Genomic DNA, 72089 nt, shown 5'->3' on the forward strand with positions numbered 1-72089 from the left:
GACCATAATGTATTGCTAAGCATTCCCAGGCAGCATGCGGCTCTGTGACGGACTGGTATGGCCCAGGTCTGGCACGGGTATGGCCCAGGTCTGGTGGGTCTGAGGGCTGCACTATGAAGAGAGGTAACCAAGGTAACCAGGGTAACCAGGGTAGCTATGAGAGTAACCCAGAGAGCTGCTCTATGAAGAGAGCTAACTGGCTAACCAGGGTAGCTATGAGAGTAACCCAGAGAGATGATCCCTAGAAGGACACAGCACTGAGCAGCTGTTGTGTCTAGTTGACGTGTTGTTTAGAGATCAGCGGTTTCTCCTGATGTTATACCAGGAACCTTGCATCATAGTGACCCCTTATGCAGATGCAGCTCAGACATGGGACAGTGACCTTGCAGTAGTGATCTACGTAGTGATCCCTTATGCCTTATGGGACAGGTATCTTTATGTTGATGTTTACATAAATTACATAAAAAATAAGTGTTTAAAGTACTTATAAAGAAATAAAAAGACAATATTAGTAAAAGACTAAATAAAATGTAAAAGAATAATAACAACAACCACAAACCGCGACTCTGTGAGCAAAACTCTGGGTTCAAAAGTTAGATAAAAGGTATGAACCAGGTAAGGTCTAGCTGTGGCACACCTGGGGCAGGTAAGGTCTAGCTATGGCACACCTGGGACAGGTAAGGGTTGGACCCAGCTGTGGCACACCTGGGGCAGGCAAGGTCCAGCTGTGGCCCACCTGGGGCAGGTAAGGGTTGGACCCGTCTCAGAGCCAGCTGCAGTCTGGTGTTTTCATTTCTAACGCAGGAACCAAAACGAAAGCAAGCAGGCCCAGATGTGGCACTGGACTGGGTCTTTGAAAAGAGAATAGTCAGAAATACACAGTACAAATCTGCAAACACCTATCCACAAACCGCGTTAAGGAAGTGCATTACAATTCTTTTGCTCCAATAAAAAAAATGTTATTTCCTGTGGTTAAAAATGTAAATTGTTTGTGCTACTAACATTGAAATGCGTCCAAACACTTTTTTTTTTACTTTGCTATTCTGAATCAACTTTGTCTAAAGGTGAAGCTTGTTTGCATACTCTCAGAGATTCTGTGCAGGGTTGCAGAATGCCAGGTGAGGCCATGGGCAGAGCTCCGAGTCCCAGAGTCCTACGCACAGTCTGACTGACAGGTAAGGACCAATCAAACCATCTGAAAGTTGGCAGGGGCTCTCAGTGTGACCTATGAGAGCACCGAGAGTGTGAGATGACCCCGCCAGTGGGCGTACGCCTGCACAGAACTCAACCCTGTTGGTACATGCTATTGAACAAACACGCTAAATCAACCCAATGACTAAGATGCACACACAGAGGCTGACCAGAAGGACTGCATGCTGAAGCTCTGGAGGACGTCCAGTCCAGTCCAGTCCACATGTCGAGTAGTGCCTTGACCAGGCCCCCCTCCAGCTATGGCCCCTCTCAGTAGTATATCTAAACATCTGTGCAGTTATTTCATGGAGAGAGATGGCATGACATGGAATGACTGAAGGGGAGACTGAAACACTCTTCCCTGATTTCTACTCTTAAGCTCTGTTTTCTCTTTTTTTCCCCCGCTCTTGTCATCCTTGAGATGGAAAATGCAGCTTTCTGTGAAACCGTCTCAGCCTTGTTCCGTCTCAGCCTTGTTCCATCTCAGCCTTGTTCCGTCTCAGCCTTGTTCCGTGTCTGTGCGTTTATCATGCGCCCTCACTCTCCCCAATTCCCTTAAAGTAAAAACAGGAAACTGCACTGACGCTGGAGAATGTCTCGTCTCTGTCTCGTCTCTGTCTCATCTCCGTCTCGTCTCTGTCTCTCTCTCTGGGCTTTAGCGTGAGCAGGGCTGGGATGAGCTGGTGTGGTGGTGGTGAAGGCATCTGTAATCAACACAACAACATATTCTCCCTCTTTTTATTTGACTTTTTATTCTGCCCTTGAGTCGACCTCTTCCTCTCCTCTCCGCTCCACCTGGTCAGCGTGCGAGTCCGTCCCCCGGACGACGGCCGCTCCTACATGATCGTGCACTTGCCCTTGAGCTTGTCGGCGCGCTTCTGCTTGCTGGAGCGCTTGCCGTCGATGTTGAGGCTCATGTTCCTCTTCTTGTCCAGGTTGAGCAGCTCCTGGAACAGCTCCTTGACGTTGTGGTTGGTCTTGGCGGACGTCTCCATGAAGGCGCACTTCCAGGCCCGCGCCTGCGCCTCGCCGTCCCGCGTGTCCACCTCGCGCTGCGGCTCGTCCATCTTGTTGCCCACGAGCATGATGGGAATGTTCTCCACGTTGCCCTTGATGGCCAGCACCTGCTGGTAGATGGGCTTGAGCTCCTCCAGCGACTGCTTGCTGGTGATGGAGTAGACCAGGATGAAGGCGTGGCCCTTGGAGATGGACAGGCGCTGCATTGCGGGGAACTGGTGGCTGCCCGTGGTGTCGGTGATCTGCAGCGTGCACACGCTCTTGTCACAGCTGATCACCTGCGTGTAGGTGTCCTCCACCGTGGGGATGTACGTGTCTCGGAAGGTGCCCTTGACGAAGCGCACCACCAGCGAGCTCTTGCCCACGCCGCCGGCGCCGAACACCACCACCCGGTAGTCGTTACTTTGCTCTGGCATCTTCAGTCCTGGGGGTGGGGGCGCTTTCTCTTCCCTCTTTCACCTCTTTGTCCTGAGATCTGGGAGACAAACAGGACACCAGATGAGCAGGACAACACACAACAAGCACATTTATAATAATAATAATAATAATAATAATAAAAAGCATGTTTAGCCATGAAAAGATATGCTTAACTCATGATTTTAACAGAATAACCTGCAGACAAATTATGACAAATATTCCTTTATTTCTATAAACTGAGAGGAACACAAGGTCTGAACTCGTTGTCAGCTAGGTGTCCTAGTCCCATGCATATTATCCAGTGCCCTGATGAGATAGGTATTATCCAGCGCCCTGATGAGCTACATGTCCTAGCCCCATGCGTACTGTATTATCCAGCGCCCTGATGAGCTGGTCCCATGCGTATTATCCAGCGGCCTGATGAGCTAGGTGTCCTAGCCCCATGCGTATTATCCAGCACCCTGATGAGCTAGATGTCCTAGCCCCATGCGTATTATACAGCACCCTGATGAGCTAGATGTCCTAGCCCCATGCGTATTATCCAGCGGCCTGATGAGCTAGGTGTCCTAGCCCCATGCGACTCCCAATCTCTCTACTGTTGTCAATCATCAGGATGTGTGTTTTATCTCTCTGAACAACCAACTGACTGAACTGGGACTGACGTCTGATGTCAAACAAAAGCATATTACGCCCTATTCTGTTCAAAAATTGCATCACGATTCATTTTTTATCTCAACCGATGGTAACCTACACAGAATTGTATACATTTTTTAGCCGATTCACGCTCCATAGTTACATCCCTAACGTTTAGTATATACATCCATTTAATAAGGATTGTTGACAAATAAATTCTTGTACATTCACACGCCTCCTTTGATGAAACTCATGGAAAATGAGCCATTTAATGTTGTGGATTTTCCATGCTGCTATCCGAGGCCAGAGGCCCGCTACTCTGAATCTGTTTGTGCTGCAGTGTACTGTGAAGCATCGTTAAGCCTCCATGTGATGGACACTAGTACAAGCTGCCCCTCCACCCGGACGCCTGACCGTATGGATTTTCATTAATCTGCACAAGACGCCTCAGAGATAGCTCATTGATCGCTCTCCTAGGGGGCAGTTCTGCTGAAGTTAGCATATGGTATTTAAAGGTAAAACATCTTAACAGGCAAAGCCCAGCGCTCAGGGAGAAGCCATTACAATGATGACGGTGCTTAAGGAGGAAGGATACAAAATGGGTCTGGAAACAGAAACCAGAAATGTGGAAAAATGGAAAATGATGACGACATTAGGAAGAAAAGCAGATCCGTATGAAATATGCAGCTTGGTTTCACCGTTGCCATGGCACTCAGCCCTTTATGGTGGCGTTGCTCAGCGGCTGACACGCGCGCGGGAGTGTGCGGGAGCACAGTGGTATCTGGTGGTATGGGCTCTTTAACACATGCGTAGGTTGTATCTTGTGGTATGGGCTCTTTAACACATGCGTAGGTTGTATCTTGTGGTATGGGCTCTTTAACACATGCGTAGGTTGTATCTTGTGGTATGGGCTCTTTAACACATGCGTAGGTTGCCATGACACAGTGGTATCTGGTGGTATGGGCTCTTTAACACATGCGTAGGTGGTATCTGGTGGTATGGGCTCTTTAATACATGCGTAGGTGGTATCTGGTGGTATGGGCTCTTTGATACATGCGTAGGTTGCCATGACACAGTGGTATCTGGTGGTATGGGCTGGTTTAATACATGCGTAGGTGGTATCTGGTGGTATGGGCTCTTTGCTACATGCGTAGGTGGTGTCTGGTGGTATGGGCTCTTTGCTACATGCTAGGTGTACTGGAGGCTGGAAGCTCCACTGGAGGCGGCTCGGTCAGACTTTTGCTGTCGTCAGCAGCAGCATTACCAGTCTATTCATAGCTCATTCATCTCTCCACGCCAGCGTGAGCGCCGTCCATCCACCACGGCATGCTGGCCTCTGAGGCCTGAATAGCACAATAGCACTGGCCACGGAGTGACGCAGAGAGGTGAGGGCTCTGCAGGAATGAATCTCTGCACCTCATCACAGAGAGAGATGGAGTATCACCTCACCTGTCACCTAAAATCAGTCAGATGCTGACCCACACCGCTCCACATGTATCACCCGGCACCTTCGGTCAGTCATACCATCTTGCTCTCCCTGACCAGAGCTAAGGGATGGGACCAATTAGCAAGCTCCACCTCCCAGCTCCCCTTAATGCACTTCATGTGATCACCTGAGGTACTTGGTAAGACACGACCACTTCATGTGATCACCTGAGGTACTGGCTAAGACACGACCACTTCATGTGATCACCTCAGGTACTGGCTAAGACACGACCACTTCATGTGATCACCTGAGGTACTGGGTAAGACGGCCACTTCATGTGATCACCTCAGGTACTGGCTAAGACACGACCACTTCATGTGATCACCTCAGGTACTGCGTAAAACGGCCACTTCATGTGATCACCTCAGGTACTGGCTAAGACACGACCACTTCATGTGATCACCTCAGGTACTGCGTAAGACGGCCACTTCATGTGATCACCTCAGATACTGTAAGAACATGCAGTTGATGTGCTCAGACTAACTACTAACAGACAGTCTACGTTTGAGTGTAGTGAGAACAGACAGGCTACGTTTGAGTGTAGTGAGAACAGACAGGCTACATTTGAGTGTAGTGAGATCAGACAGGCTACGTTTGAGTGTAGTGAGAACAGACAGGCTACGTTTGAGTGTAGTGAGAACAGACAGGCTACGTTTGAGTGTAGTGAGAACAGACAGGCTACGTTTGAGTGTAGTAACCAAGTTTGAGTGTAATAGCCCAGTTTGACTGACTACGTAAGAGAGGGTTGAAAATGTAGTAATCAAGGACCTTTGGTTACGTACAGTAAGAGGGGGTTGAAAATGTAGTAATCAAGGACCTTTGGCTACGTACAGTAAGAGGGTGTTGGAAAGGTAATCAAGGACCTTCGGCTATGTAAGAGGGGGTTGAAAAGGTAATCAAGGACCTTCGGCTATGTAAGAGGGGGTTGAAAAGGTAGTAATCAAGGACTTTTGGCTACGTTTGAATGTAGTAGCCCAGCTTGAGTGATAGTAGTCCAGCATCCGGCTACATTTGAGTTGTATCCCACAGACATGCTGTGTCTGAGTTGGAGCAGCCCAGTTGGAGTTTGTAGTGAAGCTGCGTGAGACTGGGACTGGCAGCTCTTCCTGTGATCTGTCTCTGTGAGACTGGGACTGGGTGTCTCTGAGGGCGACAGGAACTGACAGCTGCCCTGATGTCCCACCTGCCTACAGCACTCCCCGACTGTCCGCTGGCCACTTTCATGGGCACTTTGATTGGCAGGTCTTAGCTGATGCCATCACAAGGAAGGGTTTTTCACCGAGGCTATTTCAGTAGGCAACAGCCCAAAGGGCCAATGAGACTGCGCCATGACACTGGTGTCATGGAGTATCAGTCACAGGGCATCAGTGGTACTGGGGCAAATAATGACATAGAGGTCACTCTCAAGGCCACGAACCAAACCCCTGTGCCAGTGTGTGGTTTTCACTAAAATGCTCCTGTGCCCATCTTGACCTGTGAACCCCCACTGGATGCCATGAGATGAGACTGTGATGAGACTGTGATGAGCTGGTGGGGTGCTGGTGGTGTGCTGGTGGTGTGCTCTCTGTATGAGTGTTGTGTGCTAATGGTGACTTTTCTTTTTGAGACTGTGATGAGACTGTGATGAGATTGAGATGAGACTGAGATGAGACTGTGATGAGCTGGTGGGGTGCTGGTGGTGTGCTGGTTGTGTTCTCTGTATGAGCGTTGTGTGCTAATGGTGACTTTTCTTTTTGAGACTGTGATGAGACTGAGATGAGACTGAGATGAGACTGAGATGAGACTGTGATGAGCTGGTGGGGTGCTGGTGGTGTGCTGGTGGTGTGCTCTCTGTATGAGCGTTGTGTGCTAATGGTGACTTCTCTTTGAGAGGGAATTTGCGGAATAATTGTCCCTCCCCCATTGTGTGTCACCGTAGCGCGGAGTGCCCTGCTGCTGCATCTACATCTGCTGCGTGTGGCCCTGGTCTCTCTACTGTGGCACTCGCGGAGTTCTCAGGTTACTATGGAAACACATTTTAAGGGCAGGACTGAGGCGAAGAGAGTGGGGCAGAGGGTAATAGAGGGAGGGGAAGAGATAGAGGGAGGGAGAGAGAGTGGAACAGAGGGAGATAGAGAAAATGAGAAGAAGTGAGAGAGGGAGAGGGAGAAAAGAGGAGAGTGGAAGTGAGAGAGAGAGGGATAGAGAGAAGAGGAGTGGAAGTGAGAGAGAGGGATAGAGAGAGAGAGAGAGAGAAAGAGGAGAGTAGAAGTGAGAGAGAGAGAGAGAGAAGAGGAGTGGAAGTGAGAGAGAGGGATAGAGAGAGAGAGAGAGAGAGAAAGAGGAGAGTAGAAGTGAGAGAGAGAGAGGGAGAGAGAGAGGAGTGGAAGTGAGAGAGAGGGAGAGAGAGAGAGAGGAGTGGAAGTGAGAGAGAGAGAGGGAGAGAGAGAGGAGTGGAAGTGAGAGCCTACATAGGCAGGAGGAAGGCGAGGGCACCACTGACATCACTTGTGACATCACACACCAGTACACACTTAGCGCCTCTCTCATTCTTCATCATCGCTGTGGCAACCAACCTGCGCAACCGGCTGCTGATGCTTTGCTGTTTGTGTCATAAGCTTCTAAAGAACAGCACAGAAAACAACCACGATGTGTCACCGCTGAAATCTCCCGCATAGTGCTTCACCCGAAACTGATAAATCACATCAATGAGAAGGATTTCCTCCTGTGTTATTCACATCACATTTGCCACTCTGACCCTTGACCCTCGACCCCACACATCACACATTACATCTGCCACTCTGACCCTCGACTCCACACATCACACATCACATCTGCCACTCTGACCCTCGACCCCACACATCACACATCACATCTGCCACTCTGACCCTTGACCCCACGCACTTCTGTACTGTTTCCACACACATGTGAGGAAAGGGGACGTGTGTGAGGATGAGCTGATACTGGCACTGCAGGGGGAGGGGGGTCAGTTTGCGTGGTGTGTGTGTGTGTGTGTGTGTGTGTGTGTGTGTGTGTGTGTGTGTGTGTGTGTGTGTGTGTGTGTGTGTGTGTGTGTGTGTGTGTGTGTGTGTGTGCGTGCATGTGTGTCTGTGTGTCTGTGTGTCTGTGTGTGTGGGTGTGTGTGTGTGTGTGTGTGTGTGTGTGTGTGTGTGTGTGTGTGTGTGTGTGTGTGTGTGTGTGTGAATGTGTGTGTGTGGGTGTGTCTGTGTGTGTGTGTGTGTGTGTGTGTGGGTGTGTGTGTGTGTGTATGTGTGTGTGTTTGTGTAGTCCCCTGGGCTCGGCTTGCCTACTGTAACCAGAGGACTTGCTCTGTGGTCTGTGCCCACGAGATTCCCTCTCTGCACTCACAAAGAGTCTAAACAAAATGACCGCTCACACACACATTCATGTGTGCACCACTGAGAACACACACACACACATTCATGTGTGCACCACTGAGAACACACACACACATTCATGTGTGCACCACTGAGGAGAACACACACACATTCATGTGTGCACCACTGAGAACACACACACACATTCATGTGTGCACCACTGAGAACACACTCTGTGTTAGCAGATAACTGAGTCATTGCCCACTCTGAACATCGCATAAGAAGAAAGGATGGGAAACCATTGGGAAAGCATTGGGAAATTATGCAATAAATCGGTTAATATCTAATAAATATTTCAAAACTTTTTATCGTCATTCTACAGTACTGTCAGCAATCTAACTTTGCCATTAACTGACGTAATTCAAAACGTTAACCACAAAACTAAACCGGTCACCTGGACCATGTGCAGTCATGCATGCATTCTTGGACTGTCAACAGATGGCCTGCTGATTCACACTGATAGGCATGCTGACGCAGTAGGCTACCAAGTGATGCAGATCTGCCTGAATCTGGCGTTTCTAATATTATTAACATCAGAGGAAGGCTTACAGGATTACAGCGTATTTGTGTGCCGTCGCTGTTTCAGAGAAAAGTGGGCAGACGATGTCATATTAATGGCCATCTCTTGGGGATGGCTGCATAAGAGTGTCTTTGCTTTACAACGGCCGTCACATTTCCAGTAAGACAGCCAACTCGCCAGCAAAGCACTCTGGGAAGTCAGCCACTGGGGCCTGCTACATCGGCCTTATGGGAACACTCATTCAAACCATTTAGCAGATTACAGCGGGATCCATTTAGCAGACTGCCCTTCAGTTACAGCGGGATCCATTTAGCAGACTAGCAAACTGCCCTCCAATTACAGCGGGATCCATTTAGCAGACTGCCCTTCAGTTACAGTGGGATCCATTTAGCAGACTGCCCTTCAGTTACAGCGGGATCCATTTAGCAGACTAGCAAACTGCCCTCCAATTACAGCGGGATCCATTTAGCAGACTGCCCTTCAGTTACAGCGGGATCCATTTAGCAGACTGCCCTTCAGTTACAGCGGGATCCATTTAGCAGACTGCCCTTCAGTTACAGTGGGATCTAATGGACTCAACCTTCTGTAACCTTGAATATGTTGTTTTTCACATTGGCTTGGCTAGCAGTAGACTGTTGTATTGGGAGTCTGACCAAGCAATGGCTGGATTTGAGAGTCTGACCAAGTCATGGCTGCATTTGCAGGAGAGTCTGACCAAGCCATGGCTGCATTTGCAGGGAGATGCTGTTAATGGGAGGACAGGATGACGATGAGAGTCCTTATTTTAGAAAGTGGGCCAAGGACACACACACAAGGACACACAACCCTCACTGGCTTCTCTGCAGCAATCTGCACACTGTGGGAAATCCAAAACCATTGAAGCAAAACAACACACACAAATCAATGTGTGTGTGTGTGCGTGTGTGTGTGTGTGTGTGTGTGTGTGTGTACGTGTGTGCGCGTGTGTGTATGTTTGTGTGTGCGTGTGTATGTGCATGCGTGTGTGTGTGTGTGTATGTGTGCCTCTTCATTCATAGCATAAGTTTGTGTAATGGGCTGCCTATCACCTTGTGTCCCCCACCTGTGTCTATCACAAGCTCCTTGCCACAGAAGAGGGCTTGCTATGTGGCAAAACAAATTAAAACTCAAACTAAGTTCTGCACTGGATGGATGTACACTTAATGTAAACTAAGTTCTGCACTGTGTGGATGTACACTTAATGTAAACTAACTAAGTTCTGCACTGGATGGATGTACACTTAATGTAAACTAACTAAGTTCTGCACTGGATGGATGCACACTTAATGTAAACTAAGTTATGCACTGTATGGATGTACACTTAATGTAAACTAAGTTATGCACTGTATGGATGTACACTTAATGTAAACTAACTAAGTTCTGCACTGGATGGATGTACACTTAATGTAAACTAAGTTATGCACTGTATGGATGTACACTTAATGTAAACTAAGTTCTGCACTGGATGGATGTACACTTAATGTAAACTAAGTTCTGCACTGGATGTACACTTAATGTAAACTAACTAAATTCTGCACTGTGTGGATGTACACTTAATGTAAACTAAGTTCTGCACTGTATGGATGTACACTTAACGTAAACTAACTAAGTTCTGCACTGCATGGATGTACACTTAATGTAAACTAAGTTCTGCACTGGATGTACACTTAATGTAAACTAACTAAATTCTGCACTGGATGGACTGTATGACTAAGAGCAACATTCTGGCCAGGACAGATTCACAGGCCAGTGTGTGTGTGTGTGTGTGTGTGTGTGTGTTGTTGCTGAGAGTATCAACAGAGCAACACCAGTTTGCTGTCCTGACAAGATAACCAATTCCAGGCGGGCAGGCGGACGTGTTGACGTTGAGCCGCTGGGCCAGTGTGTGTGTGTGTGTGTGTGTGTGTGTGTGTGTGCGTGTGTGTGTGTGTGTATGTGTGTGTGCCGAGCAAGCGGGTGAGACTCTGAGGGCAATTAGAGTCGGCCTCATGAATCACAGTGACATTTCACATCCCAGCCGGGCCTGTGCTGTGTCAATCACACTGCTCAACACTCATAAATAGACCTTAGAGGCCGGCTCTTCTCTAACATCACCTACAGAACACCACCTCACCTACAGAACGTCACCTATAGAACATCACCTATAGAACATACAAAACTTCACTTTCATATATCACCTACAGAACATCACCTACAGAATAACACCTACAGAATATCACCTACAGAACACCACCTCGCCTACAGAATATCACCTATAGAACATCACCTATAGAACATACAAAACTTCACCTTCAGAATATCACCTACAGAACATCACCTACAGAACACCACCTCACCTATAGAACATCACCTACAGAATATCACCTACAGAACACCACCTACAGAACATCACCTACAGAATATCACCTCACTTATAGAACATCACCTATAGAACATACAAAACATCACCTTCAGAATATCACCTACAGTACATCACCTACAGAACATCACCTACAGAATATAAACTACAGAACAACATCTTCAGAACATCACCTACAGAACATCACCTACAGAACACCACCTACAGAACACCAAAACACCACTAGAGAACATCACCTACAGAACATCACCTACACAATCTACAGAACACCGCCTACAGAACACCACCTATAGAACATTACCTAAGATCACCTACAGATCACAACCTATAGAACATTACCTACAGAAGATCACCTACAGAACATCACCTATAGAACAACACCTATATAACATGACCATCAGAACACCACCTATAGAACATTACCTACAGAACATCACCTACAGAACATCACCTATAGAACATTACCATCAGAACATCACCTACAGAACATCACCTATAAAACATTACTATCAGAACATCCCCTACAGAACATCACCTATAAAACATTACCATCAGTATGGAACATCATCTGCAGATTATTACCTACTTGGCATTACTACTCCAGAGCAGAGTTAACACAGTCTAACACAGAGATGCACCATGGGTAATAAGGTTATGAGAGTCCTTTAAGGTTGGCTCAACGGAGTTACACTAATGTAAAGGTTATGTAGGTTATGTACAAGATGACTGGCTCAACAGAGTTACTCTAATGTAAAGGTTATGTAGGTCATGTACAAGATGACTGGCTCAGCAGAGCTGCTGTAATGTAAAGATTATGTAGGTCATGTACAAGATGACTGGATCAGCAGAGTTACTCTAATGTAAAGGTTATGTAGGTTATGTACAAGATGACTGGCTCAACAGAGTTACTCTAATGTAAAGATTATGTAGGTCATGTACAAGATGACTGGCTCAACAGAGTTACTCTAATGTTAAGGTTATGTAGGTCATGTACAAGATGACTGAGGACGGTGCGAATCTGCTCATTTCCATACATGTGTGTGGTAGGAGTGAAGTGAGAGAGTAAAGGGGTCATTCTAGTTTGGAGGGTTTTGCTCTCCCCTGCAGCTGATCAATAAGTGTACAAGTATTCAACTGATGATTGCAAAAGTTGCTATATATAAATGTTAGAAATATACTGTAGGCTATATATATATATATATATATATATATATATATATATATATATATATTTTTTTGAAAAGAAAAATCTCAAAAATGAGCTAGATGTGATAAACGTAATAGTCTCTAAGTTTTGCTGAGGTGTAAATTCCATATTACACGGAGGTCAGTTATAAACACACACACACACACCGCATTGGAACTTATAATACCTATAATATCCCGCCAAGCGTTCCCGATCACGACGACATTCTTATACAACCGTAATGTAGGCAAATAGTACGTCAAACCGGCAGGGCAGCTCATGACTGTGCGTGCGCCCACACAGATAACGGAGACGAGGCTCCTATTACATGACTTTAATCAGAGTTAATCACGCGCACATCCAGGCATGAACTTAATGGAAAACATTGAGAGAAGCTCTTTTTACACTTTTGGAAAAAGCTACTCCGGGGCTTTGGCAAAGCGCTGACTGTTCTGCATCATCTTGGGTACGTTGGTAAGCTCGTGCACAGCAAACCAATAACGTAGGCTACGATGACCGGAGGCATCCTACGCACACACGCCAGCATCCCACACACACCCAGCCACTAATCCCTCTAGGCGAGGTTTCCAGTTCGGCGTATCTGCGTATGGGGACCCTATATGGACTCAATACATCGCTCGGTGTAAAAACGCACCTACCGACCACCACATTTTCATGTAGGCAATTAACTGGAATAGACTGTTGTGTGTATGAACAGCTCATCGTAACCTAAATGCCTGTGCGTGACGGAACAAGACAAAGGGACTAAGTACAATGGGCAGAACATTACGGTTAAGGACCATTAAGGGAGACTAATACATTTGAGCGGATCACTGTAGCTTCCCAGATCATGTTTTTTTTTTAGACAAGGTATCGTAGCAGCAACAGCAGCACCTGTCTCAGTACAATGTTCCATGCTGCACGCTTGTCACACTCCCAAAACAAAGGACTGCACTGTAAAAGCAACAGTCTCACAACAAACCGTCAAACCACTCCAGCTACATGGGATGGATTAAAGATTAAGCAATGGACAATGGAGAGGATGACAGCGATTACATGCGTCAATAATCTTTGAGATCTATATGGTAAACGAATGTATAGAGTTGACATTAATGTAAAGAGTGGAAACATACCAGAAGATTGGGATGCGCCTCCTAAATGCCACACTTCCGAGTCGATGGCACCGAAAGAAGTTACCGGAACGCACAGACGTCTATCGCCTCTCTAAGCATTTTTCGTTTGTGAGACTGCACGCGATGTGTGGATGTGTAGCCCTCTGTAGTGCAGATCGTTCACTCTCTCGCGCTCCCTCTCGCTGCTTCCAGGTTTGGAACGCCAGATGCCGTAGATAGGCGGTGCTGTTTTATGTTTCTTGCTTCCCACCGAAGTCCCTCGCTGGTGAGCCCACTGACGTAGGCAGTCTCTGCGCTTTAACCGCCCCCGCTGTCTTTCACTGCAAAGAAATGTTTCCAGTTGACTGCCAAGGTTGAGACAGGCACGTTGATTCCAATTATGGAATATCATTGTTCAGCCCACAACTGCAACACCTCATCTTGCAGTCAGACTGACGCACTTCATATGCCCAGTTGCCATGACATTGTCACCGTGCAAACGCACTGAGTTCCCTCACAAACATAACTGCACTTATGGGACAAAAAAACTGTAGAATATACTGAAGGTTAAGTACCGAGTAAGTAAGTTTTAGTAGGCTACCATTAAGTATAATGTAGTTTCAATGTAGTTGCATAGTTTAGTCGCAATGCCTTTTTTCATGTCCGAATACAGCGTTCTTGCATATGAATTCCTCAAAACAGCAGTTTAGACACCTGACTAGTTTGTTCTAAGGGTTTGGTTGGTTATCTGATTTTATGGACAATAGATTATTAAATAGTATAGATTAAATGCTACTGGTAAAGCGCGGGAAAGTGTTCACATTGATCACCTAACACACACACACACACACACACACACATGTAAACGATCAGCATCCTGATTGTGTTGGTGTTTAGACTGTTAAGCCAGATCTCATAAGCCACTATTTTGTTTTCCGAATGGAGGTAGGTTATACCTACCTTAGATGTAGAGTATATCAATCTCTCAGTGTATGTGTCCCTCTAACGGCTGCCGGAGGTACTGCAATACAGGACTACACCCTTCATAGACTGAGTTCATTGTTGTGTGGGCCGGCCAGGCCTACTGTAAATACGGCATAATATATGAATTATGCTGAAATCATTTACACAGATTAGAAGGTACATAGATACAGACCACAGGTCAAACAGAGAATATTCTGTGCGTATGGAGCCTTATTATATATTTCCCATAACCACTCTAGGCAACATCAACCTGTCCTTGCCTCTGTGACAAATGGCTCCACCTAGCCAGATTTTAAAAAGATAAAAGAGATAAAAAGATTTTTCTCACACAAATATATTAGGAGTAGATATGGCATAGTGCCTTTGTCATTCATTTAATCTTAAATCAAAAGCTCACATTTGCTGAGTTTGTATTTGTAAACCAATTATTAGGCCTAGCCGACTCATTTGCCTATTGACATTGTACGGTAAAAGCACACAGATTGAGGATCATTCAAATATGGAGAAAAGTAGTCTATATGTTGTCTGTACTTGGTGCATTTAAATTGGTCAACACAGTGATCCAGCTAATCTTAAGTCTTTACATGTGAATGCATTAGTGTTTGTGACGCTCTGATGATTGATTATGCTGGCATACAGAAAATATACATTAACACATGTACTGATATACAAACGGTTAAAAAGGAACAGGTAGGTTATTTCTGGAGGCTCTATGATCACATTTACGTGTTGCACGACGTCAAGGTGAGGCCAGAGAGAGAGACAGAGAGACAGAAATAAAGAGAGAGAGGGAGAGAGAGAGAGAGAGAGAGAGAGAGGGAGAGGGAGAGAAGGAGAAAGCTACGCCACTGTTTCACTGTCACACATCAGAGTGCGCAGCTCGGTCCACCATCCCCGTGGCGATAGTCGCGCGGCCCCACGCCCTAATAACACAACGCAGCTTCTACGATGAGGTAAGTTTCCGTTTGCAAATTCTACTGTTGAGCGATTTCGTCCACCATTAGTGATTTTATGCAGGTTTGGATAGGGCCATGTCAGTTAACTGTGAGCTTTGTTCCTGGTCTGTCATGGAGACGGCAGCTATCGCTGGGAATCTCGAGCGTGGTGCTGATGCGAATACTAATAGCACGCGAGGGGCTGGAATATGCCGCGTGCCTCTGCTGTGATTCTAGATCCGATTAATGTAATTAGCTGTTTATAATGTATCTGTTTATCGCATGATATGTAACGCATGTGAAAAACAATAGCAGGAACAAAAACACGTTTTGACAGGCGAGTGGCAAGGTCGACGGTTAAACCGCTGGTGGGTGTCGGGAGTTCGCAGAGATACCTATTGATATAATTAGCTTATCGAGATATTGTTTTACCTGCGCCTGATTTTAGGTGTGTGACACAGATCCTATTACGTTATTGCAGCCCCTTCATCTGGGCGAAGCCATTTAGTCACACGCACTGGAAAAATAGAGACCGACTCCATTGCTGCCGTGATGCAGTCTCGGCCCCTTAGCATCATCTCGAAGCAGACACCGGCTACTGTTCCTCGGAAAAAAGGTTTTCATCTTGGTATTCTAGAGCACCAAAATGGGCTGTTCTGTGGTATAAATGTCAAGGTATTGCTAAGCGTAGTTCATTACGAATTATTGATTAGTGTTAGGCCTATTTTACGGGAACAAATGGGATAAATGCACACCGAAGATGTCTTATTCTGCACCGCATTTGCAACCAAAGCAGCCTAATATAAATTCCTTCGCACAAATGCATAGTCGATTGTTATAAAATGGTGGCTGTTTGAAGTTTTAAACAACATCACAAATATAATTCTTGCATATGATTGTTTAAGGCAGTCAAACGCAGCACACCACAGAAATAAAGCACTGGGTTAAAACTCCATCTTGCTTAAGGTGAGGATAGACGAGGAGCTACTCTAAACAAAGCAGAAAATAGGGTCAGTCTTGGCCAGCTCAATGCACTCCCTCTGATGTAGTAGGTAAACCACACACACACACACACACATACACACACATATTCTCCCACTCCCTTCTCTTTCTTTCTTAATGCTCACTGCATCATGACATTGTTGAATTCACATTTAAATAATAAATAATTAATAATTCACCTTTTAATCACAAAATGGGATGCTGTCTCTGGCCATATTTATGTTGGCTCAGAGTGTGTGTTGAGCTCATGTCTGTGATGTGTTGGTCTCAGTGTTGAGCTTGCGTCTGTTATGTGCTGGTCACTGAGCTCAGATGTCGTGGTGGTCATTTTCAGACCCCCGCCGTGTCTTTGTTGGTTTGGGGTCGGGCAGGGCTGGGTTGTGCCAGTGATGCTGTTGATACAAATTTACCCCCAGGGATGTACTGGGTCAGGAGTCAGCTGGGTGATTTAGCCAGGTCTGCATGTCTCCACAGACTAACAGGCCTCTTACATAAGCTTATGTAATTCATTTTGGATGGAGACAAGGACAACTATAAACTTGTGCATTGCTTAGTATTTTGTGTAGAGAAATATTACAAGCAGTGAGTGAAGGGGAGAGATGTGGATATTGACATCCCCAGTGAGTGAGGGCTCTTTGAATGAAGCCAAAAGGAAGATGAATTAGATTCATAGCAGAAGTCCATTTTCTGGCCCCCTGTCAAGATAATCTTGTGTTGGACAGATACTCGCTCTCACTCAACTCCCTAATCCTCTCTGCACTGGCTAGTGCTTGGAAATAATAATAAAAAACTCATCTCATTCTGACATATACTGAAAATCAGTCAGCCATCTTCAGCTCGTCTTATTGTCAAAGACCATCTGTGTTAGTTTGAAGATAGAATGATTTTGAAAACTGGAGAAGATTGGCGTTAGTTGGAAATCAGATCTAATCAGGCCCGTGCATTTAATAGAACATGTTGTTACAATGGAGTTGTGGCCCACAGAAATGGCAAAGATCCTTTCAGAATTATTAAATAATTGTGCCCTCTCTGCTTATTGGCTCTGTGCATTTAGTAGCGACCAACTTCTAAACCCATTTCTTGTTCATTGACATCGCTGTCATCAAGCACCTGAAGATGAGTACTTCAGTTGTACCAAAACGCAAGAGATACAATGTACTCGAGTGTTTTAAGCTTCTTAATGTCCGTGGGCGGCTCTAAGGAGCACTGCTGTGTGACGCTCTGCTCCGTTTGAAGTCGGTATAAAACCTTTTTCCTAAAAAAGCCAGCAGTGGCTTCACAAAGTAAGAAGGGCAGGATTCTCGGTGACTGACCACACGTTTTGGTACAATTGAAGCACTCATCTTCAGGTGCTTTTTAACAGCAATGTCAATGAACAGGAAACGAGTTTGCCCACTGTAGGACAAAAACAGAAGTTAGTCGCTACCTAGTGCACAGAGCCAATTGAGTTGAATAAATGCGATTTCATATTTTCATCGGTGATGAAGCTTTAGTAGAACTCTGATGAGTCATGAGTACTTCACACTCAGGATGTAGGCAGCAAAATGTACCTATTGGTCATGAAAAAAAAGATGTAAGCAGTAAACAGCATATGCTGTCAACAGCACCTGGGACCGGGTCACCCCTGGACTAAACTGAGCTTCTTTGTTGCGTTTGAAATGAAAAGAATTAAGTGGATCGATCAGACAGATGGACAGGCTATCTACTGCTCATCAGTCCAGCATCCGGAGTCCGATCAATGCCATGCAGAGACCCAGCCCAGGGACAGAGAGCCAGGGCCCATCCCGTTCTGCTCGGTACAGAGAGACCCAGCCCAGGGACAGAGAGCCAGTCCCCATTCCCTTCTGCCTGGCCGAGATGACACAATGTTTTTGCCTTTGACAATGGTCTTTCACGATTGGTGTCAGATGAGGCGATCATTGAGACATATTTATATATGTATATATATTATATATACGCCTTGTGCAACATCAGCGTTGGGACTCACCATTGGAGATTCCCAAACAATTCATGGTAGATGTTTGGTCAGTGTGTCATTGAGTATATCACCCTACAAGATTCATTCCACAGTTTGTGATGTTCCCGACCTTCATATTCAGGTCTGATGCTGAAAATATGTCGACTGTGACAAAATTGTCTGAACCCAGTATTACCCATCCCTAACGTCCCCATTCCCTGTCCTGGCGATCAGGAGCAGCCCTAATGTCCCCATCCCCTGTCCTGGCGATCAGGAGCAGCCCTAACATGCCCACCCCCTGTCCTGGTGATCAGGAGCAGCCCATAGACTGTATAAATTAGGGAGCTTTCCTACTGGCACGCCTGTATCCATCTGCATTATGAGAGCAGAGGTAATGCTGCTCATGTGCATTATGAGAGCAGAGGTAACGTTGTTCATGTGCATTATGAGAGCAGAGGTAATGTTGTTGTTCATGTGCATTATGAGAGCAGAGGTAATGTTGTTGTTCATGTGCATTATGAGAGCAGAGGTAACGTTGTTCATGTGCATTATGAGAGTAGAGGTAATGTTGTTCATGTGCATTATGAGATCAGAGGTAATGTTGTTGTTCATGTGCATTATGAGAGCAGAGGTAACATTGCTCATGTGCATTATGAGAGCAGAGGTAATGTTGACGTGACTCTCTAAATTGATGTGTCCCTAGACGGGACATTCCCAGTCCCAGGTCATTTGAGAACTTGCATACCATCGAGCCAAATCCCCCCACACACACACACACCCGGCCCCACCCCACAGGGCTCGTGGACCCAGTCCCTGCTGAGGGTGGATATGGATGGGGGTTCTGTGAATCCCATCCAGCCCTGATCATAATACTGTATTGATCCTCACTTAATGACCTCAGAGAAAAGTGCAAGTCATGGCTAGGATGGACTGATGGGAAACATTACCACCCCCACCCACCAATACATCCACCCCAACCCCCTCACCTCCACCCCAGAGGATGCTCGATGTGTAGCCTCTACATCATGAGTCCAGTCACTGTCCAGTCACATGCCTGGGTGCATGAGGTGGCCCACAGTGGGTATGCCTGCAGCACACCTGCTTTCCCCTGCACAGGTGAACCCAGAGCACTAATGATAAAGGCCACTGACACGGTGAACCCAGAGCAGTAATGATAAAGCCCACTGACATGGTGAACCCAGAACACTAATGATAAGGCCCACTGACATGGTGAACCAAGAGCAGTAATAATAAAGGCCACTGACATGGTGAACCCAGAGCACTAATAATAAAAGCCACTGACATGGTGAACCCAGAGCACTAATGATAAGGGCCACTGACATGGTGAACCCAGAGCACTAATGATGGGCCACTGACATGGTGAACCAAGAGCACTAATGATGGGCCACTGACATGGTGAACCCAGAGCACTAATGATAAAGCCCACTGACATGGTGAACCCAGAGCATTAATGATAGGCCACTGACATGGTGAACCCAGAGCACTAATGATGGGTCACTGACATGGTGAACCCAGAGTATTAATGATAAAGGCTACTTGACATGGTGAACTCAGAACACTAATGATGGGCCACTGACATGGTGAACCCAGAGCACTAATGATAAAGCCCACTGACATGGTGAACAAGAGCACTAATGATAAAGGCCACTGACATGGTGAACCCAGAGCACTAATGATAAAGCCCACTGACATGGTGAACCCAGAGCACTAATGATAAAGCCCACTGACATGGTGAACCCAGAGCACTAATGATGGGCCACTAATGATGTTGCCTAGTTGGTCGATCGTTCTGAGGTGCTTTTTCACCTCCAGGCGCTGGAATTCAGTTGTTTTCCTTTTGGAACGGTGAGACTTTGTGCATTGTGTTTAAATGGCAGGTGACTGTCTGTAGAACTATTGATATGCTCCACAAGTAGAATGCTTTAGTTGCTCCCAGTGTTGCTTGGCGACAGACACCCATGGACCTCGCCCAGATTGATCAGTGTGATCAGTCCACAGGCACGTGTGTGCGTCTGTGTGTTTGTATGTGTGTGTGTGTGTGTGTGTGTGTGTGTGTGTGGTGGATGTATACTGGGAGGAGGGGAAGGGGGACTGAAGATTATAGATTAGAAATTATCCTCATGTTAATTTTGGAGAGGAGAAAACGGTCCAGTTTGTTGCCAATAAGATAAGAACCTGCATGAATTCCATTTCCGGCAAAAGGCAAGTAAATCTACATAGTACAAATCATAGATACATATTGGTTATACGAGTGCTTTACAAATAAGCAGATTAAAAAAAAGTAAATGACTAAACAGCTAAACTGATCCCATGTTAAAGCTGCAGTTGGCAAGATTTTTTTGATCATATTCACTGAAACCGACACTGCTCCAACAGAACAACATAAATCAGCCGGTTTTAAAAAACACATTAAACATTTTGGCTAAGTCCCCTCAATCTGTCAGACTTGCCAACTGCAGCTTTAAGATACACGTCTATAGATGTGGGGAAGGAGATGCTGCCCTCGTTAGAAAAGAGCAAACTGATCCATTTTGCATAGCATTGAAGAACCTCTTTATTAGCATGCATTAGGATGAGGCCATGAAATTTTGATGTCCTTCTGGGGCGGCGCAGCTCAGGGGAAGGTGTCTTTAGTTCAGGCTGAATAATTGAGTAGCCTCACAGGGGACCTCTGGTCCTGACCGACTCGAGTCTCCCCTCTGCCTTCCCCTCCGTGTCGGACACTGTAGCACGGGCAGTGTTCCGGCCCCTGTGGCTTGAACCCGGTTTCACAGGGAAAAGGGGAGCGAGTTCCTGGACACTAGCATTGGTGAGAATGGAGAGGTGCAAGTGATAGCACCCGCCTGGTGCCTGCCTCCTGACTCGCCTGGTGCCTGCCTCCTGACCCGCCTGGTGCCTGCCTCTTGCACGTGGAAATGAAACCATGCCGTTCAATTACCATCAAACTGGTGGAATAATTGCATTGAAACCATGCCATTCAATTACCATCAAACTGGTGGAATAATTGCATTGGAGAAATTCTAATCAACAGCCTGGTAAATGCAATTAATCTAGGGGTCTGTTTCTGATAGTCTGTCATAGCCATCGGGGAGGTCTTGACTGTGACCTACATACTCTGCAGGCAATCTTGGCAGTCAGCCGATATCGGTTCGATCTTAAACAAAGAGGCCAAAGAATAGTATAGACATGTACTATACTCTCACAAAAGATAACATATTCAATGTTTTTATTTTGTGAGGTTTTGCTTTGAACATTTAGACCCTCTATTGTTCTTCATGTGTAAACACCCAGGTCTCGATTACTGTGGTTAGATTCCATTTGTAATGACAGCCACTGTGATTTGGAAACACCACTGGTGCTATAATTGGGACCTCAGTCAGGACCATGCCCAGAAAACATCAACAATGAACATAAACAACAACACACACGGATGCTGAGCGTAATGGACGCACAATAACACACACGGATTCTGATCGTCACGGCGACGCCTCAGAAGGGAAGCAGAGTGCTCAGGCATGCTGTGGCTGCTTAATGGCAGGTGGTGTTACCAAGGCAACCAGACGATCTCGGAGTGGATAGCAGGATGAATGTGTGTGAAGATGTGTGTGTGTGTGTGCGTGCCTGTGTGTGTGTGTGTGAGGGAAATCCAGGGCTGCTTTTGGCCCTTTGTTCCTCTTGCTGTCTCCTCACAGCAACCGTGCGCTGGAGCGAAAACACGCTCAGGATTGAGCTTCACTCTCCACGAGAGGACAAAGCTGTAAATACTACATCTGTCTCATTAGGCACAAATGTGTACAGTATGTGCTCTTCAGACTGTAGGAGATATATTCAGTTCAGTATAAATAAACACTGGAACAGGATTCTGCCATATGGTTTCTATGAGTCTGTGACTTCCCCTTAAAAGAATCCAGTAACATTAAAATGCCTGAGTAGGCTACACACATCCGTTTCTGACAAAATGGCTGCCTCTCTCCCCTACACCCCCTTCCTCTGCCATGTCCCACTGTGACGGAGCTCCATCCTGGGTTTGATGTTGATTAGCTTCTGTGCGACGCTTGGCTGAGCGCGGGCCGATATCACCCATTCGACGCGTCTCTGGCCTCAGCCTCTGTTCCGCACACATGAGTGGACATGGAGCATCGCGGGGGTCACGCCTGGTTATATCACAGTGGGGTTCGTCCCTAGCCACAGGGCACGGGCACTGCTCAGTGGGCACAGAGTGGCATCGAGCGCAGATGTCTGCCACACTGGTCACCCGCTGCAGTAGCTCCGCATTTGTAGTTGTTGTTTTGCTTTGTTGTTGTGGCCTTGTGGTGTTCTGTGGTGGGATTCTATGAGGTGTACTGTTCTAGTGTGTGTGTGTGTGTGTGTGTCGGTGTTGATCAGTCTCAAATGGCGTCTTGGACCACACTTTGTAGTAATCACAGAAACAGCAGGGGTGGCGCTACTGAGCGCGTGCAGAAGGCTGGGGGTTGTAGGATCGCTGGCGCTACTGAGCGCGTGCAGAAGGCTGGGGGTTGCAGGATCGCTGGCGCTACTGAGCGCGTGCAGAAGGCTGGGGGTGGTGTGTGTGCTTGATGCTGCAGAGGAGACAAAGATAAACTCAATATGAAAGATGGCGGCGCAGTTCAAAAGCTGATTTTTCTCTGGTGAGCCTTGATGCATTATATATCGACTCGACAGGCATGGTCAGGAGGTCAAGCAGGAGCAATGGAGGCACACACACACACACACACACACACACACACACACACACACACTAATATACGCACACGCACACACATGCACAGACACACACACTCACAGCAGCAGCTCTTAGGCTTGACATTTACAGTAAGCCTGAGGACACAGAGAGAGAAATACGGTGTGTGTGTGTTTGTGTGTGTGTGTGTGTGTGTGTGTGTGTGGAGGAAATGCGTGGGGGTTGGGTTAGGGGCTGAGGATCATTTTGATGGGGTGTATCTGTAGCGTTTTAGCACCTTTTCTCTGGGAGAGCGGGAGGGGTGGGGGATTGGCTGTTTCCATAGCGACTGCTTTGGAGCCGTGCCCCTCTCATTGGCTGAGCTCTAGCACTCTCTTGGCTGTCCCCCTCGGGAGAAGATCTCCGCACAGATTACCCAGCCAGCCCTGCGGTAGCTCACACACACATATACATACACACACACACACACTGTCTCATATACTGTACACACACACACACACTGTCTCATACACACACACACACACACACACACACACACACACACAAACACACACTGTCTCATATATATATACACACACGCACACACACACTGTCTCATATACACACACACACACACACACACACACTGTCTCATACACACACAAACACACACTGTACATTTTCACATGCACACACACACACACACACACACACACACACACACATTCTGTATATGCAGTGAGGAGAGAGATTGGAGAAGACAAAAGAGAAATAACTAGTACTACTCCTGACACTAATGTGTCACAACGATTAAGGCGTCAGCCTCAGCCAATGAAGATGGAGGCAAATCCATGGTCCAGTTCCCCCCTGAACACACACACACACACACACACACACACACATCACATGTATTCCCAATGTATTCCTTTATTCCTTTTGATCAGAGAAGCAAAGTGAAGCAGGAGAGATGCTCCAACTGTGTTATGTCCCAGTGGAATAGACCACATGGCACACACACACACACACACACACACACACACACACCGCATGGCAAATCTGGCTCCAACATCAGTGGCCTGCCTTGCTGACAGCTCCCTGCATTGCTGGTAATGAGCTCCTCAACGCCTTCTTTTATATGAGATGAAGATGGACAAACTCATCTGTGTGTGTGTGTGTGTGTGTGTGTGTGTGGCTTGATGGTCTTTTGGGCCCCCACCATCGACTTCAAGGCAGTGCGGTCACCGTCGACTAACCATAACCATAACCATACTGTAACCCTTAACTAACCCTAGCGCCTTCCAGGCAGCGCTGCCTTAAAGTCGACGGTGGCGTCTGATGGTAATTTTCATGTACCCCAGTTATCTTGAAACTCAGTCAGGATGAATGGTCAATCAGGAAACAGGCTTTATTCTTTACAATGATGCGCATCAAGGGAGAGCCACAAGTTTCACCAAGAGGATTCACCCGTATCTCTAACTACACAGAGGTGTATACTAACTTTATGTTACAAACAAAAGAAGGAGAGACCTCTAGGTCCAACCCAGTTTGAATATGCAATAGAAAAGGAGGATGAGGATTAGGCCTTCATCAGGTCTGGTCAGCTTCTATTGTCTTTTAATTAAAACTACCCCCTTTCCTGGGAAGTTCCTCAGAGGCCTGGCCCCTCACTGTTCTACAAACATTAACATTTCACACCTGGTGATAGGCAAAGGCCTCTAGACAGGCAAAAGACAGGCTTTCATTGAATTCAAGGATAAACAAAGGATGCTGGCGTAGGACATGGACAGGAGACATACAGTAGACTATAAAGCTCATTCACAATTCTCTCATCCCAAAAGACCATAGTTAGTGTGTGTGTGTGTGGTGGGGGCCCAAAAGACCATAGTTAGTGTGTGTGTGTGTGGTGGGGGCCCAAAAGACCATAGTTAGTGTGTGTGTGTGTGTGGTGGGGGCCCAAAAGACCATAGTTAGTGTGTGTGTGTGTGGTGGGGGCCCAAAAGACCATAGTTAGTGTGTGTGTGTGTGTGGTGGGGGCCCAAAAGACCATAGTTAGTGTGTGTGTGTGTGGTGGGGGCCCAAAAGACCATAGAGCGTGTGTGTGTGTGTGGTGGGGGCCCAAAAGACCATAGATCGTGTGTGTGTGTGTGTGGTAGTGGGTCCAATAGACCATAGATTGTGTGTGTGTGGTGGTGGGGGCCCAAAAGACCATAAAGTGTGTGTGTGTGTGTTGTGGTGGGGCTCAAAAGACCATAGATCGTGTGTGTGTGTGGTGGGGAGGTGATGAGGGGTCCTCAGCATTTCACAGCATATATGGCGATATGGGGCTTAATGTAGTGGCTTACATAGTCATATATCAATACTGATTGAAAAATATATTTAGATATAAACATATACTGTATTTATATGAAATTGGTATTATAATTGCAATTGAAACCTTGTGGGCAGAGTTGTCCTTCAGAGCCCCTATAGACCTGTGACCTTTAGACCTGTGACCTTTAGAGCCCCTATAGACCTGTGACCTTTAGACCTGTGTCCTTTAGAGCCCCTATAGACCTGTGACCTTTAGACCTATGACCTTTAGAGCCCCTATAGACCTGTGACCTTTAGAGTCCCTAAAGACCTCCATGCAGATTCAGCTCTGGCCGGTCCTGGGCCAGCACAGGGCCAGATCTGATGGAGACTTATCTTCTTTGACATGTGACAGGATGGAAACATCCCCTCAAATGGAGCATGAATATCCCTCTTTGTGAGCTGACCATTAGCTGTGTCCATGCATTGACCGTGCGAGGCTCTATTAGTGTTTTGATTGATTAGCTGGGGCTGCATGGTCTTTGCATAACCATCTGACATCACAGGGTGTGTGTGTTTCCCAGCAGCCTGCTGTCTGGATGGGTATTGTGTTTGTGTCTGGAGAGAGACCACGGGGTGTGTGTGGGTGTGTGTGTATGATTCTAGCTGTCAGGCAACTGGCAGACAAATTATGTGTCTGAACACACAGAGCGATTCTGAACACACACACGGAGCGATTCTGAACACACAAACGGAGCGATTCTGAACACACAGATGGAGCGACTGTTGATGTAGGTGTGCATGTAAGTACTGCCACTGAATTTAGATATTATCAAATTTGGTTTTGCTTTTGTTTTGATTGTGCAAATTAAAAGGGACAAAGGTAGAGAAATGAGGGATTTATTTATACAGTACAAGTGCTTAAACATACATAGCACTGTTCTTTCATATTCAATGTGAAAATAATAAAATAGCAAGGTGATTTTGTAAAGCAAGGATATCTAAAGTGAAGACTGGCTCTGCGCCCCAGTTATGTGCCATTGGCTGCCCTTCACAAATCTTGTGAGAGCATCAGGAAGCTTTTTGATGTATGGTGACTTGGGGACCTCTTTGATGTATGGTAGCTGTAGGCGTTCGACTGAATGGGTTGTGCTAAGGTCGGCAGAAACGCCTATGACGTCCTAGAGCCACCTCCCCCATCGCTGCTGAGGAGGAGAGACTCACCTCAGAAGGACAAAGCCTTCAGGCCCACACACACATGCATACACACACTCACACACACTCCGCATGCACACAGCTCTTAACAATGAAGAGGAGGAGTAAAATATTATGTGAGTGGATCGCCGTAATTACTCCTCCCAGTATTGGATCAAGGAGTCCGATTTTCTCTCCAGTTAGCTCCCGATTTTCATTTTGATATGCGTTGCATTCCATATCTCCACATGAGTGTGAGTGTGTGTGCTTTGCGTTCCATACTGTATATGCACATGAGTGTGAGTGTGTGTGAGCACTGTGTGTACAGTGATTTAATCTGCTTTAATTCAATTGTTTAATGATATTGTCATTAGTGCGACATTGCAGAGGATTGTGTGTGTGTGTGTGTGTGTGTGTGTGTGTGTGTGTGTGCAGTGTGTGTGTGTGTACAGTATATGAGACAGTGTGTTCAGTGCTGTCACCAGCCACGAGGCGATACGGGCGTGAATAATTTCAATCTGTCTCATGATGTGTGACAAGTAGCAGCCTGGCACACACACACACACACACACACACACACACAACCACAGCCACACCCACAGGCACACAGATGGATTGGCCTCATTATGCACCAAAAGAGTGCTGAGGTTTGAAGCGTAGGAAGCTGCGTCTGCTTTTCTCTGGCCAGTCAGGGGGAAATGAATCCCCAGGTGACCCCAAACTAGGTGAGCGTGGCTGCCAACCTCGCTCCAGGTGAAACACAACAGCCTGGCTGACCACAACAACACCGCTGTTTCATAGGGATTTAGTGTATACTTGTTGATGTTATATATATATATATACATCAACAAGTATAAGAGTATATATATATATATATATATATATATATATATATATATATATCAACAAGTATAAGTATATATATATATATATATATATATATATATATATATATATATATATATAACAACAATAACAACAATATATAACAACAACACCGCTGTTTCGTAGGGATTCAGTGCAGCTACAACAGTATTATATAGCACACAGTTACATTCTACAAACTACACAGCGAACGAGAGACTGAATCCCCTGTTCTCCACTGAAAAGGTGTCTGAATCCTCCACTGTAAAGGTGTCTGAATCCCATGTTCTCCACTGAAAAGGTGTCTGAAAAACCCTCTTAAATTTGTTCTTCAGACCAGTACAGACTAGTATTACTATTAAATGCGGTAAACTATATACAATCTCCATCAAATACAGACACTGTCGATGTTGCAAATGGTTGTTTTGTTTAAGTATCAAGAATGTTAAATGCAGGACTGTATATTGACATGAGCATGTCTGTAACACTGCCTCCACTGCGATGCTTGCTCACTGTATTTCTCCAGTCATACAAATGATATACAAACGGTGGATTCAGGTGTAGCCAGGCGCAAACATCCATCACAACAGAGATAAACTCTATTTGACAGCCCACTGAGCGGACTCTATAGTCTGGGAGAGAGATGAAAGCCAGGCGTCTTAGTGAACACAGTGAAAGCGCTTCATCAACGATATTATGATATTACTTTCTCCGTTATTTCATCTCTCTCAGCTGCCGATCTATGTCCGCACTTCTACTCATCGTTATAATAAAAGAAGATCTCGTAAATTATTTATAAATTAGATTTAACATCCAGCACAAGGTTATTGATTAGAGATGTTATTAAATCCCAGGTTTTATTAAATTGTACAAAATCTTAGATTCGTTGGTGCCCTTTCCATTGATTGGCTGTTTTAATGCTCGTGCTGTAGTTTACTGTAACAATGTGAGAGAACAGAATCTCACAGAGACATTCCACACTGTCATTGGTCATACTGACATTCCACACTGTCCTTGGTCATACTGACATTCCACACTGTCCTTGGTCATACTGACATTCCACACTGTTATTGGCCATACCATCATACTGACATTCCACACTGTCATTGGTCATACTGACATTCCACACTGTCCTTGGTCATACTGACATTCCACACTGTTATTGGCCATACCATCATACTGACATTCCACACTGTCATTGGTCATACTGACATTCCACACTGTCATTGATCATACTGACATTCCACACTGTTATTGGCCATACTGACATTCCACACTGTTATTGGCCATACTGACATTCCACACTGTCATTGATCATACTGACATTCCACGCTGTTATTGGCCATACTGACATTCCACACTGTCATTGGTCATACTGACATTCATACTGACATTCCACACTGTCATTGGTCATACTGACATTCCACACTGTTATTGGCCATACCATCATACTGACATTCCACACTGTCATTGATCATACTGACATTCCACACTGTCATTGGTCATACTGACATTCCACACTGTTATTGGCCATACCATCATACTGACATTCCACACTGTCATTGGTCATACTGACATTCCACACTGTTATTGATCATACTGACATTCCACACTGTCATTAATCATACTGACATTCTACACTGTCATTGGTCATACTACTGACATTCCACACTGTCATTAATCATACTGACATTCTACACTGTCATTGGTCATACTACTGACATTCCACACTGTTATTGATTATACTGACATTCCACACTGTTATTGATCATACTGACATTCCACAGTCATTAATCATAATGACATTCTACACTGTTATTGATCATACTGACATTCCACACTGTCATTAATCATACTGACATTCCCCACTGTCATTGGTCATACTGAACTTATACCGTCCTACTCTAACAGGGACTTTCTCTCATGTCTTTGATATTATGCCTCATCCATCCAGTTGATATATATATATGTGTGTGTGTGTGTGTGTGTGTGTGTGTGTGTGTGTGTGTGTGTGTGTGTTCGTGTTCCAGGGACCCAGTGGTGTGATATGGCGAACGCGTCGTATGACCAGCTCGTGCGACAGGTAGAGGATCTCCGCAAGGAGAACTCTCACCTGCGCCGGGAGCTGCAGGATAACTCCCATCACCTGTCCAAACTGGAGAACGAGACTTCCGACATGAAGGTATGGCAGCTCACCAGGGACAAAACACACCCCTTCACACCTCTGGATTCATATCTGTATGAATGATGAATTTTACATGATTTATTAGCACATTTACACATGTTACACATTATTCTGCATCTAGATTATGACACACGTTACACATTATTCTGCTTCTACATTATGACACACGTTACACATTATTCTGCATCTAGATTATGACACACGTTACACATTATTCTGCTTCTAGATTGTGGATGCATTCAATTGCATGAGTTTCCTTCCTTTGATATGCTTGGTGAAACATGGGGATTTTGGAGATGAAAGGATATAGACTACAAAATGCCGATGCTTTCTTTACAGATGGCTTACCTCGCTAATAGGCTATAAGATAACCATGCTACGTTACAGATGGCTTCCCAGGCTATCCCCTACTGAGCCTGCCTAAGGCAGATGGGACCCCCCTTCTAAGTACTCTAAGATTTTGCTCAGTGGTTTCCCAATTTCCTATAATGCACCTGGAGATAGTGTTCTGTTTGTAGCCTTATGTGAATAAATACAAAATGAAAAGGAAGCGTTCAACTGCTTGAGTTTCCTGCATCTAGTTTTAGCTGTGATGAAGGCTTTGTTCTTAGTCTGTTCAGTTACCCCCTGGCGTGGTAGATATAGTGAACTACGGGATGTCCTGGGCTCTTTTGCCGTCTTACTGAGTGATGAGTCTGACGATGTCCCCTCTCCCCCTCTGCGGTGACCCAGTTGCTCTAAATGGCCATAACACTGTTAACGGCGTGTGCCTGCACTGTCCAGAGAGACCGATGGCTCTGCTCACGTGACCTCACTACTGCTCTCCTCTCTCAGACACCGCTCTGATCTCTCTCTTTACTCATCCCTCTCTCTCTCTCTCTTTCTCTTGTCCCTCTGTTTCTCTTTCTTTTACAGTTTTCTCTCTTCCTCCCCTTCCTCTCCCTACTTCTCTTTCTCTCAAACACCGCCCTTCTCTATCTCTCACTTTCTCTCTATCCTCTTCTCTCTCTCTCTTTCTCTCAACCACTGCCCTTCTCTATCTCTCACTTTCTCTCTATCCTCTTCTCTCTCTCTCTTTCTCTCAACCACTGCCCTTCTCTATCTCTCACTTTCTCTCTATCCTCTTCTCTCTCTCTCTTTCTCTCAACCACTGCCCTTCTCTATCTCTCACTTTCTCTCCCTCATCTTATCTCTCACTTTCTCTCTATCCTCTCTTCTCTCTCTCTTTCTCTCAACCACTGCCCTTCTCTATCTCTCACTTTCTCTCTATCCTCTCTTCTCTCTCTCTCTTTCTCTCAAACACTGCCCTTCTCTATCTCTCACTTTCTCTCTATCCTCTCTTCTCCCTCTCTTTCTCTCAACCACTGCCCTCTATCTCTCACTTTCTCTCTATCCTCTCTTCTCTCTCTCTCTTTCTCTCAAACACCGCCCTTCTCTATCTCTCACTTTCTCTCCCTCATCTTATCTCTCTCTTTCTCTCAACCACTGCCCTTCTCTATCTCTCACTTTCTCTCTCCTCCATCCTCTCTTCTCTTCTCTCCATTCTTTCTTGTCCCTGTCTTTCCCTCTCTCTCTCCGTTTCTACTCCCCCCCTCTCTCTCTCTTTCTCTCTCCCCATGAGCATCAAATTCTAATGAATCTCGTCCCACTTAGGGGATTTTCAGGTGAAATCCTTACACTGCAAGACATTATTACTGATTTATTGCAGGAAGCTGCAGTGTATCAGTGATGGCTTAGCTAGCTATTACAGCAGCATCACGTCATCAGAGCTTTATTGCAAGGCAGAATTTGGCCTTGGCTATTTTATTCCCTTCTTAAATCCACCAAACTGGCCCTAGTAAATGTGATAGGCAGGGAGGAAATTGGGTTAAATTATGAGGAGTCACTCCCTGCTGAGTCCCTCTTCCCTGGGATGTGGGCAGTGCCTGCTGAGTCCCTCTTCCCTGGGATGTGGGCAGCGCCTGTAGCTGTGAGTGCTGTTCTCCCCACTTTAATCAGCCCTCTTCCATTCTCTCTGCTGCTGCCACGGGGGTTTCTGCCCAAACACACGTCCTCTCAGGCAGCTACGCAGCTCCCAAAAGCTGCATCTGTGCCCCAGTGGAACCATGCCAATATGAAATTATTTAAAACGTGTACTTTCTCCTAGCTGCAGTGTTCCTAATGATTTAAAATGTGCACTTTCTCCTAGCTGCAGTGTTCCTAATGATTTAAAATGTGCACTTTCTCCTAGCTGCAGTGTTCCTAATGATTTAAAATGTTACTTTCTCCTAGCTGCAGTGTTCCTAATGATTTAAAATGTGCACTTTCTCCTAGCTGCAGTGTTCCTAATGATTTAAAATGTGCACTTTCTCCTAGCTGCAGTGTTCCTAATGATTTAAAATGTGCACTTTCTCCTAGCTGCAGTGTTCCTAATGATTTAAAACGTGCACTTTCTCCTAGCTGCAGTGTTCCTAATGATTTAAAACGTGCACTTTCTCTTAGCTGCAGTGCTCCTAATGCACTATGATATGTACATATTGCATCACTGGTTGAAAAGGAAGCTGCACATCTCCAAATGTGGATTCAGACTATTTAGATTTTTGAATGACGTTCCCGGTGATGACATTCCCAAAGATGATTGGTGAGGATATTCCCCTTTCCGTCAACGCACAGCACAGGAGTGTGTGTTTGCTTCAGCGTTCGTGGATGACTTGAGGATTTAGGGTGTGTTGTGAAGATGTTTTGTTGCCTTTGTACAAAGCTTAGTGGCAGTTTTTAGCTGTTTCTCTAAATATGGCTCTAAATCTCTAAATATGGCTCCTGAGTCTGTTTACACTGACTTGTATCGTAATCGCAAAAAAGGAAATAATCGTCCGAAAATACAGTTTTACAAACACACTAGTCCTTACTTTATTATTATTACAATGTCATGTCCTTCAACGCAAACAGAGGGAATGGAAAGATTTGTTTCCATCTCTGTCCTCAAGATCTATCAATCTCAGGTGTGTGTGTGTGTGTGTGTGTGTGTGAACGTGACCTGTGGCCACATGTTGGCTTTGACAGTGGTTTATGTCAGAGTGTTTTTGATCTTTAAGCTGAGGCGGATTGGTGTCGCTCTGTGTGTGTGTGTGTGTGTGCGCTGTCAATCCCAGCATGCCAGCGGGCCACACGTGTCCTCAGCAGCTGGGAGCGCAGCTGGATAATCCCTCGTGCTAAAGCCCCAGTTCCAGGGGTCAGTCTCTTTCTTTGGCGGTCAGAGAGCTGGAGACGACGTTATCTGCGTCACACACACACACTTGCCAAGGCGTTTTAAACACATAGCACCATGCCGTTGGGCATTCCTCTGGGAATATCTGCTCGATTCTGAAATATTACACCCTCTTCACGACATGGAGCCTGCAGAAAAGGCTAGTGTTCAGGATTTCATCCGATTTCATTCCATCTGAAATAAGGACAAACAGATGAGAGGATTTACATGCTAGCTGCGCTAGTGGCTGTAGCGCCTGTTGTATCAACAAAGGTGTTTGTTGTAAGGCTGTGAGTGTTGTAATGTTAGCAGCGAGATGGGATGCTTGTTGTAAGGCTGTGTGAGTGTTGTAATGTTAGCAGCGAGATGGGATGCTTGTTGTAAGGCTGTGTGAGTGTTGCAATGTTAACAGTGAGGGTGTTTGTTGTAAGGCTGTGGGTGTTGCAATGTTAACAGTGAGGGTGTTTGTTGTAAGGCTGTGGGTGTTGCAATGTTAACAGTGAGGGTGTTTGTTGTAAGGCTGTGGGTGTTGCAATGTTAGCAGTGAGGGTGTTTGTTGTAAGGCAGTGGGTGTTATAATGTTAGCAGCGAGATGGGATGCTTGTTGTGGTTTTATCTGTAAGGTTGTTTGTTGTGGGTGTTTTTTGCTGTGTCATCCCTGACGAGCAGTCTCAGTGATGAAGGGGCTGGGAGGGAGAGGGGATGGGGGGGGGAGTGGGTACCAGTGATGCTGACTGCTTCCTGTTCCTGTTGGTTCAGGAGGTGCTACGGGGGGGTGGGGGAGTGGGTACCAGTGATGCTGACTGCTTCCTGTTCCTGTTGGTTGCAGGAGGTGCTACGGGGGTGGGGGAGTGGGTACCAGTGATGCTGACTGCTTCCTGTTCCTGATGGTTGCAGGAGGTGCTACGGCAGCTGCAGAAGAAGCTGGAGCAGGAGGCGTGCACTCTGGCCTCGTCAGGGAGGACGGACGTACTCGACCAGCTCAAAGGTATACACACACACACACACCCTACATACCGACACATACACACACACACAGACGCACCTTCTCTCTCTTTCACACACCGACACACACACACACACCCTCTCTCTCTCTCACACACCAACACACACACACCCTCTCTCTCTCTCACACACCGACACACACACACACGCACCCTCTCTCACACACGCTCTCTCTATTTCTCTATCACACACACAGACACACACACACCCTCTCTCTCACACACACACCGACACACACACACACACTCTCTCTCTCTCCCTCACACACACAAACACACACACACTCTCTCTCTCACACACACCAACACACACACACCCTCTCTCTCTCTCACACACACACACACAGGCACCCTCTCTCTCTCACACACACCGACACACACACACACGCACCCTCTCTCTCACACATACTCTCTATTTCTCTATCACACACACAGACACACACACACCCTCTCTCTCACACACACATCGACACACACACACTCTCTTTCTCCCTCACACACACAAACACACACACACACTCTCTCTCTCTCACACACACCAACACACGCACACACACACCAACACACACACACACACAGAGGAAACCCTTTATCACGCGATGACTCAGAACACAGATTCAGAAATATGGCAAACTATACAAATGGAATAGCAAAGCCTCGAACAGAACAACAATAAATGCTTTTTCAGCCATGCTGCATATTTTTCCTGTTTACTTGGTTGTTTATCAGACTGCTTGCTGCATGTTTTTCCTGTTTACTGGGTTGTTTATCAGACTGTTTGCTTTTCACGATGCATCTCAGTCGAGCGTGAGAGCTTGTCTCGGCTCCGCTAATATCCTGAACGAGTTATTTTCTGCTCCAGTGTGAGCTGAGCATTAGCGGCACCAAATAATCAAAATAGAAACCGGCCGATGCTGCTGCTCATCATCTGACTAATCCCATTTCCGCCGCACCCTCGAGGAGAAGCATAGTGACTATGCCGACATCTTTTAATGGAGTCTGAACGACACAAAAAGACTATTTCAAGTTCAGGCATGGTGGCAGTTTTCAGTGGGTGTTTTGTACTGAGCCTGAATGAGGCACAAAGTCATTTCAAGGTCACACAAGAGAGGTTCTCTTTAAATGAAATTCTGTGAAACTTATCTTCACAGCTGCACATGGCTTTATCCAGTTATTGTAATCCAAAAGAAAAGCTTTTCATTCATTTTCAAAACTGCACTTGTACTATGAGCAACAAAAAAAAACTCTGGCTTATTTTCAGAGCTGCGCATAGACTTAACCAAAGTCCTTTTAGGCAAGTCCCTCCACTCGGCGGCCATTTGGCAACGCTTTTTGGGCACTCGTCGGGCATACAATTTGGTAGAAATGCGTGTGCGCAAGGCTTAACGACACCAATCTTGCTCCAGCGGCGAGATCGCAACACATGATTGGCACGATGTCTTCACAACACACCATATGATTGGCACGATGTCTTCACAACACACCATATGATTGGCTCAATGTACTCACAACACAGCACATGATTGGCTCAATGTATACACATGTCGACGTTTTGCCGAGGAAGGGGTGGGATATGTGTAGACAACGGCCATATTGGTGTGACAAACTAGCCTCATGCATTTCTATGGAGTAGTTTTTGAGTGCTGTGTCTCCACATTAGAAAGTCTCTGACTTAACTAACCATCAAAACCACCTTAAAATCCTACTCACTCATCTTTAGAACTGCACATGAATTTAAAAAAATACTTATCATATGAGCTAAGAAACCCCTCTGACTCATTTTCAGAGCTGCATATGGACCTAACCAACTATTATGAGCTGAAGTACCAGCCTCACAACCTGCGTGTGCTTCCTGAGTCTCTGGCCTCCGCGTCTGGGGAGGGGGAGGATCGCCTGGCCCGGCCCACCTCCAGCCAGGGCCGAGCCAGGAGCCCCCACCGACCCTCGTCCCGCCAGAGTCTCTCCGTAGCTGGGGAGGGCACAGCCATACACCCCCACCTCATGGACAGCTCCATCTCCAAAGCAGGCCTGATGGGGGAGGGCCGCGTCACGGCACAGCACCTGGAGGACCTCTGCAAGGAGAGGTGAGGATGGAGGGAGGAGAGGAGGATGGAGGAGAGGAAGAGAGGAGAGGAGAGTTGATGATGGAGGAGAGGAGAGGAGAGGATGGAAGAGAAAAGAGGAGAGGTGATGATGGAGGGAGGAGAGGAGAGGATGGAAGAGAGGAGGGAGGAGAGAGGAGGAGAGAGGAGAGCAGGGGAGGAGAGGAGCCAGGAGAGCTCCTACTGCCTGATGGGATTACCTGACTGCAGTGTACGGAGGATTAACACACACAGATTGATTTTATATGTTGGGTGGAGTATTGTCATGAAATCAGACCAAATTCGATTTCATTTCCAAGTACTTGTTTAAATAAGATGTCACCTGATCAGAATGAAAATGTAGTGCTTTAGCTGGAGCACAATGAAAATGTTGTGCATTATGAGGAGTCTCAACATATTAGTAATGTGTCTAGAAGTGTTTGACTCAATTAATGTGTAGTTCTGTTAGCTTGTTTGACGGTGTAGTTCTGTTAGCTTGGTTTGGCGGTGCAGTTCTGTTATGGTTTGACGGTGCAGTTCTGTTATTTTGACAGTGTAGTTCTGTTAGTTTGGTTTGACGGTAAGTCAGTGTTGTTACCTCTGCCAGGAGGTAATGTTTCTGGTGTGGTTTGTCGTTAAGTCTGTCTGTCCGTCGATCTGTGTACAGGATTATGCTAAAGCTAATGCTAAAGCTACTGGTATAATTTCAATGAAACCGGAAAGGTGTAGCATGGGCCAAGGACTAACTCATAACGTTTTGGAGCAGATCAGACTCGTTTTGGAGCAGATCTGACTCATGGGCCAACTGTAGAGATTAACGTTTGCTTTCGCTACTTTTGTGTATGCCATATGGCATTCATGCCTGGTTTTCCCTCTAGGACTCAAACCAAGGACATTTCTTGATGGTCTCACCCAAAATAGTGCCTTTGGAGTTCATGAAGTTTAGCTTTATTGGGCTGTATTTACATGTGGGTCTGATGTCGGGTTTCATTGGGTTTATGTGTGGTCCTGTTTGAGATTTGTTGGGTGTCACTGGCAGTATTTATTATGTTGTAATATGTGTGTTTTATTGGATGTCAACACTCTGATTTGCTCAGGTTTGATTAGGTTATATTTTTCGTGAGGTCCTGAGTTAGAGGCTGGGTGTTATATTTGTATTTTATTAGATGCTGCAGAGTTTAGTTATGATGTTTGGGTGTTACGGAGTATGGTAGTGTGTTTCTGGTTTATATTAGGCTGTGATTGTGATATTTGGGTTTCATTGGGCTGTGTTGACGTGTGGTCCTGTGTGTGTTTCTGATATGTGTGTGTGTGTTTCTGTAATGTGTGTGTGTGTGTGTGTGTTTCAGGGCCATGCTCCTGAGTGAGATTGAGAAAGAGGAATGTGAGCGCCACTGGTATTATTCTCAGCTGCAGGCCCTCTCACAGAAACTGGCAGAGCTGCCCCGCATTGAAACGGTAAGAGCAACTACACACACACACACACACACACACACACACACACACACGCACACACATACACACAACACACACACACACACACACACACACACACAACACACACATACACACACACACACACACACACACACACACAGAACCACAGACATACACACACAGAGAAACACACACACATAAGTGATACTATACTTTCCCACAGTAGCATAAACACACACAGATTACAAGAGCACTGAAGGATCAGATTGCTTGTGCTGAGTATCTGGCTAAACTTCAGCTCTCAGCTCTCAGCTTTGACTTGAGCCTGAAACATTATCTGTCAGGAGAGATGGGCTACTCACCAAACACTGTCCACACTAACATATCTGCCCTCAACACAGATCAATCCACCCTCTCTTAAAGGCACAGACACTGTCCACTCTAACATATCTGCCCTCAACACAGATCAATCCACCCTCTCTTAAAGGCACAGACACCGTCCACTCTAACATATCTGCCCTCAACACATCAATCCACCCTCTCTTAAAGGCACAGACACCGTCCACTCTAACATATCTGCCCTTAACACAGATCAATCCACCCTCTTATAAAGGCACAGACACCGTCCACTCTAACATATCTGCCCTCAGATCAATCCACCCTCTCTTAAAGGCACAGACACCGTCCACTCTAACATATCTGCCCTCAACACAGATCAATCCACCCTCTCTTAAAGGCACAGACACCATCCACTCTAACATATCTGCCCTCAGATCAGATGTAGAACAGCACATCAGGGGGCAGGTTGCAGTGCTGTATCAGGGGGCAGGTTGCAGGGCTGTATCAGGGGGCAGGTTGCAGTGCTGCATCAGGGGGCAGGTTGCAGGGCTGTATCAGGGGGCAGGTTGCAGGGCTGTAGAACAGCTCATCAGGGGCAGGTTGCAGTGCTGTTTCAGGGGGCAGGTTGCAGGGCTGTAGAGCAGCTCATCAGGGACAGGTTGCAGGGCTGTAGAACAGCTCATCAGCCATAACTGTCAGGTTGTGATGTAGATCCTGCAGTCGGTGCACTGGGAATGGGATGGGTGTTCTGTAGGCCCCAGGATGTATGATATATTGAATAGGTTGCAGGTTGTATTATATATTAAATAGGTTGTATTATATATTAAATAGGTTGCAGGTTGTATTATATATTGAACAGGTTGCAGGTTGTAAAGAATATTAGCATGAACATAGGCATTTATATTTTGTGCGCAGTATATTTTGCATTGTATATTTAGATTTTATATTGTATACTAGTTTGTTGTGTGAGCTGTGCAGGTGGCAGGTTGTGATATGTGTTGTGCAAACTACAGGTTGATACATGTATCTTGTGCAGGCTGCAGGTTGTGATGTGCTGTGTGTTGCACAGACTGGACGTGATGTGTGATGTGTAATGTGTGGTGTCTGTTGCCCAGACTGGATGTGATGTGTGATGTGTAATGTGTGGTGTGTGTTGCCCAGACTGGGTGTGATGTCTGATGTGTGATGTGTGTTGCATAGATTGGGTGTGATGTGTAATGTGTGATGTGTGTTGCACAGACTGGATGTGATGTCTGATGTGTGATGTGTGTTGCATAGACTGGGTGTGATGTGTGATGTGTGTTGTGTCTGGTCCTAGTTCTCCATCCAGATGGACATGATCCGGCAGCAGCTGGAGTTCGAGGCCCAGCAGGTGCGCTCCGTTATGGAGGAGCGTTTCGGCACCAGTGACGAGATGGTGCAGAGGACTCAGGTCTGTCACTTCCCATTATATAAAATAGCAAATGATGGCCTCCAAAATCTTTTTCTTTCTTTTTTAATCCATTTTAGCACAGGGGTTAATTGACCAGCGTTTCACACTGACGGCCCGCCATCAGGCCGTAAACGCTTGTCAATCGGCGCGAACCCCTGTGCTAAAATGGATTAAAAGAAAGAAAAAGATTTTTGGAGTGCGACCATTTGCTATTTTTTATGAGTTCCCTGGATTACGCACCCACAAAGAAACAAGAGAAGAATCGGGAGAGCGCGGTGTTGGCCAACAAAAAGACTTCCCATTATATGAAATAAGTCTACGTCCTTAAGTCATTCTTCTGAACAGTACCAACAATCACTCTGACATAGCATTGGGTGCTGAGCATTCAGGTTATAGCAACAAAACAATGCAACTTGCATCTTCCTCTTCATCATCGTCATCATCGCCATCACTTCCTGTGCTGCAGATCCGCGTCGCTCGTCTGGAGCAGCTGGAGAAGGAGCTTCAGGAGGCACATGAGTCTCGCGCCCCTCTGGAGAAAACACCCACCTTAGAGAGTCAGGTATGCTAACAAGGCTGCTAACACCCACCTTAGAGAGTCAGGTATGCTAACAAGGCTGCTAACACCCACCTTAGAGAGTCAGGTATGCTAACAAGGCTGCTAATTCAACACCCACATTAGAGAGTCAGATATGCTAACAAGGCTGCTAATTCAACACCCACCTTAGAGAGGCAGGTATGCTAACAAGGCTGCTAATTCAACACCCAGGGTGGACCTGGGGTTGTTGTTGAGAGGAAATGGCAGCTTGTGCTAGCCTACCTGATTCAGGGTGGACCTGGGGTTGTTGTTGAGAGGAAATGGCAGCTTGTGCTAGCCTGCCGTTCAGCAAACAGTTATTGTGTGCACATCCCACCTTGCACATCCCACGAAACGTTGCCTGTTGTGCATTAAATATATGGGAGTCAAAAGCAGTGTTGCGGACATTATTTTTTTTCAATTAAGCTATATCAGGTAGGCTAGCACAAGCTGCTGTTTCCTCTCAACAACACCCTGAAAACGCCCCTCCTCCCCATCATCTGTAACAGTGTAATCAACATCCAATCAGTTTGACTCCACACACATTTAAAGATTACAGAAAACGGCTAAACTGGAAAAGTCTAATAGGGCCTTTGAAAAGGATTATAAACTGTTCAGTTGTATCACTGTAGATATTAACTTGTTTATCACCATCCATTTTCCTCGATTCTCTACTGCTTTTACAATTTACAGTTTACTTTTTCATGTGCTGCAATGAATGTTTTATAAGAACTCTAAATTATTAAGCTTCTCTCAAAGATGTTGGCATAAACACTTTATGCGACAGGTCAGAAATGTAATTAATGGTGTTGCAGGTTTAGTCTGCGTGTAGCATCTCAGGCAGAATATACAGTGCCCTATTGTCACGTCCATAACTATGAAATATTGTATCATTCCTGCAAAATGTTATGCTCTCTTTAAAATGTTTTTAAAATATGGCATATCATAAATAGCAGTATCCCTTAGACATGAAAACATAAGTCTAGTTAGAGTCATGATTGCTTGTGACTTTTATAGTATATAAATAGAATATTTTATTTATGCAGGTCTGCTTCAAATCCAATAAATGCAACCCTCAATAAAAGATGAGCTCCATTTCATAAATTAATCACTGTGAACATTTAGGACACGTCAGAAAGCCACACGTGTCAGTCACTCATAGTACACATGTGAGTTAGTTCTTCTGACTGGACTGGAGGTATTTTCACAACTGAAGCTCTCCTGCACCCAGATCATTCACCTTTGAGCTGACTGAGACAAACAGTCCCTCCTGCTGCAGTGCGTAGCCTGCACACACACACACACACACACACATTCTCTCTCCCTCTCTCTCTGTCTCTCTCTGTCTGTCTCTCTCTCTCTCTCTCTCTGTCTCTCTCTCTCGTTACTGCGTGCATTCACCTTGCTGTCTCACCGTCCAGCGTCACACACTACCTCTGTGTGTTGCTAAGCAGAAAAGGGGACATGGCCCACTGTAGCTCCTCTGTGATTGGCTGCTCCCACAGCGGGTCCAGTGTCTCCCTGGCGCAGCGAGGCTGGCACCGGGAGAGCCTGGTTCCTCGAGATTTAGAGTGGACCGGTTACGGCCGGGCAAAACCTCAGCTCTCTGGCGTTTCTGACCGAGCGCACACTCCGAATAGTAATGCAGCGGAGACGGCACCACCACCTCTCGGGGAACTATAGCACAGCAACCAAACCTCCACAGACTCTGTGTTATTGGATCGTCAGTTTCTGCAATCACGTTGCTGCAATCCATGTTTTTGTTAATCTAGTCGACAACTCTACCTACATTTTGTTAAATCCTGGCAATCTATCAAGCAGACTGTTAGGCAGATGCCAGGCGATAGGCCTATACTCATTTCCATTTTGATAGAGTCATGTTAAATTTACAAGCTGACAGCACCTTTGTCCTTTTGTGTTTCCGCAGCACATTTATCACAATCAGGGAGAGCAATCTCAGTGTTCTGGTGTTGTTATTAGACGTGTCACACTCGCTTGGCTACATAAAGATATGCAGGGCGACATATGTGCTGCTCCGCCCCTTTTGTCTGAAACTGCATCAGATCGCAGCCAAGGCAGCGGCAGCATCAAAGGTTACCATAGCGATGGACCACAGGATGAAAGGGGGGAGGGGGAATGACTGGGCCTCAAGGGAGATGGAGGGAGCCGATTGGTTTGTCAGACGCAAATGGAACATGGCGGGGAGCCTGGATGCCTCACACTAGGAAAAAGAAAGAAAAAAGGGAAAAAAAGAAAAGAAAGGAAATAAGATATTTTACAAATATGTTTAAATATACAGGCGAGTAAAAAAGAAAGGAAATAAGATATTTTACAAATATGTTTAAATATACAGGCGAGTAAAAAAGAAAGGAAATAAGATATTTTACAAATATGTTTAAATATACAGGCGAGTAAAAAAGAAAGGAGATCTAGATTTTTTGTTGTCAGTGATTCTATATTATACATGCAGAATTTGTAAAAGATAACATTTGCAATTGACTTCATCCCTATAGTGAGGCTATTGGGCACTATATACTTTGCTCACTGCAGACTGGAGAGGAAATGACAAGCTTTTCTGCCTTTATTATGACTCAGACTCTCAGCTGCTCATCCAAGCCCTCCATGTCAGAGATGGAGAATGTGTCCAACGCCTCGGGACAGGAGGCGCCGGGCGAGGCTGGAAGCAAGGTAAAATTATAGCACACACACACACACACATACACACACACGCACACACACACACACACACACGCGCACACACACACACACACACACACACACACACACACACACACACACACGCATACAGTACACACACACACACACACACACATATACACTCACACACACACACACACACACACACACACACACACACACATAAACACACACACATACACACACACACACACACATACGTAGCTTTTTGACACACATAATTCATATGCCTCAGAAATCTGTAACAGCAGCATCCTCATCCTCTAGAGCAGATATGCTCACACACAAACACTTCCTCATAGCCCCCGTGTCAATGTCACTGAGCAGGCAAGAGAACTGCAGACCTTTCAGCTTTTTATTCTAATTCCCTGGCCAGCCCGCTGACCTTTCAGCTTTTTATTCTAATTCCCTGACCAGCCCGCTGCTCCGTGCCCCTGGTCATCCTGCAGGGGTCTGACCGGAGGAGAGAAATCTGCTAACCTCTGACGTTTCTCTCTCCCCTCGCTCCTCGTGCGTGGGTTCTCCAGGTGGAGATGGTGTTCTGCTAACCTCTGACGTTTCTCTCTCCCCTCGCTCCTCGTGCGTGGGTTCTCCAGGTGGAGATGGTGTTCTGCTAACCTCTGACGTTCTCTCTCCCTCGCTCCTCGTGGTGGGTTCTCCAGGTGGAGATGGTGTTCTGCTAACCTCTGGCGTTCTCTCTCCCTCGCCTGGAGTGGTGGGTTCTCCAGGTGGAGATGGTGTTCTGCTAACCTCTGACGTTCTCTCTCCCTCCCCTGCAGGCGGGGTTCTCCAGGTGGAGATGGTGTTCTGCTAACCTCTGACGTTCTCTCTCCCCTCGCTCCTCGTGCGTGGGTTCTCCAGGTGGAGATGGTGTTCTGCTAACCTCTGACGTTCTCTCTCCCCTCGCTCCTCGTGCGTGGGTTCTCCAGGTGGAGATGGTGTTCTGCTAACCTCTGGCGTTCTCTCTCCCTCACTCCTCGTGTACGTGGGTTCTCCAGGTGGAGATGGTGTTCTGCTAACCTCTGACGTTCTCTCTCCCCTCACTCCTCGTGCGTGGGTTCTCCAGGTGGAGATGGTGTTCTGCTAACCTCTGACGTTCTCTCCCCCCTCGCTCCTCTTCCTCCGCTCCACTAGGTGGAGATGGTGTTCTGGCTGCTGTCCATGCTGGCCACGCGGGACCGTGAGGAGATGTCGCGCACGCTGCTCGCCATGTCCAGCTCGCAGGACAGCTGCATCGCCATGCGCAAGTCCGGCTGCGTCCCGCTGCTGGTGCAGATCCTGCACGACGGGCCCGAGGGGGTGGGCGCCGCGGCGACGGGGGAGGCCGGAGGAGGCGGCGGCGGGAGCAGCCGGGAGGCGCGTTCACGGGCGAGCGCCGCGCTGCACAACATCATCTACTCGCAGCAGGACGAAGGGCAGGCCAGGCGCGAGATGAGGGTGCTGCACGTGCTCGAGCAGATCCGCTCGCACTGCGAGAGCGGCTGGGACTGGATGGAAGGCCACCTCGCCACTCCCTCACCTGGAGGGACCAGCACCACAGGTCAGCATCGCATGCGGCAAATACAGCATACTGTATACTACACTCAGTACAGTATACTCAGTAGAGTTTAGCTGGGGGAAAGGGTGGAACAGCATGCATACATACTCTAGCAGTGTGAGCTCAGGGCATTGCCACTGGATCGCTTGCATAATTGTCCCTGTATTGTCTAATAGAGTATGTGAATAGCTAACCTGTAAACCTGTGGTAATCACACACTTTATTTCACTATATGTTTGGTCACAGTATGACATTTATCACAATATTATTTATCTCTGACCCTTGGTACTGTAGGTACTATCGTAAGCACTATTGTTTATCTGACAATGCCTCACTGTATAGGGCATGTCTCAATGTCTCACCTTATAGGGCATGTCTCAACGCCTCACCTTATAGGGCATGTCTCAATGTCTCACCTTATAGGGCATGTCTCAACGCCTCACCTTATAGGGCATGTCTCAACGCCTCACCGTATAGGGCATGTCTCAACGCCTCACCTTATAGGGCACCGTATAAGCCTCCGTATAGGGCACTGTATAAGGCATGTCTCAAAAAGGATTTTGATAGATAGATACTTTATTGATCCCCAAGGGGAAATTCAAGAATGCCATGCTCATCTTCTTCTGTGATCCACACAGACATCCCAGAGCCAGTGGACCCCCAGATCTGCCAAGCCGTGTGTGCCGTGATGAAGCTCTCCTTTGATGAGGAGTACAGGCGCGCCATGAACGAGCTCGGTGAGTTACCCTCCGAATCCTCACCCGTCTGCACATCTGTCGTCCGTCATGCTTTAATCAGGTCAAAGGTCAAAGGAGGAGTGAGAGGAACATCTAAAATAACAATGTCAAATCACAATGTCAGATCTCAGCGTCAAATCTCAAATCACAACGTCAAATCTCAAATTACAACATCAAATCTCAAATCACAACGTAAAACCTCGGTATCATGAACTAGGGATGAACAGAGATGCCTCCCAATTCTTTACACATAAGCTCAAGACACACCAGGTGTAAGTGCGTGGGCTGAAGAGCTATATAAATAAATCAGTAAGCTACTACTCATAATGCACCCTTTCAGCTATTTATATCACTATTCCCATAAGAAGAGCTATGGAAAATAAAATGTGGATAACTCTTTGATTTTAAAAACATGCTGGATTGAGCTATAAAGGCTTGTTTGTTCCAGCTGGGTAAACTGGAGATAAGGGAATGTAGAGAAACAATGCGACTGGCTTTAAACAACTCAAATTTCCTGTGTTTTAATAACATTTTGTCTTTGTGAGAAAAAGATCTCACCAGATTGACTTGGTCTCCAGTGATATGATAATTATACTCACATGAGAAAAAGATCTCACGAGATGGACTTGGTCTCCAGTCATGATTATTATACTCAAATGCTTCTGCTTGTGTATATGAATGCAGGGGGTCTTCAGGTGGTAGCCGAGCTCGTGCACCTGGACCAGGAGCTGTACGGGGTGATGAATGACCCCATCAACATGGCGCTGAGACGCTATGCTGGCATGGCCCTCACCAACCTCACCTTCGGGGACGTGGTCAACAAGGTAACACACAGTCATGAAACAGACAAGCTTCAGCATTTCTGTTCTTATAATATTTACTTTATCTTGACTGTATACTGACATATATGTAGACATTGTCAGTAGTCCAGGTACATTGTATATATATATATGTACATTGTATGTAATACATAAGTATAAGTATATATGTATATTGTCTATATAAGTAACATCAATAAACTGGAGCCAGTTTCCTTGTATGTGTGAATAACTTTGGCATTGAAAGCTGAAATTACTTACTATTAATAAGCTCTGGTTTAGCTTAGGTGTTCAAAAGTTTCTCTGAAAAAGATCCAGTTATTAAGTGTGCCATTTAGCATAGTTTTAATTAATGTACTCAGGCTGGGGTAATTTTAGAGGCAGATGGAGTTTCACTGTATGTTTTCTACTGTTTCTAGGCCACTCTTTGTACTAAGAAGAGCAGTCTTCAGGCGATTGTGACACAGCTTGCATCAGACAGCGAGGAATTACATCAGGTAAAAAATAGAAGAAAGGACTCAGAACAGCACTTTATAAGTGTACTCCTGCAACACGATATTCCAATATTAGTATGTATTTTTCAGAATGCTAAGAAAACAGTTGTGTCTGTCCTCAGGTGGTGTCGAGCATCCTGCGGAACCTGTCCTGGCGTGCAGATATCAACAGCAAACGAGCGCTCAGAGATGTGGGCAGCGTAGCAGCACTGATGGCGTGTGCGCTTCAGGCCACAAAGGTAAACACAACACACACACAGGCTAACCCTTAGCCTACCCAAGAGTAACCTGAGAGTAACCCTATATAACCCTGTCTGACCCTTAGCCTACCCAAGAGTAACCCTGTCTGACACTGTTAGCCTACCTGAGAGTAACCCCTATCTAACCCTATCTAACCCTGTCTGACACTATTAGCCAAGCTTAGCAGAATTCACTGGAATTGGGTTAAACCAGTTAGCCTATAGCACCTTTTTAGTACACACAGAGAAGAGGATATGTAACATGTGTATAACAATATGTTCCATGTCAAACACAGAACCGCACATACATTAAGCTATACTATCTATAAAAGGTGCTGATGAGATGCTATTATTTGAGAAATTATAGGCATATGCTAAGTCAATTTACTGGCTACTCTCCAATGTAATAAAAGGGGTATCAAGCAAAGTAGGACACTTAGTAAGTGCTGATGAGGCACTTATTAAGTCCATTCTACACTTACCATCTTCAGTGATCAACACATGTCATCCCTCTGCTCCGTCCTGTAGGAGTCCACTCTGAAGAGCATCCTCAGCGCGCTGTGGAACCTGTCGGCTCACAGCCAGGAGAACAAGGTGTCCATCTGTTCCGTGGACGGCGCTCTGGGCTTCCTGGTCAGCACCCTCACCTACAGGTGTCAGACCAACTCCCTCGCCATCATCGAGAGCGGCGGAGGCATCCTGCGCAACGTGTCCAGTCTCATTGCAACCCGAGATGATTACAGGTATGGCTTGGTTTGGCATATGTTTGCGATTTAAATATCTGCATTTTTTCCATAATATACTATATACTTCAGAATCTCATTTGACACTACCATAGTACTCAACAATAGTATAGTACATTTCAGAATAGCACTATTTGCTGAAGATCAATGGTTTGTGTAATGCCATGTGTCACAAGACTATACACAATACTCTATACTTGTACAATACCATACTTTCTTCTCTCTTTCCACAGACAAATCCTGAGGGACCACAACTGTCTGCAAACCCTTCTACAGCATCTGCGTTCCCACAGTCTGACCATAGTGAGCAACGCGTGCGGAACCCTGTGGAACCTCTCTGCCCGCAGCCCCAAGGACCAGGAGCTGCTGTGGGACCTGGGTGCAGTGAGCATGCTCAGAAACCTCATCCACTCCAAGCACAAGATGATCGCCATGGGAAGCGCCGCGGCGCTAAGGAACCTCCTCGCCAACCGGCCGCTGAAGTACAAGGACACGGCCGTGATATCGCCTGGCTCCTGCATGCCCTCCCTCTACATGAGGAAGCAGAAAGCCCTTGAGGCTGAGCTGGATGCCAAACACTTGGCAGAGACATTTGACTCCATTGAAAAGCAAAGTCCCAAACACCCAAGTATTAACAAACCACTGAGGCACATTGAGAGCCTGGCGAAGGACTATGCCTCTGACTCTGGCTGCTTTGACGACGATGAGGCCCCAAACGTGTCAAGCAGCCTGGACACAGGGACATACTCCATGCTATCCATGTTCCTGAACAATTCCAACTTCCTCCAGGGTCAGCCCCGGAAGAAAGACAATGAACCAGAGAGAGATGTTGGGCTGCCCCTGACGGACGATAAGAAGCACGCTCCCCCGGACGATGAGGTGTCCTTGGCAGCGGAAAAGCTAGCGAAAAAGATCACCAACACAGTGGCAAAGATCGACAAGCTGGTGGAAGACATTACCATGCACACGTCCTCAGAGGACAGCTTCAGTCTCAGCTCCGAGGACCACTTTGTGGACTGGCCGTATGGCTCTGACGAACTCCACGAGGCCAGAGCCAAGTCCTGCTCTCCATGCCGGCTCTCAGACACCAGCAGCCTCGCACACAAAGAGCGACTGAGCCGAGCCCACGCCCTGCTGCGCCTCAAGACCAATCACAGCAGCCTGTCCAACGACAGCCTCAACAGCGGCAGCACCAGTGATGGCTACTGTGGCAGCAAGGACCAGGTGCGCACTGCGGCCAAACCACAAATGCAAAAGCGGCCAGACAAGCTTGAGCTTAAGGTGGCCCACCATGACATCCTCAATAATTCACTGCAAGGCACAACAGAGATTAATAAAAATGAAATACCAGAGCGAGATTCTGAAGTGAAGACGTCAGAGCCAAGCAGCACCGAGACAGAGAAAGCTGAAGAGCCTTATCTGTCCACACCAGCGACTACATCAACCAAGGTATCATCCGATGTGAGCATGCCCACCATTAAGCTGTCCCCCTCCTATCAGCACATCCCACTCATACAAAGTGTTGCCAAGTTTGGGGTTGCCAAGAACACTATCAATGTACAGGCAGCCCAGGCGATGAGAAGGCAAGCCTGGGTGCCTACAGTGATGACTGGTGGAAGCATAACCAAGTTTTCTCCAATCGTAGCAGCCAGAAGCCCAGTTCTGGGGCAGATGGAGACTGTGCAGAAATACTCAGTGGAGAACACACCCATATGCTTCTCACGCTGCAGCTCCCTCTCTTCGCTGTCCTCTGGCGATGGCGCCCTGGATGGACAGAGCCAGAGCGAGAATGAGCTTGAGAGTGACTCGTCCCTTGAAATCATCGAAGTGGAGGATGACGAGGAACTGCGGAGGAGGGAGGAAGAGGATGAGACGTTGCATGATCTAAGCGACAGCCAGATGCTCGTGACAGACCAGAAAACTAGCGCCAGCATCAGCAGCCTGCCCTCTGACCCCATTGAAATCCCCAAGCATCGTGAGAAGGTCTTCCTCAGGGAGGTCTCCCCCATCATTCCCGAAGACCAAACTCCGTCAAGTTCCTCCGACAATTACATCCATGAGACACCCCTTGTCATGAGTCGCTGTAGCTCTGTCAGCTCTCTGGGCAGCTTTGAATCCCCCTCCATTGCCAGCTCCATCCTGAGCGATCCCTGCAGCGAGATGATTAGTGGCACTGTGAGCCCAAGTGACCTCCCGGACAGCCCTGGGCAGACTATGCCTCCCAGTCGCAGCAAAACCCCATGCTGTGCTGAGACAGGTGGCCCTGAGGCCCAGAACATGGGGATGGGGAACCAATGGGAGAGCAGCCTGAGGAAGTTCATGGAGATCGCAGATTTCAAGGAACGGTTCAACCTACCTCCCGACTTGGACACTATGATCTACTTCACTGTGGAGAAACCGACCGAGAACTTCTCCTGTGCCTCCAGCCTGAGTGCGCTACCTCTTCATGAGCATTACATACAGAAGGACGTGGAGCTCAAACTGACTCCCCTACTTCAGCAACAAGACAACAACCCCAATGCCCAACATGGACAGAGAGATGAAAGGGATGATCGAGGCTGTCTCGACCAAGCTGAGCGGTACAGTGAAGGGAATTCAGATGATGATATAGAGATTCTCAAAGAGTGTATCAACTCCGCAATGCCCTCCAGGTTTAGGAAAGTGAGACCTCTGATGTCTACTCTGTCCAACCAGATGCTTAACCCTCAAGGAAGAAGATCTATTCAACTGCCCGTGTACATGGTACTGCCCAACAGTAATCAGATGTGTGCCATGCGAAAGCCTGGAATGAGTGAAAGGGACATCTATCACGATGATTCATCCTTCACAGATTCAGCAGAGGGTACTGCAATTAACTTCTCAAGCACCACTTCCTTGAGCGACGAGACACTTCAGTACCCCATGAAGGCCAAGGCAGCCAAGGACTGGCGTGCCAGGAACATGGAGAAGAGGGAGCTCATTGATCAAGAGGCCAAGCGCATTGAGGAGCTGCGTATCTTTTCACGCTTCCACAAGCCTAACAAGATGCCCAATCAACCAGAAGTGACGGGTGCTCAGATGAACAGGATGAGGCACGCCGTCCCAACCCAGAGACTGCTCATGCAGAGCAAAGAAATGGCCGCCAGACTGACCCAGCAGAGATTCAACCGAGCCCAGTCACCCGCACCCAACATCCAAACGCAGGCGCAGAACCTTTCACGGAGCATGCCACAGTTAGATCTGCCCATCAGAATGCAAAGGGCAGAGATGTATCAAAGCCAGAAGTCTCTCTACGGGGAGAATGCTCAGGAAAATGTGGCATTTCAGTCAATGCGACACCCAACACCAACTGAGGAAGCCATCTACTGTTTCTATGACGATCAACTGGATAAAGAGGAAACAAGGATGACACAAACAGGACTGAAACAAATAAACGATACAAACAACAGGATAACTATAAAACCCGTGGAGGGATGAAAGGCAAGCGTGAGGACAGTCCCCAGACAAGGCTCAAGGGCTTCCAAAAGATCAAGCAGAATCTAATTATGAATGAGGCCCCACCATGTTACTCTCTCAGTTCCTCCCTGAGCTCCCTCAGCGATGCAGACTTCGAAGAGCACAAGGGGAAGAAGCAGCAGGTCTGGATGAAAAACAGACACAGCGTGGCGTCTAATCAAGCTCAGTGTAACAACAAGCTTCCCCACATCCAGAGCCAGTATGAGGAGAACAGCTCGCCCAGCTCTGTCAGTATGGACTCTGAGGACGATCTCCTGCTGAAGTGCATCACGTCCGCAATGCCCAAACAGAGGAAGAAGCAATCTGGAAGGAAGAGGAAGTCTGACCGGAAACAGAAACAGAGAAATGGCCAACAAAAAGCTTCCGATGACTGCAAACCTGAGAAAGAGATGGAAAGCGACGACATGTTGTCTGATAAAGACTCGGATCTCAACAGTGTTGAGTGGAGGGCAATACAAGAGGGGGCTAATTCAATTGTAACAAAGCTGCAAGCCTCAAAGTCTCAGGAGCAGTCATCCGAGTCGGAGTCAGTGCTGTCGTTCATGTCTGGTGTGTCTATGACGTCGAGCTTTACCCCCAAGGCCGACAGAAAGAACAACAAAGACAACAAGAATGCAAAGAAACTGTCAGAGGGTAGAAACCAAGGGACCCCACTTGACTTCACCCAACGCAAGCCTGTCTCAAACTTGCCAGTTGTCTTCAGAGGCCGAACGGTGATCTACACACCCAAGAAGGAGACGACCCTCTCACAACGCCCACCTCCCAGGAAGGTGTCACCGAAAACAGAGAAACCGGTAAAGAATCCCAACCTTGCTCAGCATAGATCTCGTAGTCTGCACAGGCTCGGATGGCCCAGTGACTCCACAGCGTTCTCTCTGCCCAAGAGAAGCTCAACTCCACCTGCAAGGATACCAAAGAGCTCATCATCCGGTTCTGGATCTTCCCAAAGCTCTACCCCATCAAGGCAGACCCAGAAAAAGCTTTCTCCTTCTCCAACACAACCCAGTAAGCCTGCCCTGAAAAAGGTCACAACTCCAGCGTCTAGTCCACCAGGCAAAAAGGGAAACACATCACTTGCAAATCAGCCCGCTAAATCGACTGTCAACAGCAAAACTCACAAGTCTCCCGTCCGCATACCGTTCATGCAGACTCAGGCACAGCAACCGAGGACAATCTCTCCACTGGTGACGAATCAGCCTACTTCAATTAGCAGGCAGAACAGCCAGGTGTCAGGAAAGAGAATCTCACCAGCCAACCGCTTCGAGCTAGTGCGCATGACGTCATCCCATTCCAGTGGAGGCGAGACGGACCGCAACGGCTTCCTGCGACAGCTGACCTTCATCAAGGAGTCACCCAGTACCTTAAGACGGGATGGGTCTTGCTCTCGCTCCGTGCCCACTTCCCAGCATGCCTCACCCCGCAGAACCGGTCCTGGCACCTCCACCGTTTTCCTCTGCTCGTCGCGGTGCCAGGAGCTGAAGCCAGTGGTGCAGGGGCCGAGAAGAGGGCTGGGCCGGGGCCCAGGACAGAGGGCTATCCCCGAGCAAGGCCTCCTGCGGCAGAGCAGCGCGCTAGCCAGGGCCACCTCCACCGACTCCAGAGACTTCGAGGTGAAGCGCCCAGCCAGAAGAACCAGCTCAGAGAGCCCTTGTAGAATCCCCAGAAGGAACATCCCTGCACCGAAGCCCACGGGCCGGGAGACATTCAGGCGTGAGCGTGAGACGATCAAGCGTGAGCGTGACCGCGAAACGTTCAAGCGCCATGCCTCGTCCCCGAGCATCAATGTCCTCAGCCGTGTCACCAGCCGAACATCGCTGCGTTCCTCTTCCTCCGACTCCAGCGCCCGCGCCAAAAGCGATGAGGACACCAAGAAGAAGACACAGAGGGCAGGGAGTCGTGGCGCAGACAGGACCACCTGGAGGAGGATCCGTGATGAGGACGTGCCTCAGATCCTACAGAGCACTCTACCGGCCACTGCACTGCCTCTGTTGCCTTCACCCAATGGGCAAAAACCGATGCCGCCACCACTGCCAAGTAAACTGCCAACCATCGTGCTGAAGTCCAGGAAGACCAGTGACGCAATCGTTCAGACGGAGGACTTGTCCACCAGCAAGACAAACTCGAGCACCTCCCCAACAATCGAAAATGGCCCAGGCATGTCCGAGGATGCCTCTAAACTCGCCCTGCTTCGGAAGATCAGCATTGCGTCCTCGGGCAACCTGCAGGACGGAGATTCTGATTGCTCCCTGAAAAGCCACAGCACAGTGTCATCTCTCAACTTCTCCGATGGACACAGCGGTGGCGTTGGCCACTTCCGCCACAGCTCCCCCAGCAAAGCCGCCCGAGTCACCCCATTCAACTACATCCCCAGTCGCACTGCCTGCACACAGCAGGACATGGAATGCCAAGCCTCAACACTCACTGAGAAGCCAGCTGGAAAGGTCGAAGCTTAATAGCTGTGCCCCTGTCTCAGTGTGTTCAGAATTCGGTCCATATTATGTTTCCGGATGCTGCAACTCAGGTGGATTCATTGAAAGCATCAGTATTTTTACCTCCTATAACGTAGAACTTCTCTTGTCTTGCCTCCCTCTTGCCATACATCTGAAAACATCCACCTTCAAAGACCCTGGCGCTGGCATCCTCAAATCCTATGTGTACACCCAGTAGCTGCAGTCCTTAAAGTAATATGCATAATTCCTGAAGAGATAACCATGCTGAAAAAGGTGCATTTTTCTACTTTTTTTGTACATGTACATATACCACTGCTTTTGCTTTGCGAGTCATATAAACACAAACCACACAAACGCTCTGTGACAGACTATAATCCTTCGGATGGGTGGGTGGGTTGAGTGGGTGGGAAATTAGGCTTTCAGCACTCAAACAAACAATATGCAAAACCAAGCAAGTTGAATCTCTGAATTGAGACTTGTTTTGAACTCTTGTGGGCCTCCTGTCTTGAACCCTGAGTATTGGAAGAAGACTGTTGAACTTCAACATGAGACAGAAACCATGGATGTCTGCGTTAATGTACAGCGTTTCCTTTGTATTCACAAATATTTAATCTTTTGTCACATTACTGACACCCGAGATCTGCCACAATCAGCCTTCACTTTGTAAACACTGCAGGAAAGCCATTTGCAAATAGCTTATGTAAAACAATCAGCACAGCTAGAAATGTGTGCCTGTGTTCCAGTGTTCCACAGCGTCTCTGTGACGTAAAGATAACCGCAAACTATACCATACGCAATTCCACAGAAGTCCATATTTCACAGCAGTCTGCTGTCAATCAACAAGGACTCGCTTGTTTAATCTGGTCTTAAACAGAACTCTCCCAACCCCCAGCAGTTATTCACATAAAAACTAAACTAAATGAAGAAATCTGAGAAAGGTTTCATCAGAAAAAGACAGGCACATATTTTTGGAGAAGCGATGTGATGCTCCATTACAGCTGAACAGGCTCAGTAACCACATGTTCCAGTGAAGTAGCTGTGTATAAATATATCTGCTTACTGAATGCTTCGTTTGATAATATAATTGTGTGTTTGCCTTTAGATTCAGGTATGCGTAAGTACTTTACCTAAGAGCAAAAAAACATGTGTAGTTATCACTGGGAGAAAGCTCCACTAAACTCCTGTGAAGGAGTACCACTGGGTCTCCGCAGAAGATGTGAGTTCACCACCTAGACCCCGATGAAGGTCAAAAGGTCAAAAAGAAGCTGCGAGTTCACCACCTAGACCCCGATGAAGGTCAAAAGGGCAGAAAGAAGCTGTACCATATAATTGCATTTGCTGTGGAAGTAACACCATTAGTCCAAATGCATTTACTGAGTTATCCTCCTCAGTACATTTACAATTGGCAGACCAGGATTTGTGGACGATAACAGTCTTGTTGTTTAATCAAAAAAGTCAGGATTTGTGGAGGACAATAACAGTATTGTTGTTTAATCAGAAAAGGTCAGTTTTGAGGGTTATTTATGCTTACAAAGTCCACACAGCTGTGTTTTCTTGATACATGTCTTTCATTCTAAGCTTTAGTTTCATTTGTCTTGAGATCTCCAGTTTGCCCTGTCTGTTCTGCTCCACAGGTCATGTATATAACCCTCATGCCTACTTTTCTGACTTTGGGATTGAGGAACTGTTTGGTATAGATGATTGTAAAAGAAAGATGACGGCCATGATGTTTGTGTGTAAGGGGCTGTTGGATGCACTTCTGTGACCATGGAAGAGCTGGGCCGGATGTCAACATGGATTGTTTTTGAAAGAATTGGAAGTGGTATTACCCTGTGCTGGCCAAGAAGCCTCGTAATAAATGTTCTCATGTTATAACCAGTGGAGATGTGTTCTTTCAATGGCCTGATTTCACTGATGATGAGTAAGACTTACTGGTGTGTTTTGATTGCATTGCTTTGAGGCACCTATTGTGAGCGGCAGACCTCTCAAGTCTCACGCATTGAATTTCAATGACTTCACACGCTCACACGCCACACATGGCATTTCTCACTCCGAGAAATTATTAACTTGCCTTTGTTTTTATTTTTTTTAAGGGCTATATTTTACAAACGTGTCACACAACGTTGCTGTCTGTGCGTTCATTCAGCTCAGAGAGCTGCTATTCCGTTACTAACCTATCGGCCAATCAGAAAATAGGATTTCTCAACCAATCAGGAAATAGTTTTGTTTTGACTGCTGGTCCGCGGAGTCGTGGAGTGAAATTAGGCCCGGTGCTTCGTCTGATAATTTGCTGCGCAGTTGATCAAGATACCGCGGACCGACAAAAAAAGAAAACAAACGTTTCTGCTATCGATGTCATTAAACATGGAGCCATACAGTAAAGTGGTGGTATGAGCGTTCATTCAATGCAGGCGTCTGCGCGAGAGAAACTAAAACTAATCGATAACGTTGGTATCAAAGCTCCGCTTCAACCTGTTGAATGCTATTTAATTGTTTAACGACACTTAATAGAACAACGTTGATTTGTGGAACTTCCATAGAAACAGAGCAGAGACTGTAATAGCCTACATTGTATAGCACTGAGTATTGTATAGTCAAATTTGAATACAGTGGCCAAAAGCTATTGTAGCCTTCTTTATATCTGTCTAAGATCAACAGATCAGTGATTTACGCCTATCTGCTCGCCAAAAAAGCTGGTATTGTGTTTCCTGAATCCTTACATTCAGGCATTCAAATTAAACTTCATTAAAAACCATGTATTTTTTTTCTCCATTTCCTACCAATGTATGATGCTTGCATGAGGGAAACATCCCAAAACAATATCACCCATATAATTGTTGTTGCTGTTGTTTTGAGAAGTATTTCATTTCTTATTCAAGCATCATGCAACCATGCAAAAGCAATGAAACTAATTATATCTTACATTAGTAAAGCAGTCCTCTGATGTGCATGTCACAAAACATTTAAGTGAAAGTGCATGTATAACAATATAGGCATAATAATGATTGTGATAATGATAATGACAATTTGATTTGGAGGGAGTGGGGTTGGGTACGTGTAGATGAGCCCTATGACCCCAAAGTCTGCCATGACTGGGCCTCAGGTCAAAGAAGTTTGAGAAAGGCTGGTCTACATAATCTGCATCAGATTGAGGTTTGCAGTGATGCGCCTGAAGGCACGGGCCCAGTCAGTTATATCACAATATGCACATTTGTTTAAATTCATACCTAATCACCATGACCAAAATTGACAAAATATTGACCTACCTACCGACCCATGTTATTTTTTGTTTTTTTTGGCTGTTACTACAAGAATAATGCTCTTGGGTGCTCCTTGTTGGTGCCCCCCCCCAATCCCAATCCTCCCCCACCTTTCTTATGCAGCCCTTGCCACTTAATCTACTAAACCCCTCTTCTACTGCACTTTTTACCCCCTTTGTTGCACAAATAGGCTGACACCAGACATAATTTCACTGCATTTCTTACTTCCAGTAACTATATGCATGTGACAATAAACTTCCTTGTATCCTTGTATCTTTAAGGATGGCCTCATGACTGTGAAAATGGCTGACATTGAACCACAGTGCTTTAAATGTAGTATCAGTCATCAAGGCATCAAAATCTGCCACAAACACTTACAACACACAACATAACTCATAAACACACATACAGACACAGACAGTGTAAATTATTATTTACTATAGGGTTCTAGAATAAATAAATGTTTGAAATAATGGAATTTGTGCTCTCTCATGAAGCTGGGTCGATGGGACATGGGGAGGGTGGGTCTGTTGATCGGGGGGAGGGGGCGTGGCGCCACGAGTAGTTCAAGCAGACGTAAGACTTTCATGTACTTCGATCAGGGGGGATCCCTGAGAAACAAAGTCTCACTCCTTGCAAACTTCAAAACTTGAGAGCCCTGGTGAGCGGAGGCCTTATAGGCAAGTCCCCCCAATGGGCGGCCATCTTTTACAAGCTTTGGGCAGTTACCGGGCAGCTATTTTCCTATTCAGTGAATGGGGAAGCGTACTGGAAGGGGCGGGATATATGTAAACAACTGCCACATTGGCGTTACGAACTAAGCCCATGCATTTCTGTGGAGGATTCTTTTGAGTGTAGTGTCTCCTCATTAGTAAGTCCATACTGAGAGCCTCCCATTTCCGTTAGCTCCTCAGGCTAATCTAATCACTGTATGGTTAATCAAAACAAATGCCAAAAATTTTCAGCAAAATGTGGTTCAGTTTAAAAGTGAAACTTCCCTTGCTTAGACAACACTGGCTGCTCAGCCAGGGAATTCTTGTAGATTGCTAATTTCCAGTAGCCCAGGGTTTTTCCCAGGCTAAATTTCCAGTATAGCAAAATGCATCAGACAATTCACTTTTTGCCAATCCAATTACAAAACATATATTGTGTTAGTAAAACTATTTCAATGTTTACCAAACTGATTTCATCACCACATCTGCCCGCAGTCTGGACCACTGTCGTGGACACACACACCACCAACATTAGTTCTGAAAGACCTCCACCAGAGGATGCAAATATCCTTGAATCAAAACTAAACACAAGTAATGCAGTACGCACTGACATCAGAGCCATGTCAATATTTCTCCATGGTATTTTTACATTACATATTTCTTTCTTTTTACATTACATTTTTCAATACATTACCATTTTTCATATCTTTACGTTAGGTCATCGAAATTAAAGCTCAAATGTAAGTAAGCATTCAGTGTCTGCCTAGTCTTTGCTTGGAAAGCCATCTTCAAATCGCACTAATGGCATTACTGTAACTCAACACACACAGACACACCACCGGATATTAAAATATAAGGAGGGATTTCACCCTCTAGCGCGCCCTTGTGGCCAAATATGATTTGATTACTTCTTTTAAAGAGAAGTCTTATATGGTCTTTAAGGTGATTACACTAAAATGTAGGGTAAAACCTAGCCTGGGTGTTCCCATGCTGCCTTGCGCGCGATTTGATTCACGCTGCTAAGGCAGCCTGGAGACCATGGAGCAAATTTTCGCCTGAGATAGGAGACCAATCACAGAACAAGGGGGAAAGCAAGACGATGATGAGCTATGCACAGACGTTCCCAGACCACGTCTCATTGAGAAGTGGTGGCGCTAGCCAGGCTAGGTAAAACCCTTGATACCAACACAATGTATAAAACCACAATCTATTTGACAGGTAAATTACTTTAAAATACACTTTATTACATGATCAACAAGACTGAAACAAAACAGCTCCACTGTTCAAAAATTATATACAATATTAATTCAAAAGGTTATGTGACCTTAAAGTATGGTGTAGTAGAATATCATCATAAACTAGATGGCAAAAGTTAAGTGCTTAGATCATCAAAGCACGGCAGACTTCCTGCTTTCTGTTTGACGTCGTCGATGCTGTGGCCCAGCGCGTCGCCCACAGCGCGGAGCTCGTCGCGTCGTCGCGTCAGATCCCCTCGTGCGTCCTGCAGCCGGTCATTCAGCTCCAGGAACCGGCGACTCTGCTGGTAGATCATCTCCACCTCAGTGGAACTGGACCCCAGCTTAGCGTCTAACGCAGGGGACAAGAAGTAGCAACATTGTCATCATGATCATCACCAGTCAGACAGTTCAGTGATCCATCAAACAATGACCACTGTTAACAAGAATTATACCAGGCCGCTCAGTTTCAACTTTTGTTTTCCTTAAATCATGTTCTGATGCAGGTCAGGCTTGAGAAGGACGTGGATAAATCTAATGAAGTGTCTTAGTCCAGCAGGTCACTTCCCAGTGTTTGACCTCAGACTGTGGTAGGCAAGTGGCGCAGGACAGAAGGCAAGTAGCGCAGGACAGTAGCGCAGGACAGAAGGCAAGTAATGCAGGACAGTAGCGCAGGACAGAAGGCAAGTAGCGCAGGACAGTAGCGTGGGACAGTAGGCAAGTAGCGCAGGACAGAAGGCAAGTAGTGCAGGACAGTAGCGCAGGACAGAAGGCAAGTAGCGCAGGACAGTAGCGCAGGACAGAAGGCAAGTAGCGCAGGACAGTAGGACAGTAGGCAAGTGGCGCAGGACAGAAGGCAAGTAGCGCAGGACAGTAGGCAAGTAGCGCAGGACAGTAGCGTGGGACAGAAGGCAAGTAGCGCAGGACAGTAGGCAAGTGCAGTACAGATTTTACCGGCTACTGCTACTGAATGCTCAGGAATGTTTAGGTTGATAACTTCACTTGTTATCTTTCCCGGAATTGAAGGTTAGTTTCAGAAAACGGGCCATACATCATGCTAGCTGTTGCATCAGCCATGTGGCTGCCAAGCAGTCCTGAGCCAGGTGCTAGCTAGGCACTACATGCAGCAGCATGATCACACGCAATTAGCTAGTAGCGACAGCTTTGTTTCTGCTCAGATAAGGTAGGGCGTTCCCAAATTACTGTCAATTGCAACTTAACATATCTCCTTAAGTTAGACTAAACGTGGTTTGTGATGTATTCAGTTGATTGCTGCACATTACAGAAGTTACATACAAAAGCTTTACTCTGCAATGAAGAGCACTGTATGATCACAACTAAAGATCTAGGAAACTTTTAAAAGACCTAAATGCAATGTGCTCACCTTGACTTTCGTCTTGCAGAACAGTGAAGACTGGGTCGTTCGGATAGGCTCGGTTGATGTCTTCTGCTATTTGCTCCATAGAAGGGGGCTCTGGTCGGCTTGGCACGACTATTCGCTTTTTACTCTTCGAACTCATATTTTCCTCTGTGTCAAACAAATGGCAACTGTTAATGTACACAGCTATAAAAGCTAGCAGGCTATTACCAGTGGCCTAAATAAGACACGTTTGCAAACAGGAGAAGACTATTCACATTACATAAACGCCAGCCTTTGTGATTGACAGTACGTTGCTGGCTGGGCGGTGTTCCGATAACATAGGCTATGATGTGGGCAATTATGCCACTCAGTTAATATGCGAATATCCAAACTATTAGTTGAGCTGAGTCAAATGAATGAATATGGCACTCACCTGGTGATGACTGAGTTAACTATTCATCATCTTCATTCACCATCAATTGCGCCAGCATCCGTGATAACTTTCAAACAGCGTCTTGCAGGAAAGGACAACTATTTTAAAGGATAAGCCTAGCTAAACTATATAACACAAATCTCAAATGAATGTATAACAGAGTTGTTGAGGGACAAGGCCTTGCATTTGACTCAGGTAAATACACAACTGTTCATAGCAACTCCCGTCCTTAAGCGGACACGTCGTATTCTTCATTGCTGCGTGTAGCCGGCGACAATATTATTATTATTTCAAAATAAAAGTCGAAACTCAATAGTATTCTAAGTTGAATGAAGAAAAACAATGCTCGGTAAACAAGTTGTTACCAAAGATAAAAATGTAAAAAGTTAAATAAATAAATGAATAAATAAAAATATCTTGTATTTGATCCAAAATATTATTTTTTATTTTCAGCTGAAAAGGGTAATTTGCTGCTCTAGGAAATGGCATCTAGCCTAAAGTTTTGACTACGAGAGAAAATGCATAGGCTATTCGATCATATCGATGAGTTATTCCACCTGCTTCAGTGAGAGTTGAAAATAGGTCTACATTTGGCTAAAATAAATGGTGAAATAGCCTACAACCTAGGCCACTAATCATTTCATGGTTATTTGCCAGATGGGTCAGCTAAAGTTTGCAGATGCAATATAACCAACACACTATTTATCAGTGGGGTATACTACGAATCTCGATTAGTGGGTTAGCGAGGTATGTTGCGCTCAAAGCCAGGGTATACTGTGACACGAAAGTGGATCTGTTTTAGTGTCGCTGTTTTAGTGTCGCTGTATCACCATGGTATCTTATGCTGTCAACCAAATGGTTGGGAGGAGGTTATGTTATAGCTCAAATCGTGTGATCAACCCCCCACTGACCAATCAATTAAAAACGAAGTTATCTCAAGTGTAGGATTCTGTCATATATCTTACAGGTGGGGCTCCGCCTCTACTAACATTTTGGATCTCGAATGCGCTTTAATAGTGCTGTGCGTGCAAATATCCCACTGTGGACGTGCATACCATACAACAACTGATGACAATTGTTTGACAAATATATCACATAACTGCTATCGTAGTATCACTTAACGTATACCCCTGAGTCAAGGCTTTGTCAAGCCTCGATATGTCTACATAGCCTAGATATGTCTAACGTGCTTCGTAGTATACCCCTAGTTCAACTTCACGGCACTAGGCTACAAGCATGTTGTGCTATTTGCCAAGCTGAATTTGTAAACGGAACATTTAAGCTTTACTTTGACATTTAGTTTGACTCCTATTGTTGCTTGCGTTCCGGAATTCTTCTTCCTGGCAATTCTCTTCTTCGTCGTAAAGTTACAACTAAAAATATTTCTATTGGGTTTGTTGCGTGAGTAGCACCACCTACTGTATCAATGCATTAACTACTTTGTATTTCACCTCTTAGCAAAATTGGTTAATTAGTTGTTGTAAATTCTTGCACAAAACTTAATAAATGGTCTGTACAAAATGCTTTCTGTCTTTTGACAGAAGATTCCATGCAAATTTCCTCACACGTTGTCTATGAGTTTCATAGAATTATCTGATCGAGCTGAAAAACTAACTTAGGCTACAACGTCTCTGTACATTCTCTTCCAATCTATCTCTGTTTTCAGACATCATAACAGTGTGTGTAACCTATAGGCTACAACTGTGTAGGCCTTGTGCAAAATGGCTGTATAGCATATGACTGCTGCACAACAAGGTGAAAGTTGTAAACGTCACATTTTTATTTAAATTAAACCAAAGATCTTTCCAGTCTTAAATGGCTATAGGCTTCTAAAGCAACTAAGAACAATAAAAAAAACTGCATTGTTTGGCTCATTTTAGCACTAATTTTCCCCATTACAGTGCATATAAAGCATACATTAAAAAACTCAACTCAAAAATCTCAAAAGTGAATTGGCAAAAAGTTTATCACAAATTGATGTGATATGACTGATTAATTATTGTGATTAATAGTCAGCTGTTAGTCAATGTCAAACACAAAATGTGAAGGAAATATGCAATTTTGAGGAAACTATGTGAAATAATATCTAAAAAACCAAAGAACTGTGCTTGGATTCTGTTCTAAGAATGTAGAGCAGTGTCCGTAAGTGCTTGGATTCTATTCTAATAAGTGAAAACAGAGTGTGTGAGTATTTCAATTCCCTCAATGTTCAACATTCCTGTCAAGTCTTTTGAATGACATTAGCGCATGTTTCTGTCCATTATCGATTATGTCTGGTCCCTTTGTGTCATGTTGATTTTTTCCACGATGATGAAGATGACCAGGGAGGAAGATGACCTGTTGGGTGTGAGACACACTCTTCCTTCTTGGTGTGAATCACTGACTCTTCAGATGATCTTCTTCCTCTTCATCTTCTTCCTCTTCCTCTCGGTCTACGGCTGAGCCTGGGAGGATCAGAAGATTGAAAATCAGAGATCAGCTGATCTACTCTCATCTGTCCAGAGATCAGCTGATCTACTCTCATCTGTCCAGGCCACAGGTTGCCCCCTGTCCACCCCCATCTGGACCACAGTGAATCAGGGACAGGGATGCTCCAGGAACAATAACTTTTTCCTTTTGCAAACCCACTTTTTTTTTTTTTTTTTTTTTGCTTTTGGGACACAAAGTGCACCCAGATGCCATGTTATCCGGGGTCAGCTTCCATCTCTACCAGACAGCGCTGGGATGATGAGGACACAGAGGAGAGTGACAGAGAGCAGGACACACTTACCAGTCAGTCAATACTGGACTCAGTCTACAGCACAGCAGGACACACTTACCAGTTAGTCAATACTAAACTCAGTCTACAGCACAGCAGGACACACTTACCAGTTAGTCAATAGTGGGCTCAGTCTACAGCACAGCAGGACACACTTACCAGTTAGTCAATAGTGGGCTCAGTCTAGAGCAGAGCAGGCATGGAATGGCATGGTGAAGAGAAATACTCCAATGAGAACAGACAATTTAAGATGCAGGCTGTGATGTCACACAGAGTAAGCAACAGAACAACAGAAGCAGAAAACAGACTTCAACACAGTGCTTATGGATAAACTGAAAGCAGCAGCATGGCGTTGACTCTGGTCTCTACATGTCCAGCTTGCAGCTAATTGGCTGTGGCGCGAGCAGGCGGGCGGTCCAGCAGGAACACGGGCGGCCGACTGGGAGCCACTAGGGGGAACAGATGGCCGCGTGCTTTAGCTACATATAACGGACGGAGAGAGGGCTACTGAGGGCCAGTGATGGGGTAGGGGTGGGGGCGGGGCTACAGCAGGGGTTTACACCTACACTACAGGCTCAGGTGTGTTAGTGAGGACAGCAGGGGTTTACACCTACACTACAGGCTCAGGTGTGTTAGTGAGGACAGCATGAGGCCTACTGAGGGCAGTGAGGGTGGGAATGAGGGTGTTGAGTGACAGCACGTACAGGTTCCGGTAGCTCTCCCTTCGTGGTGCCCTCCATGTTCCGCCTCCTCAGGCCATCCATCGGATTGATCTTGTTTTTGACCAGCGTCTGAAGGACTGCGGCACATACACAGCATTGCAGAGGAGCAGAAGAGGAAGATAGAGATAAACACACAACCTGCCTCAGAGGCCAGATTTGCCTCACACACACACACACACACACACACACTTACACACACATACACACACGCACGCACACACACACACACACACATATACACAACACACAAACACACACATACACACACACACACATATACACAACACATACACACACACACACACAAATACACACACACACACACACACACACACACACACACACACACACACATACACGACACACGCACACATGTAACATAGCATATGAAAGAATGACAGCAGGAAAATTCAGGGAGGACACTTGAAACAACAATCAAGAAACACCGTTCACAAAGATGCAAGCGACATTCACAGAGTTCACAGAGCCAAATGCTACATCACCTTCCAAAATAGCACAATTCCTATGACTAAAGGAAGATATAAATTCATATTTATATCTATTTATTTATATCTACAGTTTGGTCCCTCAAAGGTCTGTGTGCCCAAACTGCCATACTAGTGAAGGGGCCAGTGCGTGTCCCGGCAGCAGACTCTGAGGGTCACTAACTGACCAGCTAGCTGACCAGGGGTACATCTGTTCCTGAGTCTGCTTTTCACTGGGAGTGTGTATGACTACTGCCTCTGTCTGGACTCTACGCTCCATCTCCCTCTCTCACTTCCTGTCTCCGAGGCTGACACACACACACACAAACACACACACACACAGACACACGCACACACACACACACACACACACACACACACACAGCACACACACACACACAGAGGTCTATTTGTGGGCCTGATGGACGATGCGTCTCCTCACTGTGCCCGGCGCGGTGCCCGCAGTAAGCCGCCTCTGACCTCACCAACGCAGCGCTGTAATCCTGACGGCAGGGTGCCTGCCAGCTCAGAAAACACTGACATTCCACAGCTACAGTACACGCCGCGGCCCTGTGCACATACGGTGCAGTACACGCCGCGGCCCTGTGCACATACGGTGCAGTACACGCCGCGGCCCTGTGCACATACAGTGCAGTGTGTCTACAGTCTCTGCGTCTTCCGGAATCAGCTATTTAAAGGTGTTGATTAAGTGCTCCAAGGTGCTCCAGGGGTTTACGACAGCCTTAACACTCCAAGAGGTTATGGTAGCCTTAACGTTAACGCCCCAAGCGGTTACGATTTTTCAATTTAGAATCCCCCCCCCCCCCTTCTCTCATGCTCTGTGTTTCTCTAATGTATACTTCATATTGGTTGTGAAGTGGAGGGGGATGGCTTTTACCTTTCCCCAGATGATGGGATAGATTATGTGAGGCCGCGGTCTTACATATGTGCTTCCAGGAGATGTCATGCATTTAGTATGAAACATGTTACTATCCCATGTGCCATCGGATGAATTATATCGGGTTAAATCAGCATGTCATAAAGAACTACTAAATGTACTGTATAAATATCATCATCCATCAGATTAATGACAAACATGCAGTCAAACTAAAGATAATTATGGAAACTAATTTTGTGTGCGTGTGTGTGTGTGTATGTGTGTGTGTGTGTGTGTGTGTGTGTGTGTGTGTGTGTGTGTGTGTGTGTGTGTGTGTGTGTGATAGAGAGAGAGAAAAACTGAGTGGGGAGAGCAGGGTGTGAGTTTGCTACATTAGACCACCACACCAAAATTGTTGATTTTTTTATCGAATTACTGTAATTATAATTGCTTCCTTAAAGCAGATTGTCTGATGAATATTAATGAAGGAAGTCATTATCTATAGTAGAAACAACTTTCACTTTAAAATTCATGAACTGGTAATGCGCTACAGTTATTCTCTTCAGTTGGGTGATGAGGGCTTGGGGTTCCTTTTCCTAATGATTTAGGTCTTGGGCTAAAGAGCCATTAGAAAACGTTTGTTGTTATATCTATTATGGTGCTGAAGATATTAAATATGTAACCATATCTAAAAAACATGTAATGGACCAATTTGAAATTGACTGGTTGGATAATGGTCAATTTTGGCTTTGCGCAGGGAATGAGTTAACTTAAAAATATGATGCAGGACCATTTAGTGTCGTTTGCTGAACAACATTTATTAAGTTCATGAGTGGTACATTTGGCTTTTGAGTTAAATAAATGGGCTTATGAACAGAACAGAAAACATACAGTCTACCGAGCTGAGAACAACAAAGAAATGAAAGGCATATTACTTCTTTTTCTTTAACTGGAAGAGCCCGACCTTCCTCACACTGTACTTGACACTATTAGCTACGGATTTAAACTGAATTGTGACGGATCCTGCATCATTCGAGTTTACGTCTGGCTTAGTCCACCGAAGCGAAGCCAGCTCCGCCTCTCTCCCGTACGACAGATTTATTTCGGTGATTTCATTGATGTCGTCATACTCTGACACGGTCTTAGTACCTTCTCTGGTGACACTCTCGGCCGCCGTCATGGCCTTGCCGCTCAGGTCGCTGACCATGTTGTCCACCGTGGCCTCGTGGCGGAGGAAGATGGGGCGCACCACACGCCGATACAACACCTGCGAACCGTTCCACGTCACTGGAGCCATGCACCACAACAGAAACAGGCACTGAGGAGGAGAGGGAGGGAGATGAGAGAGGGATAGAGGGAGGGAGAGAGGGATGGAGGGAGGGAGAGAGGGAGGGAAAGGAGGAGAGAGGGATGGAGGGAGGGAGAGAGGGATAGAGGGAGGAGGAGGAGAGAGGGATGGAGGGAGAGGAGAGGAGGAGAGAATGGAATGGTGTAAAAAGCAGAAAAGAAAAGACAAATTAGGGCCTAATAGGCAGGAGGAGAGATGGGTGAGAAATGGGCTCAAAGATGGATGATTAACAGCCAAAGCACACATTCATGGTGCAAAAATGACAGCCAAAGCACCACATTCATGGTGCAAAAATGACAGCCAAAGCACCACATTCATGGTGCAAAAATGACAGCCAAAGCACCACATTATCAGTGGAAAATGACAGCCAAAGCACCACATTAACGGTGTAAAATGACAGCCAAAGCACCACATTAATGGCGCAAAAATGACAGCCAAAGCACCACATTAATGGCGCAAAAATGACAGCCAAAGCACCACATTAGCGGTGGTCTCCACTTGGTGTCTTTCATGGAAAAGTACCTTGCAAACATAGTAGAAGGGGAACCAGTAGAGGAAGATGTCAGAGAAGAACTCGCCCAGACTGAACACGCCGTACACCACCCAGTAGGTCAGCCATTTGGTGTCATCCTCCTTGTCCTCACTCTCGATGGCTTTAATGCTGGGGGGGCAGACAGGGCATGTAGGGTTACATTTGCCCCTATTACTACCTATTACAAGTGAACTGTATGTATTCAGGTGGCATCAGAACAAACCGCTGTTGGATAGGATGTCATAGGATGTCTATTTGAACTAGATTCTGTTGCAAGTGGAATACAAGTTTCACATATTATTATGCCATGTCTAGGTCACAAATGACGAGTTATGAAAACTGAAATGTGTCCTAAGTAAACACAGACTTGAGTATGTAGAGCAGAGTAAACACAGACTTGAGTATGTAGACCACAGTAAACACAGACTTGAGTATGTAGACCACAGTAAACACAGACTTGAGTATGTAGAGCAGATCATGCTGCTGCTGTTAATGCTGAACTAGACGAGTAATAAGCAGCTGAAACTCACGAGTAATATGCAGGATACACAAAGCCGATGAGGTTGCACATGAGAGCTGCTCCATACCCATACACTAAATACAGGCCAGTTAGGGAGGTCGCACCTGCAGGACAGAGAGAGTGGCCACATAGTTAAATGGACCATACTGTCTATCAGATCAACAGGCAGCAGCCAAAACTCACTCTGATAAACTGGCAAAATGCAAATCATAGCCAAACAGTAAGCATGAGCTGCACTATATATTATGCAAACAGGCAAGTTTATGTTCCTCATCTTTGAACCACACTTAGTGTGCAGAGTAATACTATGAGACAGACAATGTACACTCTACTGCCACTGACCTTAGTCAGGCAACTTATACAGTATGTGTACCATATGTGTGTATTGATTCTCAGTTTGTTTGTTGTAAGGTGTGTTTGTGCTGATGGCCTATTTCAACTCCGATACATTCAGACCAGAGCAGAGAGAGGGAGTAGCCGAGCGCCAGGCACCAGTGACGGGGTGGTCTGCCGCTGACCCCCGCAGCTGCACCCGCTTCTCTAGCCTCTGATAACGCGCTGTGATGAGCAGCACAGGCCGACATGATGAATGCACTTCTGTGAAGGGGCTGATCACTCAACAGTCCATGTCACGACTGATTAGCTTACTGCCAGAGGGATTGGCATATCATGTTCGTTGGTGGCCTTCCACCCCGATAACGACCCAGGCCTATGCCTCTGACTAACGATGAACTGTTCCCTTGTTTGATTATTAATTGATTAATGACATAAGAGTTGATTAGTCCGAATTACCCTTCGGACATTATAACTAGCCAAATAACACTGGATCTATAAAGCAACAATACATTAATATGCTAGTAACAACATGGTGAAATGTTGTGACAAAAAACATAACGTTTTGGAGAACAAACACACAGTAGCCTAGATATGTTAGTGAAATTAATCTGCTGCACACGTGAGAGCGTGGAAACAAAAGAGCGTCAGCGCGTTTAGCTCCAGACATATCCGCCTTAGAGCCTTGACTGTTTCCCCATCTGTTCGTTATGGGATACAGTATATAAAACTAAACAAATATTCAGTAGATTAATGCAATGAAAAAAAAAAAACATTTCTCATATAATACATATTTACTTCCTCTCTTGCATGAGGCAAAATCAACGTAAAACTCCTCCTGCCAAAGAAATTACCTACCTATTGCAAGATAGCGCTTCTTAATTCCCGTCCATTCTTCTACTTTGGACAGGCAATCTGTCACAAAGTTTTTTTCGTTCAAGAATTTCTCGGCACGCTCTTTTAACTTGTTTAACGCCTTAAACATTTCTGAAAAGTATTGTGACATCCAGTAGAAAAGTGTAGCCTAGGCTTAATTTCGCTGACAGAAGACGCCGGCACCAGCTGGTCAATCCGCTTTGGAGTGGAGCACCGGTGCGTCACTTTGCGCTCGGGGAGGAAAGGATCATCCGTCGTGTGACTGGCAGATAAGAAGCCAATAAGAGGCAATAGTCTGCTCAGGTTTTGTACCTTCAGGGAACAATACCTAAGAGGCCCTACCTCATAACTTATTCATTTATATTCATCCATAGGCCTGTCTCTGAATGGTCAGTGGCAAATATTTCATCATAAAGTATTTGTGGGCCTCCCTGTGATTACGTGTAGGCCTACTAAATAACTTCAGTCCATGCCAAAAAAATACGGTCACATGCAGAGGCCTAATGGCTATGTCTATGCCATACATGCATACATACATACATACATACAAACATACATACATACATCCATACATATACATTTGATGGAATAAACTCCTGCAGGTTCTTAGAGCAACCAGTGGGTGGTGGTAATCAGTCGGTCTCTGAATTGCAGATGTTGTCAGAAGTGTGGTATTTCTGCCTTGTCCGACAGATATCATGCGCAACGTTCCTCTGGAATTCACTGAGTAAATTCTGACTTCACTGACAAGTTTGCACACGCTGTAGCGCGCGCTGCGCTCCACAGCTAGCACGGTGTGGAAGTTTCTCGCTCATCTAGCCTACTATGGCAATACTGGACGTCTACGTTCAACTTCCCTTCATGTCTCCTGAGAGCACCAGAAGATGAGAGGTTACCAGGCCATTAAGTACATTCTTTTTTTCTGCTGCTACATATTTTGGGTATGTTAAAGACATCACGACCTCGCGTTGTTTGTGCCCATGGGGGACACCTCTCTTGACATGTCTAGTTGGATAGGCCTACGGATTAAACTATATTGACAATTATTTTGTTAGAAATGTATTTGATAGATTTTGCTTGATTTAGGCTATGTAGGCTATGAATCATAGTTGTATTAGAAATACAGACGGTGCCACATGCTATGTTGTTGTGTATGTTTCTGTAGTTAATTGGTAACCTGACACACCATCTTGTACCCCTCTAGCGAGATTTAATTATGAACGTAATGACTGACAAATTAATCCACCTTCTTTTGGCTCAGGTCGCAAGTGCTGTCTTGATTGCTGTTGGAATCTATGCAAAGATAGCCAAAGAGAAAGGTATGCTGTGTGTTTTACTGCCTCTGTCTTTTGTGATCTCTCTTCCATCAATGCGTGTGTGTTTCCATGCACAACTGGGTTTGGTTCTAGCATTCTATCACACAGTCCACAGATACCTCAGCAGATCTCAGCTGTAATACTGTAGAAATAAATATGTAAAACTATATGTTTCTGCTTGAAGGATCTCTGCCTCGTACACTCAAAACATCCAAACATTTGGTCCTCAGTCAGTCACTCTTAGAGAGTGATGATGAAGTGGACTTCAATGTTAAGAGATTGAAATGAGTTTAAAGCTCCAATGGGGGTTATATCATCATGGGGTAGACCAAATCATGGTGGATTGATGGTTGTGTTCCGCAGGCAGGCTGATTGGGTGTGTCTGAAGGTATCATTGCGAAAGAAGGCATTGCTGGTGCAATATTTGTGGGACACGGCATAGTTATCTGATTTGTCACTAGTCAGACTCATCACTAAACCATTGGATGGAAATCAAGTGTCATAATACTACACACAGTATTGATACATCTGATAATATCTGAACATGAACGAAATTGTATTACGGATACTGTGTACTGTACTGTGACTTCATAAGGTGAATAGAACACAGGTGTTTAAATCCTCATAGGAGGATATTGTATAGAACCCAGCTGTTTAATTCTTCATAATGTGATCTCTTATAAAATACCAGCTGTTTACTTCTTCATAATGTTATCTTTTATAGAACCCAGCTGTTTAATTCTTAATAATGTGATCTCTTAAGTCCTCGTAGGGTGATCTTTTATAGAACCCAGCTGTTTAAGTCCTCGTAGGGGGATCTTTTATAGAACGCAGCTGTTTAAGTCCTCATAGAGTGATCTTTTATAGAACGCAGCTGTTTAAGTCCTCGTAGGGTGATCCGCTCGTCCATCTTTCCCAGATGCCGTGGACACTTTGATGACAGACCCGGCTCTGCTGCTCATAGTCGTCGGGTCTTTGATGTTGTCAATCACCTTCTTCGGCTGCTGCGGGGCTCTGCGCAACGCCACTGTGCCACTGAAGCTGGTGAGCGACAGAATTGGGCAGAATGGGGCACAATCACAAGCTTGTAACACTGCACCATGCAAAGGCTTTTCCTAGATCGTTAACGGATGTAAAACTGCACCATGCGAAGGCTTTTCCCAGATCGCATCACGTATGTAAAACTGCACCATGTGAAGGCTTTTCCCAGATCGTTAATGTATATAAAACTGCACCATGCAAAGGCTTTTCCTAGATCGTTAACGTATGTAAAACTGCACCATGCGAAGGCTTTTCCCAGATCGGTAACGTATGTAAAACTGCACCATGGGAAGGCTTTTCCCAGATCGCATCACGTATATAAAACTGCACCATGCAAAGGCTTTTCCTAGATGATTAGCGTATGTAAAAAACTGCACCATCGCGAAGGCTTTTCCCAGATCGGTAACGTATGTAAAACTGCACCATGGGAAGGCTTTTCCCAGATCGTTAACGTATGTAAAACTGCACCATGGGAAGGCTTTTTGCACCATGCGAAGGCTTTTCCCAGATCGCATCACGTATGTAAAACTGCACCATGTGAAGACTTTTCCCAGATCGTTAACGTATGTAAAACTGCACCATGTGAAGGCTTTTCCCAGATCGCATCACGTATGTAAAACTGCACCATGTGAAGGCTTTTCCCAGATCGTTAATGTATATAAAACTGCACCATGCAAAGGCTTTTCCTAGATCGTTAACGTATGTAAAACTGCACCATGCGAAGGCTTTTCCCAGATCGGTAACGTATGTAAAACTGCACCATGGGAAGGCTTTTCCCAGATAGTTAACGTATGTAAAACTGCACCATGGGAAGGCTTTTTGCACCATGCAAAGGCTTTTCCCAGATCGCATCACGTATGTAAAACTGCACCATGTGAAGACTTTTCCCAGATCGTTAACGTATGTAAAACTGCACCATGCGAAGGCTTTTCCCAGATCGGTAACGTATGTAAAACTGCACCATGGGAAGGCTTTTCCCAGATCGTTACCGTATGTAAAACTGCACCATGGGAAGGCTTTTTGCACCATGTGAAGGCTTTTCCCAGATCATTAACGTATGTAAAACTGCACCATGGGAAGGCTTTTCCCAGATCGCATCACGTATGTAAAACTGCACCATGCGAAGGCTTTTCCCGGATCGTTAACGTATGTAAAACTGCACCATGTGAAGGCTTTTCCCAGATCGTTAATGTATATAAAACTGCACCATGCGAAGGCTTTTCCCAGATTGTTAACGTATGTAAAACTGCACCATGTGAAGGCTTTTTGCACCATGTGAAGGCTTTTCCCAGATCGTTAACGTATGTAAAACTGCACCATGTGAAGGCTTTTCCCAGATCACGCTTGTAAAACTGCACCATGTGAAGGGTTTCACGTATGCTTCACCCATGGAGTAAAATACACAGAGCTCACACGGTTTATGTTGATTACCCCTGTATACTAAGTATGAAATAGTCTTGTTTTCTTTTGTTTATTTGTCTTAATGAACATGGCTTCCTCTCTGCTCAGTTTTCAGGGATTTTGCT

The 72089-nt window shown here is 45.9% G+C and overlaps 5 protein-coding genes across 8 annotated transcripts in view; 2 read left to right on the forward strand and 3 right to left on the reverse strand.

Moving 5' to 3' along the window:
• Positions 1-2641, reverse strand: part of diras1a (DIRAS family, GTP-binding RAS-like 1a) — a 2730-nt gene extending 89 nt beyond the window's left edge. The window contains exon 1 of the mRNA XM_048251493.1: positions 1-2641. This exon is cut by the window's left edge and continues 89 nt beyond it. Coding sequence (XP_048107450.1) covers positions 2028-2624 — 597 coding nt within the window. The 5' untranslated portion in view covers positions 2625-2641 and the 3' untranslated portion in view covers positions 1-2027.
• Positions 2642-15122: 12481 nt separating this feature from the next.
• On the forward strand, positions 15123-54629 carry apc2 (APC regulator of WNT signaling pathway 2). Its single transcript, XM_048252520.1, is given in 16 exon segments — positions 15123-15252; positions 29273-29424; positions 33551-33641; positions 35444-35741; positions 37088-37196; positions 38833-38946; positions 39413-39508; positions 42119-42211; positions 43376-43781; positions 44417-44515; positions 45200-45339; positions 45753-45830; positions 45950-46066; positions 46595-46809; positions 47043-50235; positions 50238-54629. Coding segments are annotated over 15 exon segments (7704 nt in total). The 5' UTR covers positions 15123-15252; positions 29273-29289; the 3' UTR covers positions 52758-54629.
• A 3321-nt stretch (positions 54630-57950) lies between these two features.
• Positions 57951-60008, reverse strand: c9h19orf25 (chromosome 9 C19orf25 homolog). The gene is made up of 3 exons (XM_048253007.1): positions 59756-60008; positions 59347-59490; positions 57951-58314 (listed from the first exon to the last, which is right to left on the reverse strand). The coding sequence occupies exons 2-3, from the start codon at positions 59480-59482 to the stop codon at positions 58100-58102; spliced, it is 351 nt and encodes a 116-aa protein (XP_048108964.1). The 5' UTR covers positions 59483-59490; positions 59756-60008; the 3' UTR covers positions 57951-58099.
• A 1587-nt stretch (positions 60009-61595) lies between these two features.
• On the reverse strand, positions 61596-68400 carry reep6 (receptor accessory protein 6). Of its 2 annotated transcripts, XM_048253666.1 has the most exons (7): positions 68189-68400; positions 67008-67101; positions 66468-66606; positions 65747-65915; positions 63218-63312; positions 62673-62696; positions 61596-62199 (listed from the first exon to the last, which is right to left on the reverse strand). In XM_048253666.1, exons 1-6 carry the CDS (start codon positions 68334-68336, stop codon positions 62676-62678), a joined length of 666 nt encoding a protein of 221 aa, XP_048109623.1. In that variant the 5' UTR covers positions 68337-68400; the 3' UTR covers positions 61596-62199; positions 62673-62675. The 2 variants fall into 2 exon arrangements, with proteins under 2 accessions (XP_048109623.1, XP_048109624.1); XM_048253667.1 differs by lacking the exons at positions 62673-62696; positions 63218-63312.
• Positions 68401-68979: 579 nt separating this feature from the next.
• Positions 68980-72089, forward strand: part of zgc:113223 (uncharacterized protein LOC541424 homolog) — a 6090-nt gene continuing 2980 nt past the window's right edge. The window contains exons 1-4 of one of the 3 annotated variants that reach the window (XM_048253663.1): positions 68980-69147; positions 69468-69525; positions 70442-70566; positions 72073-72089. The exon at positions 72073-72089 is cut by the window's right edge and continues 58 nt beyond it. In XM_048253663.1, the coding sequence (XP_048109620.1) occupies positions 69091-69147; positions 69468-69525; positions 70442-70566; positions 72073-72089 (257 nt within the window). In that variant the 5' untranslated portion in view covers positions 68980-69090. The remainder of the gene's footprint in view (positions 69148-69467; positions 69526-70441; positions 70567-72072) is intronic. The other 2 variants (XM_048253664.1, XM_048253665.1) reach the window with 2 other exon arrangements.

The sequence above is a fragment of the Alosa alosa genome, chromosome 9, assembly GCF_017589495.1.
Source record: "Alosa alosa isolate M-15738 ecotype Scorff River chromosome 9, AALO_Geno_1.1, whole genome shotgun sequence".
Classification (NCBI taxonomy): Eukaryota; Metazoa; Chordata; class Actinopteri; order Clupeiformes; family Clupeidae; genus Alosa; species Alosa alosa.

Bases quoted from the DNA above. Each gene is read 5' to 3' on its own strand.
- c9h19orf25 (XM_048253007.1), bottom strand. From the start codon at position 59,482: ATGAGTTCGAAGAGTAAAAAGCGAATAGTCGTGCCAAGCCGACCAGAG. The intron at 58,315-59,346 runs GTGAGCACATTG...CCCCTGCGTTAG, and splicing joins TCTGCAAGACGAAAGTCAAG to ACGCTAAGCTGGGGTCCAGT.
- reep6 (XM_048253666.1), bottom strand. From the start codon at position 68,336: ATGTCACAATACTTTTCAGAAATGTTTAAGGCGTTAAACAAGTTAAAA. The intron at 66,607-67,007 runs GTGAGTTTCAGC...CTGCCCCCCCAG, and splicing joins GTGTATCCTGCATATTACTC to CATTAAAGCCATCGAGAGTG. The intron at 62,697-63,217 runs GTACGTGCTGTC...GCTCTGCTCTAG, and splicing joins AGGGAGAGCTACCGGAACCT to ACTGAGCCCACTATTGACTA.